Source organism: Streptopelia decaocto (genome assembly GCF_964273445.1).
Source record: "Streptopelia decaocto genome assembly, chromosome: 2".
NCBI lineage: Eukaryota > Metazoa > Chordata > Aves > Columbiformes > Columbidae > Streptopelia > Streptopelia decaocto.
In genome coordinates, this window is record NC_138655.1 from 33,098,164 (window position 1) to 33,170,252 (window position 72,089).

At 37.4% G+C, this 72,089-nt stretch overlaps 1 protein-coding gene across 3 annotated transcripts; it reads right to left on the reverse strand.

Annotated features, from left to right (window-relative positions):
• Window positions 1-16,749: 16,749 nt before the first annotated feature.
• On the reverse strand, window positions 16,750-55,767 carry CRISPLD1 (cysteine rich secretory protein LCCL domain containing 1). 3 transcript variants are annotated; one of them, XM_082045510.1, is made up of 15 exons: window positions 55,507-55,767; window positions 54,442-54,511; window positions 36,857-36,975; window positions 36,597-36,729; window positions 35,170-35,285; window positions 34,450-34,550; window positions 33,210-33,389; window positions 33,057-33,117; window positions 32,864-32,930; window positions 32,100-32,230; window positions 28,542-28,585; window positions 28,377-28,449; window positions 26,218-26,293; window positions 20,203-20,333; window positions 16,750-18,326 (listed from the first exon to the last, which is right to left on the reverse strand). In XM_082045510.1, the coding sequence occupies exons 5-15, from the start codon at window positions 35,229-35,231 to the stop codon at window positions 18,275-18,277; spliced, it is 978 nt and encodes a 325-aa protein (XP_081901636.1). In that variant the 5' UTR covers window positions 35,232-35,285; window positions 36,597-36,729; window positions 36,857-36,975; window positions 54,442-54,511; window positions 55,507-55,767; the 3' UTR covers window positions 16,750-18,274. The 3 variants fall into 3 exon arrangements, with proteins under 3 accessions (XP_081901636.1, XP_081901635.1, XP_081901634.1); XM_082045509.1 differs by having other exon boundaries at window positions 54,317-54,511; XM_082045508.1 differs by having other exon boundaries at window positions 54,189-54,511.
• Between the last annotated feature and the right edge of the window lie 16,322 nt (window positions 55,768-72,089).

Sequence of the window (72,089 nt, forward strand, 5' to 3'; positions counted from 1 at the left end):
TTTATTTTTAAATGCTAAATTGTGAGATTTCTGTAGGTTATCTTACTGCTCAAAATGTGTAGAGTGCACTACAGTCCTTCTCCACCTAGGGTTCCATATGGCTTCTCTTACTAACATGAAAGGTAGGGGGTTTTCCTAAATTTATTTTCATCACCAGTACTAAAAAGACAAGGCAACCAAATAAATCATAATAGACATATATTGATTAAAGAATACAAACGTGTGACAAAAAAGGAATCTCTAGTTGAATCTCCAGGACCTCTTTTACCCTGCTCACTCCTGTGAAAATCAGCTCTCCGTCAAAACACATTGGTGTAAGAAAACAAAAATTAGACCCTCAAAGGACAGACTGATCTTCAGCATCTGCTAGATTTTTATCAATTATACATATCCAAAAGGGAAAATCTTTATTGCAACATCTTCTTGTAACAAATTTTTTCTTTTCAGTAAATGAACTCTGAATTTTTCAAATTCTCATGACTCCAGGAAGAAAAATTTTAAGGCAACGGCCAGATATCAGAAATCAAAGGATAGAATTTGTAAGAATCAACAAATGAAAACTACCAGTTTCAAGTATTGCTTCTAAGAAGAGGACTGGCATCATGAAACAAAGTAAACTTTCAACCCGAAATAATTTTGCAATTATGTAAGTTATTATGATTCAGTAAGCCTCAGCCTAACCAAAATGACATGAGGCCTGAAGCGCTCTATATTCACACCCTGACACATTTCAGTAGCCTACATCTGCACTGTACCCAGCAGACTGTTTGTAACTGCATTATCTTTTTGGAAGTCTAAAAGTCTAAATTCGGGCTTCCTATAAATCCCATTTGTCTTTCCAGGGCATGCTGTAGAGCAGGGCATGTCACAGAAGGTAGAAATACAAGAATAACTCCCTTTACTCAGACTATTTTGTCTGGCTGATATCAGTCCTGTGATAATAGCACACAAATGGATGGGATACAGGAGGGAGGATTATCAGTTAGACTATGTGGAGGTGACCTGAAGTGAATTATGTCCTCCAGATTCCTGCTGAGTTTTGCTCCAGGAGACACAAGTCAGAGCTGTTTTGAAAGGGTTCCTGCACAGGTAAACAGTATGGACAACTGGCAAATTTCATCATCAGCCTTCTCTGACCCAGCCAAAAGAAATTCAGTGTAAATGTAGCATAAGATTTTCTGCTATAAATACCTATCATGCTGGAGGAGCCTTAAAACTCACTGAAAACTGCTTTAATTAATTAATTCCCCCAAGTTCCTCCTGCTATCCCCACCTCCCCAAGAAAAAAGGCATAAAAAGAGGGATAGAGAGATATTTTGGATATTTTGTAGTCTTTCTACTGATGTCTATGATTTATATTTTTCTTCTAGTAGTCAGAAAAAAAAAATGTAACCATTTAAGCACTTTTCAAATACAGTGAGGGAAAGGCAGTCAGAAAAAGAAAATATTATATTCTTCTCCATACGTCCACTGAGAGACTTCAGCAGCAGCAAAGCAATTCACAGGAAATTGAAACTATATAGCTTTATAAATTTTGGAAGGAAGAGTCCTGGGAATTATTTAAAAGGATGCACTGGAAAGCATCTGAGGGAAAGCCAAGACAAAACAAACAAACACAACAAAACCAGCAAAAGAAACAATAGAAGAAATCCAAATCAGTTTAACTACATTTTTTTAAGAGTGTGGAAGCCATAGCTAGGGAGCATGAGACAATTTCCTGAAGAGGTTACCACCAGCAGAGTCAGAAAAGCTCAGTGGGTTAATATGTATGTATATTTTTGGTATTGAAGAAGGTCTTTAATCTCATTATGGCAGCATTGGGAAAGTTTGAACAATAAATGAAACAAGAAATAAAATATTAGACAATGGAGAGGAAGGAAATTATATTAATAACAAAGGACATTATGAAAAAATACATTATTATTTTTCATTATAAAAAATATATTAGTCAAATTTTTGGCCACACCTCAAATACAGATAAACTGAGTCAGAAGTTGGATAAAAGTATTATAAATGTCATTTTTGCTTTGCCTTCAGATTCAATAGTCTTGTTTTCACCCTGTTTTGCGTCAACTGAATGTCATCCTTGGATTAATGTAGCCTACTTTGGTAGAGGTAGGGATAAAAAGAAAAATCTTGTAATTAAGGGCAGTTCACCGAAAACCAACCATCACCTCAAAATATTTTGTAATATTTCTTTCTCTTGAAAGTGATGGTGTCCTGTGTACACTGATTACCATTGTCTGTTTGCATTAAATGACGGCGCTGGCACAGGTTGTCCAGGGAGGCTGTGGAGTCTCCATCCTTAGAGATATTTAAAAGCCTTCTGGACATGGCCCTGGGCAACTAGCTCTAGATGATCCTGCTTGACCAGGGGGGCTGGGCCATATGACCTCTAGGGGTTCTTTCCCACCACAACCATTTTGTGATTTTGTGAAATGTGATGATTAATAGTGCTTACATGAATCATAATATTCCATGTACAAAGTTATTACTGAGATTTGAAAACCACCTCTGCAGATGACAGTATTTTTTTTTTCACAGTGGTCAAACTTCAAATAAATAAATGCCAGGACAAGTGTTAGCATATTTTATTTACTGTCTTATTAGAAAATGGTTCTGCTCATCCACTCGCAAGGATCAGCAGCACCTCTAAAGTCAGAAAATCAATAGTGTTTAAGAGAAGTGCTAAGTTACCTCAAGTATTAGGTTGCATGAATCTCTGTGACAGAAGGAAAATAATAAGAAAAAATCAAAAGCCAAAAAGTAAGTGGAGGTAGGTTCCCAGCTGCAGGCTGCACTCAGGAAAAGCAATGCCCAGAGGTTAAATTTTGCATAAAACCCGTCCATGAGAGCCACAGGAAAAGGCTGACAGTCTGTGAAATGGACAGCCTACTGGAACTGATCAAAAGTACAGAGAACCATAAATAGATTTTTTTTTTTTTTCCATTTTTGCGTATCTGTCTCTCAGTCTATTAACTACTTTGTTTAGCTTTGGATTGTAGCATTCATATTTCCTTTTACCATCATTCCTGCCTCGTGTTAAGGGTGATTGGCATAACCATAGCGATGCTGTTCCTTGCTGAGAAGGGTCCTATGAACTTGACCTACTGGCCACCTGGCTCTGTCCCATACACCAGTTCTTAGGGAGACGTGGAGTGCTCTTTTCTTCTAAGTCAAGTGTGCCAGGTGTTATAATGTAGTGTGAAATAACTCCTGATGACAAGTGTTAACCTAAGTTGTACTGGTGCCCTGCATTTTCCTATTCTCTGTAACTCTGAGAAATAAAAATTCACCTTGAGAGCCAGGACAAGCATTTGTGAAGGTTATGCATATAATGTATGTCAGTATTCAGGACTACTTACTATTCTCCTTTTCTCTTGTCTCTTTGAAAGGTAGTTGCTGAGTAAACATGCAGTGAAGGGTTAGAAAAAAATGGAAAAACTTGTTCACAAAACACTGGGAGAATTCTTGAGAGTAACAGCACAGTTACAGAAAATCATTATTTGTTTCTGTATACTTCATAAAAATATAAAGTGCAAAAAAGTGTCACACATCTTTTAATAAAGAAATAATACTGCCAGTATATAAAAGACATAGTGCTATTTTTCTCTTTTTCTCTTATCATTCCCCTATCCCCACCCCTAATATTCTCTGCATAGATATACATACACTGATCTGCTATTACCGATTAAAATTTTACAATCAAGAAAGGCTGATGGAAATTAACAGAAAAAATGTTACTATCACATTGTTGGCTTCATTATTACAATTTAAATGTTTTCATGGTTTGGGGTATCTTTTTTTTTTTTTTTCACAGAAGGATGTATTATAACAAGTAGGTTTTAAAAAAACCTCTGATCTCATCTAGTGTCTTCTACAAGAGACAGATTCTCCGAAGGACTATATGTGTTAGGTGTTGTTTTAGGCTGATATTATGTCTTCCTCTGTAGTTTCTAACTCTGTAGTCCAGAAGTCAGACTTTTTAGAAAATTTTTTCCATAAGTACAGGTTGCGATATACCAACAAACACGTCTGAATATCTATTTAATAAAAAACAAAAACAAACAAACAAACAAACAAATAAAAAACTTCACCACCGTTGTTGCTTCATTGAGACTCACTTTGGAACTTTCGTGTCATTAGATTTTTGTCCTGATTAACTGAAAATGAGAGGTGTGTATATTTTTCCCCCGCAGTGTTCCTGAAGCAGTATTAACAATGAGAGATTTCGGTTTTGCAACGTCACACATAATGATAGGATGCAATCTATATTCCACCTAATAATAGCAGAGAGTAGATCCACACTACTAATTTAAAGAAGTCCTTGCTCAGGGCCCTTAAGTATTCACATACAAAGGAAAAATCAGAGCACTCCCATGGAATTTGGGATGCTTTTGGGGCCAGGCAAAATATCATATAGGAATGACTCAACATGACTTCCCTATGTCTTTAATAACAAGTACTTATTAGTTTGTGTGAGACTGCTCTAAACAGCTGGATTTTTGCATTATCCATTATTTTTACTGTGCTTAGGTTAAATTCTGGCTCTGCATTCAGTCTGCATAAATAGGCTGTGTGCTGGGGGCTCTGCAGGGGTTGCCAAAGCAGCTCCTCTCTCACAGTCAAAGAAAATTAATGACAGTAAAATTGCTCTGCGGTGCAGGCTCAAGTTTCTGTCCCATCCATGCAGCAAATACAATTCTCTCTTGCTTTGTTTCCTGAAATCTTCACACTGGAAGAGATATGCTCTATTGTATAACCAGGTATTTATGAAACATTAATTTCAATAGTAGTAAATTTTTAAAATACCATCAATTTAAAGAGAGTCTTGTTTGCTTCCTGCGTTACCATTTTTTGTTGTTGACCAGGAAATGAGCCTGGGAACGGGAACACATGCATGCTCTGTTGTAAAAGTTCATGGAAGTGACAGACTATGAATCCAAATTAGATGTCCTTTTAAGAAGCTTTGCCAATGTTTATTTTCTGTTTTTGAAGAATGTAGACTATACCATCAGCTTGCGTAATTTAGCAAATTTCTCTCAAAATCAAGAGAGCTGGCCTGATTGACACCAGCTGAAAATCTGGCTCGAGTTTTTTAAAATCACTGTGATTAAATGTTGGTGTTATTTTTATTAATAATTAATAGTAATATTGTTTGCCAAAGTGGAAAGTGAAGCAAAAGCTTCAAAAGGGATAGAAACATTTCAGCCATGCATCTCAAAGGCAGCTGGGACAATAGGCCATTACAGGGAGTTGCTTCTTCCACATGACAGTAAATTTAGCAGATTTTGTTTGACTAAAGCTGTGTCCCTTAAACCAATAAACCCTGTCCATTGTGCCAGGGCATAAATTCTCTGACAGAAAGAGGTCAAGGGAGCTGTCAGTTGTGTCAAATATAGAGATTATCTGAAAGCCAAAGAAATTGTAACTTCATCCCCAAAATATGTCAAGTTTGACACCAGCCCACATAAGAGAAGGCAGGGAATGCCAAGCTCAAGGCATATCCTGGGCTCAAGAGGCCTCTTGCAATGAGACTTCCCATCCCTACTCTTTTCCTTTAGGTAAAGTAAATTCTACCTTGATTGGAAGAAGATCTTCATGTGTCTTGGTGTACTAATTCCATTCAGAGAAGTAGGAGGTAACAAGACTAGTCAGCCTGCTGTGTAAAAAAGGCTGGCATCCAGAGGGATATTCCCAGTTGGATCACAGCTCGGCACCTCAGATTTATGGGAATAAGACTGCTGAGAAAAAGTGTGTAGTGGAGGGAATGGAGCAAGATCTGGGAAGACTAAGTCTACTTATGAGATTATAAGCAGTCCTGCTCAGGCCATTTGAAGCAAAAGTTTATCATATTTGTTGGTGACACAGACAGTGGGATCAAGTACACCCTCAACAAGTTTGTCAAGGACACCAAGCTGTGTGGTGCAGTCAACACGCTGAAAGGAAGGGATGCTGTCCAGTGGTACCCAGACAGATTTGAGGAGTGGGCCCATGTAAACCCCATGAAGTTCAACAATGCCAAGTACAAGGTCCTGCACATGGGCCGCCAGGGCAAACCCAAGCACGAGGACAGGATGGATAGAGAATGGATTGAGAAGGACTTGGGAGTGTTCGTTGATGAGAAACTCAATATGAGCCAACAATGTGTTCTTGCAGCCCAGAAAGTCAACAGTATCCTCGGCTGCATCAAAAGAAGCATGACCAGCAGGCTAAGGGAGGTGACTCTCCCCCTGTGCTCCACTCTTGTGAGACCCCACCTGGAGTACTGTGTTCTGCTCTGGGGTCTCCAACATAAGAAAGACATGGGCTAGGATGGGTTGCACAGAGAAGCTGTGGATGCTCCATCCCTGGAAGTGTTCAAGGCCAGGTTGGAAAGGGCTTTGAGCAACTTGATCTAGTGGAAGATATTACTGCCCAGGGCAGAAACAGGGCAGGGTGGGTGGAACTAGATGATTTTAAGTTCCCTTCCAACCCAAACCATTGTATAATTCTATGAAAATAAGGGCCAGTCATTCTTATGTGATAAAGAAGCAAATCACCTGCATCCAAAAGAAGTATTTTGAATAATCTGTATACCTCTTTGTTAGTCTTTTTTCCCACTGAAATAATCTCCCATTGTTTTGAATGTTCAGTAGTTCATGTCACTTCCTCAAACATTTCTAACCCTGAAAGCTTTGCTTCCTCTGTTCCACCAGAGCTGTTCCGGTGAAATCAAACAAAAGCATAGTTTCTTTCATCACACTGAAATCTCTCTGTCTTGTTTATGTAGCTAATGTAGAAAAGATTTGCTTTTTGCAGAGTATTATCTCGTGGTATTGCAAGGCTTCCCACTTTTACATTAAATCATCTGAATTGAGCCTTCAGCTGATGTAAATAGCCATAGACAGACTGACACAATACTTTAGGTCTCAAGAGGTCTGCTGGTAATTACAAGCTTGAATAACATCTCTCTGAAATAGCAAAACTGGTTGTCACTTTCAGGACACTGTCTCATTTTGTAAAGGACATGTTCTCAGGTGGGTTTTTGAGGCTCCTGGCAGTGGAAATATGGGACATTGCTTAGAGCTATAATAAAGGAAGGTCACAGGCATAAACCTAGCTTGAAGAGTCATATGATGAGACTGAAAGATTTTCACAGAGAATAATATGAAAATATGACTGTAGCGTAACATCAAGAATAGTGTTTACCAGTGTCTGTACACTGTCCCCACCTAAAGAATGAGAAACATCAACTAATCCCTGCTAATTCGTGCATATAACTTCCTGATCCTGGAGCCACTGTTTGGGAAGATTATTTGTAGACTAGTAGGAAGAATTAGACACAAGGCATAAAGATGATACTTTCTGTCAATAGATCAACACTGTCTCCCATAAGATTCTCATAGAGAAGCTAATTGATTATGGCTTTGATAAGCAGACAGTGATGTAGATTAAAAACTGGCTGAATGGCTGCACCCAGAGGATGACGATCAGTGGCACAAAGTCTAGTTGGAGGCCAGTAACCAGCAGTTTACCTCAGGAGTCTATGCTGGGTCCAAGCCTGCTTAACATCTTCAGTAATGATCTGGATGAAGGGGAGAGTGTACTCTCAGCAAGTTTGCTAATCACACATAACTGGGAGGAGTGGGTGTGATGCCAGAGGGCTGTGCTGCCATCCAGAGGGACCTTGACAGGCTGAAGAAATAGGCTAACAGGAACCCCATGAAGTTCAACAACAAGAAGTGCAAAGTCCTGCAACTGAAGAGGAGCAACCCTTGGGACCAATATATGCAGGGAGCCGCCCAGCTGGAAAGCAACTTTGAAGAAATGGACCTAGGAATCCTGATGGACATCAAGTTGAACATGAGCCAGCAATGTGCACTTGTGGCAAAAAAGGCTAATGGTATCCTGGGCTGCACTAAATAAAGTATTGCTAGCATGTTGAGGGACATCATCTTTCCCCTCTACTCAGCACTGGTGAGGCCATACCTGGAATGCTATGTCCAGTTCTGGGCTCCTTGGTAAAGGAGAGACATGGACATAGTGAAGAGAGTCCAACAAAGGGCCACAAAAATTTTTAAAGCACTGGAGCATCTCTCCTATGACGGAAGGCTGAGAGAGCTAGGACTGTTCAGTGTGGAGAAGCGAATGCTCAGGGGGATCTTATCAATATCTATAATTACCTGAAGGGAGAGTGCAAAGAGGATGGGGCCAGGTTTTTTCAGTGCAGCTCAGTGACAGGGCCAGAGGCAATGGGCAAAAGTGAAACACAGGAGGCTCCATCTGAACATCAGGAAAAACTTTTTTTACTGGCACAGTTTGCCCAGAGAGGCAGTGGAGTCTGCATCTTTGGAGATATTCAAAAACTGTCTACACATGGTCATGAACAGCTTGCTGTAGGCAGCCCTGCTTGAGCAGGGGGATTGGACCAGAAGACCTCCAGAGGTCCCTTCCAACCTCTTTGTGATCCTGTGATCACCCTAGACTTGAATGTCTCAGACATAGATTAGCTACCTTTTTATAAAGGTCTCTTCTTATTAAAGCACCTAGTACCAAGATAAGACATTATTCAGAACAGGCAATGCTGATCCTTCTTTCACTAAAACATTTGAAACACTGACATAGCTAAAATTTTATGATGATGTCATAAGTTGGTGAACAACTTGCTTCTTTCAGAAGTATTCTTAGAATTAGGAAATGCACCACTATCTTCACCCTGTTTTTTGAGGAGCGTCACAGATATTGGTGGGGTTATTCTATTAATGATTTATACCACTTTAACTGAGAAGAGAACCCAACCTTTCATTTATCATATATGCAGTATTATATCTAACAATAAACAGCTTGACTGCTTCATAATAAAGTTTGCTAAATTTCCTAGTGTCCAAAAACTGTCTGTTGTCAGTATTGTTACTGTGCTGAAGATGCCTTTGTTACCAGACTTCCTTGTACATGCTCATGATATGGTAGGACTCCCTCCCTCCCTCCCTTTCCGCTTTGTGATTTCATATGAACACTTCCAGTGACAGAGCCCTGCAAGGAGTCTGCCATCCCTCTAGCCCTGCTGTGCAGTGCAGTATCACCACAGACATCCTCTCAAGATTCTATCTTTCTTTGTAACTCCCACCTTTGACTAGGGAGGAAAAGAGGCATTTATGCTCTTGCTGAGACTCAAAGCAGCTGGGTTAGGTGGGAGGAGAGACACTGCCTCTATTTCACAGTCACTTCTGTCACTAGGCATGAGTTACGAGAGTAAGAGCTGGGTAGCAACTTCAGCTGTGCAGATACTTTTAGTGACTCCAAGGTCAAACCTAGAAGTTGTACTGAATAACAAGTCTAAGGCATTCAGCTAACACATAACATTTAGTCAGTAGGTTGGAAGAAACTATTTCCTTCACATTGGCTTTTTGGGGACACAAACTGCATTTGTCAAGAGAATATTATTTTCTTTGCACTGTGAGGATAACCCACATAAAATTTCACTTTTTATAATTTTTCACCAATGCATATTCTCTGCATTTTCACTCCTAACATATCGCTGTTTAGGAATTTGTATGTCTGGAGAGCATTGCTGATCAACAAACTAGTAGAGATACATGGTAAACTACAGACTGGAATGAAAAAGCAAAGGGATGAGTTTTGACATGAACAGACTACAGGAATTTAAGTTTGTTTTAAAGTTCTTGATAATTCATTCAAAATAAAATGATTGGTTGTCACCTTTATACCTAAAAACTTAAATAATGGATTATTTAACTCAAGAAATTAAGAGAAGCTTGATGGTTGTTCAGTTTAGAAGACCTCATAAGATGTATCTGCTAACCAATCTAAGCAATTTGGGAAACTTTTTATGGCACAATTATAAAACTGCTGGGATTGAGTTAATTTTCCTCATAGTAGATAGAACCTTTTATTTTCACTAGCTAGCACAGTCTTTTGTTTTGGATTTAGTATTAGAATAATGTGGTAACACACTGAACTTCCTATACTTTTCCCTAGGACAGACTTTTCTCTTTTCAGTAGTGAGGAAAAGTTTTGGAGTTTGTATGAAAAGAAGGTGAGAACTCACTGATATTTTGGTTGCTGCCATGGAGACCAAGGACTTTTTCAGCTTTCCAGCTGCATGTGCACATAGAAAATGAGACAGAACATAACACGAAAGCACCTAGATTGACAGCCAGGCTGGCCAACATCTTGCTTTGTATATAGCTGGACCCAGTTTTTCCAGCTTGCTAGAGTTTTCTCTGTCTCTCCTGGATCAGTTGTGAGACCTGGGTGCTCTCTTTTCTGGGATTGGTTGTTCAGCATGATCAGGCTCAAGCACAAACTGCTGTCTGGGTCTCCACTCTTCCAGAATCAGCTATATGGGACTGAGAGAAACTGCATTGTGCATCACTTATTTTTTAGATATATTGTTATTATTATTACTACTATTATTTTATCTTCTTTTTCTGTCTTATTAAACTGTTTTTATCTCAACCAATGAGTTTCTCCCTTCCCTTTCAGTTCTCTCCCTGATCCTACTAGGAGGGAGAGAGTGAGCAAGCAGCTGCTTGGTCCTGGTTGCCATCTGGGGTTATACCAGGGCAACAGCTCACTTTCCATCTTGTCTTCTGCTTACTGGATACTTTGTCCTATTTGTTCAATAATTTGACCTTCATGATCCATCACCTCGAGACTCTTATAGCAGTTCAAACATATACTCATTCCCCAATAGTTTTTATTTCATTAGAAGACACTGAGAGGTGCAGCTCCTTATTATAAGCAGTGTCAATGCTTAAAGATGTATTTCTGAAACACAATAAGGAATATTTCTTATTTTACCTTACAGCTATTACTAACTTTAAAGCCATATTTGCAGAAAACGTATTCTGTTGTTTTCCTCTGCCAGTCCTACAAAACAGATACAGGTAACTGAAATGGACACTCATTTAAGTGATTTGTTTGCATAAAGAACAAAGCTTACTGGACAACTGTTCACAGAGAGTTTGGGTGCTTGTGAATGAACCTTAAAGTTTGCATCAGATTTAGCATTTGTGCATCAGTATATCTCAGCAAGCTCTTATCCATCTACCAGCCAAACTACACACAAGTTCTCCTTGTCAGCCCCACTGACCTTGGTGTTTGCCTATTTTTACACATTTAAGAAAAACAATGAGCTTTGAAATGTTATTTGAAGGTAATTTGGTTTGGGATACTAACCAGACAGTTTTAAAGTACAGAGATCAATCTTTATTAAGATTTATTCTTTGTATTGTAGCAGCATCTATGAGTTCTACTCATGGACCATGTGATTCAGGCCTCTAAGTTTGTATCCTAACATATCAAAGTGTCCTGCTTTCCTGTAAGAGGCATTTCTCATGTTTGCTGAGACCTCAACTATTCTAGCCTTTAGCTGCCCACCTTTCTTCTTAAATCTCAATTCTTTGACAAACTATGGATGTTAAGTTATTCAGTACATTACAAGAGATATTAAGTCCTTTGCCTACACTTTTGACTAGTGTCAAGTAAGAAGTTGGGTTGGAGAGTCAGCTTTCTGGGGAGTCACAGACTGCAGTTTTTATAAGAGTGGTTCTGAGTTGTTTATATGCTGTACTGATGTGAGACAAATAAGAGATGAATGTCTTTGAAGAGACCTGGTAGAGATGGTGTTTTTTCTTAAATATATTTTGGCTGTTTTGATTGAACTGTACTTCTCTAGGAATTGTGCTGAAAATTACAAATTGAACTGAAGTAATAGCAGAAAAGAAGTGCTAAATCAAAAACAATATTTGTATTGTGTAATAGATGCAACAGCACATCTCATTCAAGGTGTGACTTCCTCACTTCTACGACAAATCTTTACATATTAAAATAATACAATTTCCAAAATAATTGCCTTGTAACTTTTAGAAAACTGCTTTAAAATTGTGTGGGCTTTGAAGCAGCTGGAACAGAAGCTTCCAAATATAAATTGTTTTTATATTAGTGCCAAGCAAAAAGTCACTGCATCTGCACAATCTTCACATCACTGAACACATTTGATACAACATACTTAAACCTTCGATCAGTGGCAGAAGGGTAAGTCTTTATCAGAAAGCCACCAAACCCATCTGTCTTGTTATTCCTTTCATTTAAAAATGCAAACTGATCTAATTTACCTCATAATTCTTACTGGATAAGAGAGAGGGGCTCAGAGCATTTCACAAAACTATTCGTTGGCTCAGTTATAGCTGTGCTGGAGTATGACTATCACCTCCAGTACAGCAAGCACTAAATCAATTCATACAATGCACTTCTTTGTGTACTGAACTGGGCTAAATCCAAAATCTGAGACTAAGTCCTTTTGCATAAAATGATTGCTCTGTTTCTGTGCTCAGTGCAGCCTGCAGACCCAAAGGTCTTAGAGTCATTCTGACACAATAAATGAAATGCTTATTCAGAAGACATGATCTTTCAGTAGGAAAAAAAACCACCAAAAACCACCACCCACCATCAACAAGAAACAGATGGATTTCAAGAGATAAATAAGGAATGAAGATTGAACTGACTACAGGGAGATTTATTTAGCAACTGTTTCCAATTTATCTTTAGGACGTACAGCAGCAGCAATTCATGAGAAGTCAAAGCCAGCTTCTTATTTACGTTGCATATAAACAACCCTAAGTGAATAATTAAGCAACTGAAATACTTGTTTATCAAACTGAAGATTAAGTTTGGAAGTCTTACTACTTCCTAGCACTTCTTGTTTCTTGAACATCCTAAAAATAATTAGCATTACTACAAATTTGTAAGAGTTTCTCAGCCTTTGGAAGTAATTCCAAAGATATATGCAAGTAAATCTAATGCAAGTTCTTATATATATTCTATCATATTCTTAATCAGGATATTGTCTTCATAAACAGCATTCATTCAGAAATAACAGCAAACACACCAAATAAAGTTTGTTAAACTGCACAAGCAATCTTTATATTAAATACAATTTCAAGGAGATTATTGCTAATATTGTTAGTGTTAGCTGCAGCGATTTCTGTTTGGCTGAAATAAATGGGAATTCTTTGAAAAACAAAATTTCTTACTAGTTAGCATGTGATGACATTTTTATTTTATTATAATGCTTTTGCTTTAAGTTAAATGAGTGAATTTAAAAGCCCTAGAGTTATTGCCATTGGCGACTGAAGTCTTTTGTGTGCCTATTGAAAGATATAGTATTGCAGATTTATTCATGTTGTTTGGCCAGTGTACCTCAATTCTTAACCAAAAACTTCACTGCGTGCCTTTAGACACTCACCCCATTGTTAGTAAACACAAAACTAATATTGGATACAGCACAGGGGGCAGATACTGAATTGAATAAGTAGGCTAATTATTGCAGAAAACAATGTCAATAGTAAAACATGGAGCATCCTGACTGGATGTTTTTGTTGCATGTTCTTTACTTTCCTCTTTCAGTCTCTCATGTTTTCCTGTGCCTTGTTATATTGAGCTGGTCTGACTGGGGGGTTTTTGCTGGCATCTGAAAATTTAAGACTCACTATTGATAGTACTTTTTGAAAAGTGGTATGATGGTTTTTATGATGTAGGCATCTGCTAGCAAACAGGCTAAGATGAACAAGACATTTAACACAGATCATTGAACGGCTAATGGCAAATTTCAGGTGTCACATTATCATCCTGTGTTAACAAGGAGCAGGAATCACATTTTATTGTATTTTCACAGCCCCCTAGTACATTATAAAGGCTTCTGATTTAATAACAATAATATCAATAATATTAATAGTGACCATATATAAAATACTATTTCCATCATTTATTTCTGACAGCAAAGACAGGCTAGAGCTAAGGCCGACAGCACGGTTTCTTTTCCCATTTGCACAATGTATGTCTTTATAAAACCATATGCAATGATGCAGTTTTCTGAATACTGAAGTACACTATCATTTGTATATCTAAAGCTCTGTAAGATGCATATTATACACTGAATGAAACAAAACTCTTCAGGCTTTTCATTCCTTGTATAATTCCCTAGAGTTCCACGGATGCCACAAAAAGCCTTAAGACATAGAACTGTGACAGTACAGTATTTCAAATAGTATTTATATAAATTTCCAAACAGAATATTGCACTCTATGAAAAATCTTTTCAATTACCAAATATTTACATTTCTAAATCTGACCCTTTGTATGACTACAGAAATTGCAGGAAATAAACCCTCCCTTGTGTATTCACAGGATGCTGGGTTATCTGAGTTTTAAGCCAAATTCAAAACATACTTCAAAAGCAATTGCTACACAGAAGATACTGTTTATGTGATTAACTCGGTTACCTCTCCGCCATATGAAGTGCCATGCATTTTCCTTAGCATATCACAGAATCACAGAATGTTAGGGATTGGAAGGGACCTTGCAAGATCATCTAGCCCAATCTCCCCACTGGAGCAGGAACACCTAGATGAGGTTACACGGGAAGCCGTCCAGGCGGGTTTTGAATGTCTCCAGAGAAGGAGACTCTACAACCTCCCTGGACAGCCTGTTCCAATGTTCTGTTACCCTCACTGTGAAGAAGTATGTATCAATACACACAAAAATGCTGACGTTACTTCTTTTAAATCCACTGAGAATCCATAGGCAAATGACAGTCAAACATTCAGATAAAACTTGAAACTGAGTACTCCAGAAACTTACAGATGTAATCCCAACCTGTGTTTCATGCTTGGTTCCAAAAATACTTCATGTATAATTTCTAGATCACACTGTCCCCTATCAGACACAAGGAAGCCTGTAAACTCTCTAAAATTCCTCAACATCCACAAAGTTTAGGAAATGTTTCCTAGGTTCCTTAGTACATGTCCAGCTAGTACTATAAGCTGTCTGCTGACATGATTCCCAAGCTGCCTAAGACTATAGTATCTTCATACAGAGAGATTGTTAAACAATTATCCGTTTGGGTCTGACCACTTTCTTTCATAATAACTCTTGCTTTTTTTTTTTCAGTTTCAAGTTGAGAACGTAATTTTGTACCTGCTTGGTTAGCCAAGCAATACTTCAGCATTTAAAAGCTGACTTTCTTCTATATTTTTCATTAGGCTTTTCTGATACTGCTAGTTACTCATTTTGGCTTTCTATGAATTAGTTTTGACCATCTGGCGTACAGTTGCTTCTGGTGCAGACAAAAATTCCGATGTGTAGCTCCCATTCTACGACTGCTTGGAAATGTCTTCTCATTGACTCATTACTTACAGTAAATACAGAAGAGAATTCCTCAAAAAGCTGATGTTAGCTGGAATATTTATATTATAACAGGGTAGAATCATTGTATGTGGAAACGCAACAGGACTCCAAAATTGTGCAACAGAAGAAGTGAGGAGAAAAAGTGACTCACCTCCCTTTCTTGTCACTGTGTTGGTTAGTAGAGCTGCTCATAGCAACCATTCACACAGGTTGGAGGTAGCCCCCACCTCTCCTCCCACCAAGTGCTAACTTTGTTACAGCACCAAGGGTCCACCCCTGCCCCCTGGCAAAGGAACGCCCAGCAAATGTAGGTTGAACTGTACAGATGAGAGAGAAGACAGCAAGCAAAGGTATGCAGAACAAATATGACATCGGGAACAAATGGAGGAAAAGGGCAGAAATTTCATGTGGCAACCGTGTTCCCCCATGGGACTCCAATCACCCAGCTACCCAAAGTGAGGAAGTTCGGGCTGTGACTGAAGGTGTGACTGTCTTTTTACCTCACCCCGGGCTCTGTACTGCCCAAAGAATGGGGTGCACCCAACTGCCTGGTCAGAAGAGGAGGGAGCTTGCTCACTACCCAGGCTCTGTAGCACCCAACAGGCTTCTCAGGAGCTCGAGGGAACTGCTGGGGACCATGGCCCAGGCAAGGGACATGGACAGCTGCTGGATGGCAAGGCCAGGCTGCAAGAAAGTGTCTCACCCGTGTGCAAAGAGGTACTACGGTTGTATTCCCACCATTTTGTTTCAAATGTCTCCCTCAGCAGCTCTCTCTGTCCTTAATTTCGCAAGTGGCCTTACTCCACTTTACATTCTGATAACCCCCAGACCTCTCCTGTGTTACAGCTTTGGTGCTTTTAAGGAAAGGCAGTGCAAGTCTATCTCAAGCCTTTGAGTGACCCATCAAGGTCAAAGTCTACTCGCACTTTGGTTTCAATTCTGAAAAAATGGTTAAGGCCAGTTTTACGAAATCTATATAAAGCTTCTTTCAATGGCCCCCTGCCACCACCTGCAAAAAAAGGGGTTATAGATCAAAGACTCTTTGTCTCCCTCATCAATTAAATAGATTTCCCAACTGGAACTCCCAAGTTGACCATTAGTCTTATGAAGCATAAAAAAAGAATGTGTAATATAAAAGCCTGGTTGTTCCCAACAAATGTAGCTAAGAACATTTGCACTATAAACATTTACCACAAGAGCAAAGAGCTGGACTGAATAAAAGGTGGTGGCTTTTTTTTTTTTTTTTAATCACTTCCTGACACAGAGTTCTCCGTTAAAATAGGAAAGCAATCTGTTCCCAAACACCCCAGTCAAAACTTGAGAACATAACCAGAAGATTTATCCATAAAACTCCCAATGCAATAAATGCAAGTCATGTGCTGAAATTGCCTTTACAGCTTTTAGAGCCTCAGAATTTGTCTACACTTTGGTCCTATGCTTGGAATGTGTGTGTCAGAAAAAAAGAAAAAAGAAATAAATTTTGCCGGTGGCTGTTACTTTTTTCTTCTAAAGGCAGGACAAACAATCAAAAAATAAAGACTTTCAAAGGTACTTTTACTATGTAAATTAATTTTATTCAAAACAGATTGAAAAAACTAACAAAGCTTGCCTAACTACATGAGGTAGTATATGTAGCAAAACAGAAGGCAGAATATACTATTCTGAAATATGAAGAATATGAGTAAGTTTACAAGTTGGAAGGAAATAAATTTAACACAGAAACAAAAAATACCAAAAATAAAGTTTAACAGCTTTTCAGTCTTAAAGCACCAATACACTTTTCATAGAAAGAAACAGTATCACCACTACATGTTCTTCATATACCATAATATGGTAAAATTAATGCACAAGGCTGTTCACCATAAATGAATTTTTAAACATGGTGAAGCACCAAATGACATAATCGTCACTGGGCTCTGTACCACTATACTTCCTGGCCTGCAGGAGTATTTGCCAGGTCATGAGGAGCAAGGTTAGCCTTTGTTACCATTTTCTTTAAGTTTTTCTTGAACATTTACCCTCATATTAATGTATAGTATATGGATACCATGCACAGCTTAAGGCCTCAAGCCTGCAAATTTTTATGAATCTGTACAATTCTATGTTTTTGCTGAAATCCAATTTAGGTAAATTGAAGGAGTCACATGGCAAGAATAAAGCATGTATGTGTGCAGAACTGCATTGCAGAACTGATGGCTTATTCCTTAATTTCAGGTTACTCCACTTCTCAATACGAAACCTTCAAGGTTATATATGTCGATCTGTCACTCACACATCCCAAGACAGCTGAATATTTGTGAAAGGACTGGGCCATAATGAATTGGTTATTCGAAATAAAGAGCTTAACAGCACCCAATAAACGTTTTATTTATTAACATTTTTAAGAAATAATAAATGTGAATAGCCTAGTCTCTTAAAAATATTTCTTTAGAGGAAAACATGCTAATATGACCCAGGCCTTCCCTATATTTAATATTTTCCATTTTACTTCAAAATAGGTATTTGTATTTATGATTAGTATGAAATTGAAAACAGTCTAGTTCTTCATTTATGCTTGCATGGCTAATGCTACTGTAAATCATCAGAAAGTTGTATATATTTTATTTTACTTTAAGGCATGATTTATTATATTGAATTATTGGGATGGCTTCTTTTATGTACATTGGAAATAAAAACTCAGGCCTCCCTATGGTATAGTTTTAAGGTTACTGTTAGTGGCATATATAAAGCACCATACAATAATATATTCAGATGAAGGAAACAAAGAACATTTATGAGCTTTGAATCAACTGTATAGGAGTAACTGCTAAGAAAATATAGCAATATTTAACACAGGATTCAAAATATTGTTATATATCATCATAGATTTTCAAATTAATTTTCCTCCCATGTTTACTTTTACAGATTTTTTTTTCATTAAGATATATATGTAATTTAAACTTTTTGGTGGAAAGCAGTATACATATTCTGTACAATAATGTTACAGCTTTATACAAATTTTAGGAATTATAAGAAACAGCCTTTATTATTCTCTTCCATATGCCCTGTTTTCACTTGCCTCTTTTATATTTTACTTGCTGGACTCAAACAACAGCAAATACTCTGAATGCCTTGCTTCCTGGAGGATTCTGTAAACTGAAACATAAAAACATTCCTGATGTTATTTTTCAAGACTGGAACACTCCCATGACAAATTTTTGATTGTGAAATACAATTCTAGGATCCTGCGACTCTTCCTGTGACTACCCTTAACTTTAACTATCTAAGAACTCCTTTTAAAGCTGTTAGAAATAAAAATTACATAAATTTCAGATTAAGTTTTCTTCCAAGCAGCTTATTAGGAACAAATCATAACATTAAAAAAGAAAATAAAATAAAATCAAGTAATCCTTTGGGATGAGGGATTCTGGTTCAAAGAATAAAGCTCCATTGAAGCAAAATACTAAAAAAAACTTTTTAGGAGAAAGAGAAAGCATGCATCTTATGCTCTCTATTCTAATAACTATATTTGGACAAAACTTGCAGTACTAGGAGATCACTTGTTTGTTAGTTGCTTATATGCTGAAGAACAGATTTCTAAAGAGAATATTTCAGAAAAATATAGCAAATGCCTTCTGAATGGATAAATATCCAGCCTCAAAAAGAAATGAAACAAAAATGCCTAACTGCAATGAAATTTTGTTAGAATAAATATTTTTGTCTTATAAACTGAACTAGCATGTCATATTGAAAACAATGTCTCATTGTTTTCACTTTTGCAGACCCCATCTGAGGCATATCTGGGAAGAGAAGGTAAATGGAGGTGGAAGTAAGGAAGAGCACAATGAAACAGGTTGCCTGCAATGGCATTACAATCCATCTTCTTCTGCTTCACAGGAAAATTGCATGAGACTGTTTTCCAAACTGCTGACCTTTCAAACTTTGCCAAGATGGTAAAGTACAAACCATTATTACATTTGCTACACTTTTCCCGGCTACATCTCTACTCCGTAAGGAGATTTAGATGGAGAACAAAAGTGTCAGTGAGGAAGCCCCACTTCTGAAGGAACTGGATAGTTATGTGTAAAGATCAAAGTATATGCAAATTAAGTCATCCACTAAGCAGAGGAAATCTGTATTTTACAATTTTCCAGGTTTGTTGAAAGGTTTGAGAGAAAGAGGCAAGACATAACCAAACCTCCTATTAAAAACATTACTTCCAGTTTCTCTACAGAAACTTTTGGTGTTTTTTTCCCCCACAAATTTCTTGGAAAGCCTACAGTTTTAGAAGTAAAAATAATTCCTAGCTTTACAGGACTAAAGAGTGCAACAAGATTTTTTTTTAGGTAATTTCTCTTTCTTCCTTTAGAACCTGGAGAACTCCTTCAGGGATTAAATTTAATCTGCAACATGCAGACTTATGTTATCATCATAGAATGCATGAATACAGTGAATACAACTAAATGAACTTTCAAAGTATCTTCATGTCTTTTGGAAAAACACTGGGATAAACAGTCAAGTCATTAAAAAAAATGATTAATTTTAATGCTTGTGAATATTATTTATGATCCAGGCTCACTGGCTCCACACCATGTAATCAGTAGTAAACATTTGATCATGAACTCATGAACTTGCATCAGCTACTTGTAGCCATCTGTTGCAGATACTCTAACTTGGACAGAAAAAAATCGCTGATGTTAATTTAAAAAAAATCCCAAAGAAAGCAAAGGCAATTTTCTTATCAAATAATGTGTTAGTTGCAAAAGAACCAGCAAAGTAAACAAGAGGGTTATTTTATTTCATAAGCAGCTTTTCAGAGTAATGATTTACAAGCTTAGAGGAGGCAGGCAGCTCTGGTACCACAGCTTCTCCAGAGTCACCACAGCTGTTACACAAGCTCTGTAAATCTCCCATGTTGGCTTATTTGTTTGGTTTCTAGCACTGCCTCAGGTACAAACAGAAATAATGCAAGACTTTGTAAATCTTATTGAGGTGAAGGGTAAAATGTAATCTTTGAAACTGGGTTCTGTACCTTTCTGAATATATCCCATTTTGAAAGGAAGCAACATACACCTTTCTCTTGTCTACTGGCATAACATCAACATAACCACCCTGATTGCGGACCACACCAGCATGTACTGCTGCCCGGCAGATACTGGATATCTAAGAAAGAATGAGGAGAAGATTAGTTTTCATTCACCCTTTTATTTCAAAATTCTTTAGAAGAAAACTAATAATGACATTTAAACCAAATTCTAGAAAATAATGATATTTATTACATTACTAATTCTATTACTCTTACAGTATTCAAATCAGTTTCATAGGAATTAGGCCAATTTATAGGAGTACAGACACTGCCTCTTCAAAGATCTCCTGCAGCATGACCCCAAAATAATTTATTTCAGGCTATTTCAGTTCAAGGATCAGGAATAAGTTAGAATTTCTGAGCCTTTCAAAATCAATGGCTCTATCAGCCTTGATTTCAACAGCAGAGAAGTAGTAAAACTCTAACATTAGTCCCATTAATTATTATACATCAGGAAATTCAGTTTAATCTCCAGCTTGAGCCAAACAGGAAAACCACAGAACAAAGGTCCACTGGAGTCAGATGTTTCCAGGAGGATGTCCTACCCCAAAGGTGAGGGTTAGACTGCAATAATTCCCTTTCTAGGTGCAACACCTCAAACAATGGTGATATGATCCATAATCAAAGGGAACGCCACAATTTCCTATCCAGGCATGGGCAAACATTAACAGCTAACTAGTTTAAAGGTACAATCTGAGCATCAAACAGAAGTTAGAGGTCTAAAATCATCCCTTAGCTATGAAAGTTGATTAATGGCAGACTAATGGCTTTAGCTCCTTAACTCTGAGTGAGGAAAAAGAATCAGGAGGTAAAGACTTTGAAATTGCTTCAAAAGAAGAATTTTTAAATTAGGGACTAATTCCAAAACCTTTATGCAACAAAATTATCTTTGAAGTTTACAGCTATTTCATCTGAGCAAAACCTACATTGTCTGGCCACTAACTCCTCTCATGAACCTATATAGCATAAATAATATCCACAGAAGTATTGCTTAGTGACAATCTCAATAATATTCATTTAAATTATCAATTTAAACTTGCAGTTCTCTACTACACTTTCAGCATTAAAAAAAAAAAAAAAAAAAAAAATGTCAGAGCAATTAAGCTTATTAAATACTCCAGAATGTAAATATCAATCTTCAATACATAGCACAGCAAAGTGTAGCTCCAGCTACAGTGGTTCTGTGTTTGGAGCTGAATACTTTTGTAGAAAAAGTCTTCACTGCAATAGGTATTTCCTCAACCAGCCTTAAAAACTTAGCCAATATAAAGTTCAATAGCTCATCACAGAGAGCACTATTTAAACAAGAATTGCACTTCTTCCAGTTATAATTGGAATAATTTATATCTGTTACCATAGCTATTTTGTAATCTCAATGCTATATAAAACCAGGAATTTAAAATAGCAATGATCTTCCTAGTCTCATTCCAAGCACAGAACTTGTCAGTTTCACTGTTACATAGCTTATCTTTTAATGTTACAATATTTCTAGGAGCAAAGATTTCAACTCTTTTATGCAAAGAATCTTCTACAAAGATGCTTTAGAGTTTTTACTCTTCACACTGCTGGTTGCAGTTTTCGCACATGCCAGAAGGGATGCCATTTATGGTCCTCTGGACTTTTTCTCCTTCTCCCAGGGTTACAAAACTTTTGTTACATCCTGAACACCAGTGGTCAAATTATTTTTAGGATTACAGCATCCTTTATGTACTCATACTATGGGAGTAACTTAAGATCAGATTGATCATATGCAATTTCAAAGACACAGGGGAAAAAATGGCCTCTTCAATACACGATTACAGTCTAAAGAAACAAAAGATGAAATTCACAAGCAATTAACTACAGTGAAGAATGAGAAGAACAGTATTAATTACCAGTACTATGACATAGTAGCAACTTTGTTTTCAGTTCTCATTGGAGATATTAAAAAACAAAAACAAAAACACACAAAGAGAAAACCTAGAGGTACATTTGGGGAAAAGAAAAATCAAAGATTGTCACCTCTGTAGCAGTAACCAACTTTGTATACATCATTAGATAGGCAGTTGCTTTCATAATTGTATTTGAGAGCACCTAAGATACTGGCTGTTCTAATGTTACTTAGAAGTTTCTGGTCAAGTAAAAAAGAAATTAAAAGCCAAAGGATGGAGATTTTGGCAGAAGACTGGCTGACTATTTGTTGGAAGGTATTTCCAGTAAAGTATGGGGTCATTGTTGGGGTTGGTACCACAGTTGGTTACTGGATCAATGACGTACAGCTAGGCTAATGCACAACATTTTAAAGCTAAAGGCAACATACTTATCTGGGATATGTGAAAAAGGAGAGGTCAGAAGAATTGGGTTGATGAGGCCAACTCAGAGGCTATTTTCAGATGAAAAATAAACTGATATTCTGATGCTGCTTTCCAGATAAGATCGGAGAACAAATGTGCATACTTTTTGAATACATGAATAATTAAATTAGTATAAATTCATAATTATGAACTAGCTCATAAGAATACAGATTAATAAATGCATGTAGTTTTATCAATATATACATAATATATTTTTTAAAGAAAATATTATCTGCTTTGAGCTTCCAAGAACTCCTGATTGACTTGGTAATCTTCACCTAAATGGAATCAGATTCCAGTACTAATGACATAATATTTCTTATACTTAATAATATTATGTCATCCTGATTGCAATTCCTTGAATTGTTAAGGTGAACCTCCTGTTAATTTAAGCAGAACAGGATTTCACACGTAGGTCTATCACAAATTTCAGCATATTATTGGTAAGTTAATTTTGCTTTAGCAGCCTTATGCCACTTTCTGGAAGTTTTCATCATAGATTTGGGTTTGTTTCTTTAATTTTGATGAACTCACTCCAAAATATATATAAGACAGTGTTTTTCAGTTAACATAAACATTTCGTACAGCATTATATGATCCTGCTTTATGGCTGTGCTGTGAACCCACTGAAATTCACTGGTATTTAACAGGTCATAGAATCTGAATACCAAGCTGCTTAATTATTTTCCTTCTTCAGCTACTCAGCAAAATACCAAATATCTACCACAGCATAGCAGGACTCTGCAAATGCATTTTAACCACATGCATCTCTTCCTCACCATCATGGGAATATAGAACTATTTAATAGCTTATATTGTTTATATTTTACCACAGCAGAGAATAATGAATACTTCTGCACAAGCATTAAGGAAATAGTTCCATATATGGTTACTGAAACAAAAATTCATATGGCCAAAGTCTCAGATGGTATAAAATTATACAAAACTATCAAATTCTTTAGATAACAGACCTTTGTTGATCTCTAGCTTCTTAAAGGAGGCTCAATTTTTTGGTAGAAATGCTCAGTCAACACCCATAATATAGAGTCACTACTGGTAAGAGATTTTATTTGGGAAAATGTTGCCTACTGTGTAAAAAACCTTCATCTCTTCAGAAGTTCTTATAAGGCAACTAGAATGTCATTAAGAACTTCTACCACACACACATCTAAGCTTTGTCCATTAAAATAAAATGTTACCAAAAAAATCTGCAAGTGAAAGAGGTGTCAACTGAACTATTGTAGCCTCTCTCTATCTGAAAATATTTGTTACTTTGGTACTTGATAAACCAGGGACTAACAGCAACAACTAAAGACAACCTCTGTACAGGCAGGTACTGCAAGATCATCTCCAACAGAGTTCAGATAATCACATCAAGTCTGACATATTCCAGTTCTTGGGAATGTTTTTATTTTATTTCACAAATAAGGTAATTTCAAAACGTGCTTTAAAAATTCAGACATTGTTCAAATGCTTGTCAGCATGACACAATTCTGGAAAATTTTAAGCAAAATGGATAAACCAAAGTTGAAAGGTGGAATCAACTCTTCAGTACAAGATAGGAGGAAACTTTCTTTCTTTCCCGGTCTCCCAACAAGATGAATCGTGGCCATGAGGAAACTCTTAGCAGTGGTGCCAGCAAGGAACACAAAGAACAAAGGTAGCAGTGTGTTTGTGCCATACAAAGAATTAGTAATTTCATAGAATCATGCAATAGTTTGGGTTGGAAGGGACCTTCAAAGGTCATCTAGTCCAACCCACCTGCAATGAGCAGGGACATCTTCAACTCCATCAGGTTGCTCAGCGCCTTGTCCAGCTAGCCTTGAATGTCTCCAGGGATGGAGCATCTACCACCTCTCTGGGCAACTTGTCCTGTCATAACACACCCTTCCATAGGCTCCTTTTAAGTACTGAAAGGCTGCAATAAGGTCTACTCAGAGCCTTCTCCAGGCTGAACAATCCCAACTCTCTCAGCCTGTCCTCAAAGGAGAGGTGTCCCAGCCCTCTAATCGTCTTGATGACCCTCCTCTGGACCCGCTACAAGAGGTCCATGCCTCTCATGTTGGGGGCTCCAGAGCTGGATGCAGTACTCCAGGTGGGCTCTCATGAGAGCAGAGTAGAGGGCGTACTTCTGTTCGCTGAGAATGACACATACTACAGTTCATACTCATACCGTTATGGCTCTGTTTAGAAAAGAAAACTAATCATAACATAAACTTGGAGTAAGAAAGACTTTTTTTTTTTTTTTTTTAAGGACCTGCAGTCTACCTCAAGACAAGTGAAACAAGGAGATCAACTAAAAAAATACAAGGTATAGAGCACAGATGGATGGGTGTGACACGAAAACTCCGCACACATAAGTTTATAGATCCTGGCTGTATGAACCATCACAGAATCACAGAATGTTAGGGACTGGAAGGGACCTCGAAAGATCATCTAGTCCAATCCCCCTGCTGGAGCAGGACTGGCTGCACATATTTCTATATAACGGAGATGAATAATGAGACAGTACATCTAAAATAATCTTAAAGCATAACTCTCTAATACTAATTAAAGTCATTTGGGACTTCTCCAACCAAAGCAAATACATATTCTGAGAAGTTCTCCTGTATAAGTTAAACAGAAATGGGTCTTCTTTCTCATACAACAAAGTATTTTCTAACACACTGGGAAACTTTGACTGTAGGCTTTGATTACAACCACAGAACTGAAAGAAAATTGTATTCCAGAAAATGGACTTTCATTGAATCTATTTTCACTGCCCCTGTTATATACATTAAGTATCCAGTTCCACAGGCACAAATCAATTCACCTCCTAAACTGGAAGTACTGCTCACACAAGTAACACTACTTATGGACAAGAGTGTTTTCTTCACAAGTTACTCAGGTAATCTAACAGACCTAGTTAGATTTAAAATAATGATGAATACATATTTGCATATTATTTTCACACATTTCAAAGTGCTGGAAAGTACTGAAAATCATCACCTGATCCAGCTGGTTGCCATACTATTCCTTATGACATCTCAAAGACAGTTAAAACATACAGTGTACTGGCAAAATGTGAACTGCACTCTCTGCCACTACATCCTGGCTTCTCCACAGAGAGATGACAAAGAAGGGCATAAATAAGAGCTTTCTTTTAATTCTTTCTACCCACTAAAGAACTAAATGTGATGTAGAAAAGACGGGAAAAAAAAAAAAAAAAAGTTGACTAGGAAAAAGAATGACTAAAAAAGCCAGAATATTAGTCTGTTAAAATAATACAAGGTCAGATACTTTATACAAATATACAAATATACAAAAAATAGCTGTAAATATTTAGCTATCTGCACAGATAAGAAGTATCCAACATAAAGAGACTGTGGACATTACTTTTCTTTTTTTTTTTATATGGGTCCAGAGACTACCGAAGTCTACACTGAGTTTACCAATAACTTTCTGTACCCTCAGCAGCTGAGTCCTATTAATTTAAAAGGGAACATCTGAAAAAGCTTTTGAAAAGACTATGTAAAAAATCAGCACATGAAGGAAAACTAGATATCTGTATAATATCTTATCTTTACATTATAACTTTTCATAGGATTTTATATTTCCTTATATAATGTAATGTAAATAACTATACTTACATCAGAATAAATTCGTGTTCCAATTACGCGAGCGTAGTGTGGATTTGCCTGCATACAGTTGTGAGGACAATACACCCTGAAATATCAAAAATAAATCACACACAGTTAGGAAGAATGATATCAGAGTATTACTATGTTATCTACTACATCAGTATTGAGTATAGATTAATTTGATGATGCATACATCTGGGTCCATACTGATACTAAAAGGCAGTCAGTTCTTGAAGCTTTGATATTATGGGTGAAAGCATTGCTAATATAAGTTGTGGTTCAAAATAAAGTGCTCAAAAACATACTTCAACAGGTCTGGTCTTCTCCCCTTTGGATAAGCAGATGGTGTTCTTGTTTAACATATGCGAAGCCAGTATAAAAGCCAGTGAGAAGAGAGACTGTTCACTCACATTTTTATCTGTTTCTACAGCACCCCATATAAACTGCACAGTTGAATACCTTCTCAGGAGAGGCAGATCTGAATGAGGACCTGCTATGATGCTGAGGACCTGGTGATGCAAGGCAACTTAGCAAGTTATAATGAGAGTGAGCACTTGGCATCTGCAGCTAAAATGAAAAATGTTGGAAAGTAATGAGATTCCTAGCTAATTCTAGGAGATCAGACAGCCACAGAAACAAAGACTATCTTTATTCAACTGCATTTTGTTACCCTTTGAGAAAACTCTCTCTGTGATTTACACTTGCTAGAGCTCCAAAGTGCCCAAGAACACCATGTGGGAAGCTAACAGCAGGACAGAAGTTGTCAAGCATCTTGTTTGGTAACTGCAATTTGCTACAGGGAAGAAGTGTCACCCTATATGGGACAGCCCTGGGAAAGTCTTCTTCTCCAGCATGTTGTCTATGCTCCAATTGACTCAACATTCAGCATGTCACAGCACTTGGGCAAGATACAGTCTTCCCAGGTGGGTAATTTAAATAGGCAGATGCACCTAGGAGAGAGATGTTTGTCTGAAGGAAGCAAGATGTCAAAGAGTCCTTTTGGAGACCTACAGATTTATGATTAGGGCATGAGAGGGTAAAATATGGTTGTGCAATCAATGCCGTGGCTGTTTATTGCTTGTAACTTCCGAGACTACATTTTCAGAATTAAGAGCATGTAAAGAATCTTGAATAAATCACTGCTGTTGTGAAGTTCCTTAACTTGATGCATCAGAATTACTCAGTAATTTTAAATTATTTTTTAAATTTTCTTAAAGACAGATCCTATTTTTTCTCTTAATTGAGCTAGTTTTATTTTTTAATAATGAAGAAAAAATAAGATAGAAACATGAAATTGCACCTATCCATTCCTGCATTCCACTCCTTTGCTTACTTCTCCACATCTTCCAGCTAGAAAGCCAGGAGTCATAGCCAAACACCAAACACGTTCATGGACCCAAGTGCTACATGAAGGGATGTTTTCCTAGCAGTTCTGGCTTTGTACTTGCTTCCTGTATTGGCTGTAGGGTTGCTATGAAAGTAATCCTGTGGAGATCTCCAGCTTAGCTTGCGGTAAATCATGCTACAGTGTATTTACCTTTGACGCATCTATGGTTTTAAGAACTGTTACTGATTTCCTTCCTCAAAATACTGCAGCACAGGCTCCTTTCAAAGAGTTAAAATGTAAGCTTCAAAGAAATGCACATGTATTTAAAGCCATTAAGTGATGTGCAGACCACACCTCACCTTAACAATGTATATTTCTTTTTTTTTGCAAACATATTTGCTCACTCTATCCTCCAAAACTCCAAAACAAGTTGATAACTTCTGCAATAAGTAGCTTTATCATATTATTTTATTGTATTTGTTTTACAGGAAAAAAAAAATGAAATAAAGTGTATTTTGCCCAAGGTGCACAGATTTAATAGACAACAGAAAAGAAAAATGCATTTTAGTTTGCACTCTTTGGTCTAAGAAACAATGATTTCACTAAGACTTGCCAAGGGACCAAAGAAAGATCTTTATGGGCAAAAGAAAGTAAGATTCTTGTAATGAAAAAACCTGTAGATGATCTTTACCTACCTTAGACCAAAGACTAAAATGCTGGTAAAACATTTCTGCTTTCACTTCTACAGCTACTGTGCTTACTTTTATCAATGACAAATATAGATAATTAGTAACTGACAGATAACATGGCAGCACTTCGAATTAATAAAACTCAATTTTACCTTGGGCAATGTGAGGCTGGTTTTTGAAATGGGCACAATTGTTCCACTGTTGTTTCACAGGTGATAGCTTGAACTGAAGAAAGAAAAGAGAAACAAATATATGTGTGCTATTTTGAAAAAACATAACTTAAGGTAGCATGGAGTTTATAAGAAATAAATGCTAACCTGTTACTTTAGAGACAGTGAAGGAGTTAGCAGACTGGTATTTTCTGAAAAAGAAATAATAGAAATAACCAGTAAATAATATCTCTCAGTGATTTCATCTAGCTAGAAGAATTGTTATTAATGCATATACAAGAAAACTGAAGACATTGTCCCTAATCAATTTTTACTCACTGCATTCCCTGTCCCCAGTTGTGAATCTATTTATTGCAATGACACATTTACTTTGTACTCCCAGTGAATCTGTTTGAAAATCAGGAATGCATGTTAAGCTCTTTCAGTAATTCAATTTGCTGAGAGACTAAGTGTGCTAGGAAGAGATTATGCAATCCATTTGTCCCTCAAAATGGTGCAACTAAAATCTGTGGTTGAGAATTGCTCAGAAGCACCCAGCTACCAGAAGAGATGATTTTTTCCCACTAAAGGTTCATTCCTACAAACAGCTCCAACAATGAAGAGTTTCTCCTGGTAGCCTTTTTGAAAAATTTCATTAACTTTTACTTTTGGGTCAGGTGTATATATTAAATTATCACCAGTATTACTATAAACCCAGTAAAACATGTAACAGTCTGTTTCGCTCAGTAAGTATATGGTACTCAGATCTGTTTCCTGTCATTATATAAAGTCAGGTATATACATCCTGTTGTTACATTAAAACTGATAAACACTTCTATTGTACTTCTTTTATCTCCTATTTCAATCCTCATTCAACATGTTGGATATGCCTCTGATTCTAGTATTTTTCACCTGTAACAAAGAAGCTGATTATGGTTGTTTTGGCACTCATAAATTTGTTTATTATTAAAAAAATAAAATCAAAACCAAACAAACAAACACACACCACCAAAAACAAGGAAATTATTCCCTATTCACCTTTGGAGCAAATTACTGCTATGTTCTCCATAGTACTGCAAGTTGTATTCAGATAGTTTGCTTGCATTGGTTTATTTAGTTGTATGGCCCATCAACTTCACATTTGCTCATTTTTTTGATTCCAATTTGCTTTCACAGAGTTAACTCATACTTTTGTGGCCCTAGCACTGCCAAGCACTGATGTGGGAATAGTTCACTGTATTCTGTTGCTGATTTGCTTGCTGAGATATTGTTTTCTATACTAAGAATATGCAGCAGTTGAAAAAATATCTGTATTAGCAATCCTGATTATAAATCAAAGGAGCTGAAGATCCATTGAATCAAATAGACTTACAAGAAACTGGAGAGGGACTTTTTACAAGGGTGCGTAGTGACAGAACAAGGGGTAATGGCTTTAAACTGAAAGAGGGTAGAATTAGATTAGATATAAGGAAGAAAATCTTCTCCATGAGGGTGGTGAGGCACTGGAACAGGTTGCCCAGAGAGGCTGTGGATGCCCCATCCCTGGAAGTGTTCAAGCCCAGGATGGATGGGGCTTTGAGCAGCCTGGTCTAGTGGAAGGTGTCCCTGCCCATGGCAGGGCAGTTGGAATAAAACAATCATTAAGGTCCCTTCCAGCCAAAACCATTCCAGGAGTATATGTTTCTAAGATTAGGAAATTTGCTGTTGCACTGACATGACCTTTTCTACCTTTCTGTTTTGCTATATCCACTAGAGGTGAAATCCATGCCATTTTATCTATTCGTTGAACAGCTATGTGGTTTATGCAAGGCTCCATCCAGAGACACCGGTGAGAGTCAGGCAGCTGCAAGGTATCCCTGGCCTTATTGATGGGCCTTTTTAAGGTTGAAACCTTTGTAAATCATCTGTATTTATCCCAAATACTTTGACTTATAAACTGATTTGTGAAGTTGATGCCTGATCATAGTATTTTGTAAATTCTCTCTAAAAAGCGATGTCCTAAATACTACAGGACGTTAGTGAAGAACTATGTCATCAGTGAGCATAAATAGCGGCAGGAGTTTTCTGAAATATACTTGCAGATAGGAAGGTATAGATTTGGTCCTTTAACAGTCTTTTATCTCTGAGGGATCTAAATTTTTTTACAACATCTGAATCACAAAACCAAAATGGTCACTACTGTTCAGCAGTGATATGATTATCCATGCCCACAGCAAACAAAACCAAGTGTTAATACCTCACTCTGAGTTCCAGTTCTCAGAGGATAGGTGACAAACACACTCTGTAAACTGGACCTCTATACAGTTTTGTCTCAGATGGAATAGAAAAACAGAGATTTCAAGTGATGGGTAATAAATTCCTTCTAGCTGGAAGATTTTCTACATTTTAACTACTCCTACATTTAAAAGAAATCTGGCTTCTAATATGTTAGATTTACTTCTCTCTTCATATCAAAGCATTCAAAACCAGATATTTGTCTGCATCTTCATTTTTTGAGGAGTAACTTAAACCACAGTCTGATCATTGGATGACTCAAAGTGATTGATATCAATGTTCTAACTGCCAGTCAGGTAGCCCAAACTATCAGCCACAGAATTCAGTCTACCTGGTCGGTGTTTCTCTCTATCCTGGATTAAGCAAATCAGTTAAAAGGAGAAATTACAAAAATTGTCATAGGATGTGTCATTTTTTTGAACAACACAGAGTGTTCACACCTGAGCCAAGTAAATCACTCAGCACAATTATGTTTTCTTTCAATTCAACATTACTCATACATTAACTGTTACACACTGACTACTATTACACGTATACTAACTATATACAGAGCTAAGGACAGCAATGCACATCTCTGAAGGATACATTAAAATATAGTGAAGTGCAATTTGCAAATACTAATAATATCTTAGTTTCAAACATACTAATATCCATGTACTATCATGGGATAATTATGTATGGAAACAGCCAAGTATTCTCCACTTTTATGTACTGTTTTTCTGTTTGAACTTTAGCATGTTAACAAGTTCTTGGACCTGTTTTCACATACTAGTCTTAGGGCAAGTAGCTGAGCCGTGTAGTACACCTCCAAGTAACGCTTCCACTCTACGCAATATTATTCCACCACTTGCCAATACAGAAATTGTGCATAATACTGGGGCAAAATATCATCTATAAATTCTGGAATTGTGATGAAACTATCAAACATACAGGAAGAGGTGAATTTTCTACTTGGTTCATGTTGTTCATATGCACAGTACAAGAAGGTCACTTCCAAAGACAAACATGAAAGTTTATTGCCTTGTTAGCTGTCACTGATTACTGTGACTATGGGCCAGCCCTGGAAATATTACCAGCTTTGTCTAAAAAATGTAGAACAATCTAGTTCAGTGTTAGTATGTACTAGTTTTCTACAATAAAAACATACACATGGAAATGAATTAACTGGATACTCCAAATATTGAGATTATTTAACTACAAATACTAACTTACTGCCCAAGTGATTTTGTAAATTATTTCACTTTCTTTCACATCATTATTGCATCACTTCTGTGCACCATTAGACAATGGATGAAGTTTCAGAATGGATGCAATACCTGTATATCTGCATGCCTTTTTATAGCATTTTCATTTTCTTTATGGAAAAGCACACGGTGTTATTGCTGTGACATATTTTGTATGAATTAAAAAGAAATGGATGAAAAACTTTCCACACATTTTAAGAAAACTTACCCAATTGACTGAATGCCATTTCTGTAAGACTTGATAAAGTAATTTTTCCTTCCTTGCCTAGTGACATCAACCCAACCACCTTCATTGTCTAGGATGCCGTAATGTATGGCAGCTTTACAAATACTGGATTGCTGAAAAACAGCAAGAAAAGCAGTTCCATATCAGAAAAAGCCGCTATCTCGCATTGTAATTTATTTGTAAAAAAATCAGGTTTTAATTACAACATCTCATTAGAAACTTGGTAGATGGTCTATTACATTTGATGTGGTCTATGCAGATGTTATTTCAAATTAAGAAAACACCACTGTGCCTTAATCAGAGACACACTATACTCACAGGATACTTGTTCACAGTTGCTGCTATTTCCTATACCGTTTTTCAGTTCTATAGAGTAAGTTGTATATTTTCAGCTAGCATCAGGCTTACACAAGTAGGTCTGCCTTACTGAAACTTACATCAGTGTACCCACAATTTGCTGTATTTCTCCTTAAGTTGCACTTTCACATATTTACACCCAAATGTGAAAACAAAAAATTCTACTGTGCATGTATAAGAATGAAGTACATTTGGACAGTACATGCAAAATGGCAGATACAAACTTATATCATCTGATGCTATCTTAAACATTTGGTGTTGGATTTTATTTTTAGTAAATACTGATTTCATAAAAATCCATTTTTAATATGAATTTAACTAGTATTTCAGCAGAAAAGACATTTAATTAAACAATCTACTGGAACAAAATCTAAGTTTAAAATGTTTACCATTTCATAATGTACACTTCCAATAACTTTGGCTTTGCTATCCAAACATCCAGCAGGACATTCATATCTAAGAAAATAAAATACAACTTGGTCTTAAATCCTGGGATTACAAAAAGGGAAAAATATTCCAGCTCACATACAAATATAGCCTTTTATAATAATATCAGAATGACAACTGTAAAATTTACCATACCTATTGCAAGTTGTTCCTTTGCACTGATCTCTTAGCCTTACTTCACATGAAACAATCTGAGCTAAAACAAGCAAAAAGCAATTTCATTACAATGAATTTGATACTATATAATTCCAATTTGTTGACCACATGCAAATCAAGTAAATTACTTACACATTTGCTGTGTACTTATTACTTCATTTTTCTCACTGTCATCACTGCCTGTGGAGCCTGAAGGTGAATGAGTTCTTGGCCGGCTCTGCACCGTTGCATCCTGGGCTTTGGATCGCTGCCGTTCAATCTCATTGGTTTCCTCTTCTGGTTCATGGGGAGAATAAGGCCTTTCTGAATCCTCTGTTTCAGAAAAACACGCAAAAAAATAATCTCTCAGGAAAAAAAAAATCACTGTTTCTGGAATGTAAATCCCTTACCATGTTTTGGCAACGTCGCTTTGTTCTCGCAAAATGGTGGATGAATACAAACAAGAAAGCTTAACAATACATCTCAAGTATCTTTCAGATGCTGACAAAAGGTAGAATTTTTCTAGCATGGGCAACACAATTGAGATAAGAAAGTGCTTTTACCACTTGTGTTTTAGTATCTTCTTTATGCCACCAGAACACCAATAGAACAAAGGTGATATTTCTCTTGTACATTGGAAGAGTTTTACTAGGTTCATAGATAACCTGTAATTAAAGAAGCTGATTTCATAAAACATATGCCTTAAAATGAGGCCCTTCTATTCATACATAATGAAAATGATTTTGAAATACTCATGAATGGATCTACATTTCTTACTTAAGCAAGAACAATAAGGAAAGTATTTGGGCACAATGGTGAATAGATAAATAACTTCTAAACTAACAAAAATTGCTAAATTACTTTTACATTGAGAAAAACAAAAAGAAAGAGCAGCTTTATAATATGCTGCGTTTCAATGTTATAAAATACAAATAGCGTTATCAAAACTGCAAGAAGTTAATAACCATCCTAGCTGACATTTCACAGAATCACATTTTAATTACTAATGTCTCCTAGTCTTGTTCTTGTTTTTTCTTACAGCAATGCACATTGCTGTGTTACTGAGATAACATGTTTCTTTATGAACAAATCACTGCATAGACTTCCACTATATTTTCATAAAGGTGTACAAGTGGCACACAGTGAGAGTCTACACCTTTGTGTACTAAAAGCTCCCAATCAGCAGGAGTTCAGTTCTCTCCACTCCCTCTAGTGAGGTTCAGCCTCATGTATGTACATTACCTCAGTCATCATAGTAAAGAAGGCCCCTACCAGGTCTTTGGGCACACGCAGAATATATTCTATTCCACTATGTTAAAGGATAATGAGGGAAGTAAAAGAAAGGTTCGATTTTTCTGCCCATTTATAATTGTACTGTTGAAAGACTACATACCTCTGTAACAAAGATTTTCTCTGCAACCTCCTCCAAAACTAGGGGGACATGCAGAACAGGGGCGGCCAGGTTTATAAGGAGCATGACCCCACCAGTTACCTCTTTACACCACAAAAAAAAAAAAAAAAAAAAAAAAAAAAAAAAAAAAAAAGAACACATTAACATTAAACAACATTTAATATGTGGACAAATAAATTACGAAAAACATCAAAACATCAGACAATTAGACCATAACATGGTTTTGTTATACCAAATGCACAAGAAGTAATTGAAATGTCTGTGAAGAAAAAAGTGAAGTGTTGTTGTAAGCTGCTGTAAGATCTTTTTAGATTGGCACAGCACTCCAAGACTAAATTCCTCAACTACATGAGAACAGGCTCCACACTCCTAAATGGGATATCCTATAGAATTTGGTCTTAACCATGGGCTTCATGCTACACAATCCTTAAAATCACAACAGGGAGATTTTATTTTTCAGATAAATATCACACCACAAGAAAGATCTCTGATGTTGTATGCTAAAACACAGGCCAGAAAACTGAAGCACTAGAAAATCACAAGAGTATTTGTGCAGCCAAAGGCTGCCTTGGGAACAATGCTCTACTTTGTAACAGTACAAAAAAAATAGAAACCTCAGACTGATTTCCTTTCATTTTATTTTCTGGATTATTATAAAATATTTTGCCCCCTCAAGATATTTTTGGGTGTCAGTCTACTTACTTAGGAGAATAATTGCATACAAGATAGACTGCTTTTGGCCAAATCTGTCCCCAGATGTTCATGTTATGACACAAATTAATTGCACAACCGATTCTGCTACTTGTAGCCCAAACAACCTAAAGAAAAGGAAAGAGAAAGGTGTGAAAACCAAAGCTGATTAATATAAAATCAAAACTGTCTCCAAACTTCAACTTATAAAACTCAAACCACAAAAGTGATATTATATTCCACAGTTAAGTTCCTGCACCCTGGAGTTCTCAGCACAATCTAAGGACCCAGAGGGGTTTGGATTGGTTAGACTGTGAGAACAGATATTTGTCAGCAGTGAAAGGAGGAAACATAAATGATAAAACTATTCACAAAAAAGCCCACACACCAAAAAGACGCAAGTAATGGATTTTAATAAATACGTTTCCATGTCATTGCAGTCTAAGGTGTCTGTTCTGCTTTATTCATCTGTTGAAACAATTTTCATTGCAGATCTCAACATAATTTGAACTACAAAGGCTGGCACATTCAAATTAGACAAATATGACAGGTGCTATTCATTAATTCAAGGTAATCCAACTCTACAGTTCCAGTAGAATTAAGGAGTTGAAAGAGACAGGTCCTGTGAAGAATTTGTACCACAAAGAACTATCTATATGTATTGCAGATCTCACATGCAATAGATAAGTGTAAATATAGGCATTTTTACAGAAATGGCAAATAAGAATATGGAGGTAATTCTGTGTTAAAATTTGATAAAATTGTAAATTGTGCTAGTAAAAAAACAAAAGAAATGCTTAAAAATCAATCACTTTCAAGTTTTCTAGTATGATATTGAATATTTTACATGAATTTTTGTATAATCTGAGGATCACATATTTATCACTCACTGTAAAAATTGACTGGCTCTCCTCTGGAAAAATTCTGGCTAGATACACAGATTTCAGAAGTAGCAAATAAGCTAGTTCTTATGCAATTTCGAAATATTGCAAAAGGTAAAGCAACATGTTAAAAACTGTTGTTTGATCTCAGGAATTCACCTATAAAAACTTCTTTTTTTTTTTTTTTTTTTTTTTTATAATGTACTGTTTCTTTAGTATATTACAGAAAGGACGACCAGCATACCAGCACAAAGACTAGATGATGCAAAGTGCACTGAGCAGTAACACTCAATACTGAAGTTTGTGTGCTTTTTCCTTAATCTTGTTAAGGAAGTTATATTTGTGAGGATGAAATGTAAAGATTTGTATGAAAAACCTACTCTATGTCACCACTACCGACTGCTTCTTACCATGGAGTCTAATAACAAGACCTTTTTGTACTTTAGTGCTATGGTATATACTGCAAGACTAATATGTTCTACATGCCACACAGCAACCTAACCAGAGGCTTTGACTGGTGTTTTCCATAGCTGACAAAAACCAAACCCACCTACATACCTGTGTGTAATGTGTACAAACAGGACCAGAGCATTTGTAAGGACAGTATGGGTTGCATTCATGAGGATGGGGATACGTGAAATCTCTCACTTCATCATACCAGGCTTGCACATGAAATGTGGGAGGTCTGTACCTATGAAAGCCAGTAGTAGTCTATTAGATCATTAAAAAGTTGTAGCTTCTGTCATTCTTTCTTTAAGTAACAATAACATTTTATTAAAAACAATAAATCATGCATAGTTGAAAACATCTTTAACTACCTTCCCCAGTGTGCCCCCAAATTCTGTCCAATTGATGGAAGAAGACTTGCAGGGCCATGCTCCCATAGACAGGTTTCAGCCCACGACTCTGCAGATCTCTCCAGTTCTGTGTCCCATGTCTGCAATTTGAAAGAAAAGGACATCTTAGAAACACTCAGTGGGTAGCCCATAGTATCAAAAAACCCCACAAACAAACAAGAAAACAAATAAAACCAACAAAAACCCCAAAGAAACAGAAAAAGACCGTCCATTTTTAAAGCTTCTGTTACCAAGACAGAAGACTGAAGAAAAAAGTGAGACTTGACAAATGTATGCCCCATATTTGTGTTACATGAAAAAAAAAGTTTTCACCAATGAATTCCCTTTAGAAAGCATGTGCAGCCATGCTGCAGTGAATAAAAGACAAATATGAAACTGAAAGGCTTAGTTCAACTTTCCAAGCTAAATTAAGTGCATTTTCTGTCTTGGAAGATTTCTTTTTAGTAACAGGCATTTTCCTAGCCAAAAGGATATTATCCAAGCCACTTTTGACATAAGGCTTTATTTCCTCTAAATTAATAAGTTTATTTGAAATGAAAATTATTTTCTCTTCCTTTTCTATAATCAGCTTTTGTTGAAATAAGACACAGTGCAAACACAAAATAAGAAACTGGAGTAAGGCTGTCATTCATTACTTTTACAGCTAAGTGGGTAAAAATGGAGGCAGTCATGTTATTAAGAGGCATGCTTAGGACATGTTAAAGTTTATTAATTGTTTTATATCACAATTTTATATCTTTGGGTTTTATTCTTTAAGGTACATGGAAGAACAGGTTTGTAGCTGAAAGGCAAATGCAAGTTTCTTTCTTTCAAAAGCATACTGAAACCTAAACTTCTAGAAAGAAACTATACCATACTCTGTATGCATAGGTTTTACTGCATTAAGCTGGGTTTTGCTCAAAGTGGTCCCTCTTGTGCAAAGTATCCATACTGCTGCTTGACTTCTTAAATCTCCTGATAGTTGCAGAAATAGTTTCTAGATATCTGACTCTCTGATACCAACGCTCAGGGTAGGAAACTGAAATACTTCCAGGAAGGAACTAGATTTCTTGATAGAAGCTCAATTATTTCATCATAAGTTCAGACTAAGTTTCTTAGAGTGAGACTGTTATCTAAATAACAGTGATTCAGTATTTCCAAACCCAAATTTCCATGCAGTCACTTGAGAGACTGTCTACTTTTTATTGGCACAGATTAAACATAAAAAACCCCTTAACATAGCCAAACAATACAGAAATATAACAGATAAATTCCACATGCTAGATTTTTTTTTCTGTTGATTTTGACATTCAGTGTTCACCTTATTTGTGTCAGATAACTCATTAAAATCAAATGTGTCCCTGGTTATGCAAGACCATGACTATGTAAAGACTTTAACATCACCCAGTTTAATCCTTTAATATCTGTTCTTGGTTCTCTTCTTCAAAAGCCTCAAATGTACTGAATTCCATTGTGTCTGCTATTATTATCAGCAAGTAAGAATTTACATGGTACCTTCTGACTCCCAAAATGCAACATTTATTTTGACAGAATTACTCAAATGGTATAATAACGACAGAATAAAGCTTTTAACCCACGTATGGATACAAAACCCAGTGACTTTAGGAAACAGTAAGAATTTACTATTCACCCTATTGCACCTATATTTCAACATCACAAGCCACACCATTCTTTAATCTTCATAAAAAACATTCCAATCTTAAATTAGAAAGTTATGTGACGGTTTCTATAAATCATATATGTATAAATCATTTCTTCTTCCATTTCCTTGTCACACCACCATAAATAGTTCTTCTTCATGCTGTACCCATTGTAAAAAACACAAGGATTAACACACTTCTCCCCTATACATATTTTTTTCTTACAAACTGTAGTACCATTGCTTCATCATTCTACAGCAGAATCACGAGACTAACATCTTCAAACAAATGCCACAATATATTCTCTTGTAAACCATCCCTCCGCATGTTCAGCTCTGAAAACAGCAGTCACAGACAAAGGAATTGTACCGTTAGGGGGGGAGGGGGTTCTCCATGCAAGTTTCAAAATATTTTATGCAGCTGTTTTAACTGAAATAATGACTTTCTGGAAAATCAGAGCCAGGTAGTCAACAATAGTATTTATGCTGTGAAATTCCACAGTGTACATGTCATACACTCATTAATTTTGATTTAAGTTTAATCACCAAAATTTTGACAAAAAGTAGTGAATTAAAAGTTTTGTTATAAAAATAATCAGAAATCTGACAGTAAATAGTTGCTGCTGTGTAAGGATTGTATTCAGCCAATTACACTTCCTAACCAAAACACACAGTAGGCTGATCAATCAACAGATAGTCCCAACTTCAAAATGTTATGAGATGTCTGGAGTGAATCAGGTGTCATAAAACCTGCATATACATTTTGGGTTTGCAGCAAATTATGTCACACATCTTACTTTTCTCCTGGTGCATGCACCATATAATTAATTCACTCCAGAATGGTCAGCTGGTCAGGAAATTCTCTGTTTATGCCATAGAAGAATTTGTTTCTGCACCTTTAACACCTAAATCCCTTATTTTTAAAGCCAAATATAAAAACAACCTGGTATGGACATCATGCACATATAGCTACCACAGTTTATTGCCAGAAAATGCTGCCTATTATCCTGCCAGACAATGTTTTGTTTGATTCAGGGGTTTCTTTGGATGAGAAGGTGGTCATGAAGAAATATTGACCTACAGTACAACTCAACATTGCTTTTTCTTCATCAAGACTATGTTTGAGTTCAAATGCACTCAAATACATAATGATTATTATTGTTAATGGAGTCAGTAGTTTCAAAGCTATTTCAGGTATCTCAGTGCCATATTGCAGTCCACAGCATGGAGGTACACCAAGCAGATTATCAAGATATAGTTTAATTTCTTCTTCATTTTAATTATTTAATTATTTTTGGGGGGTATGATGGAGTAAATCTCAAAATCATAACATATTCAGATGTAAAAAATCTGTCAAGTTTAAACTGTATATAGTAAAAAATCTCTCTAATTGCAGTATTCACCATCCAACTGTCTCATTTTCTGATCAATGCCACCACTTCTTAAAGTGTCTGTAAAAGAAATTGGAATTAATATAAAACTTCTCCTAAGTTACACTGAATTTATGAAATATTCTGGAAGAAATGACCCATTGTCCCAGTTCTGAAGAATTTCCTAGAGATCCAAATCACTTTCTTGATTCCCAGAGACTTTAAAAAGAAAAAAAAAAAAAAAAAAAGAATACAACACAAATAATCTCCTAAAGCCATAAAAAAAAAGAAAAAAAAAAAGAAAAAAAAAGGAAAAACAAAACAAAACAAAACAAGCAAACAAACCAAAAAAAACCCCAAACAAACAAAACCCACCACACACCACAGAAGAGAGCAGAAGTCACAGTTACTTGGGTCTCCAGTCCCTACAACACAACTCCAAATCAATGTAGAAATGAAAAAGTTTTTCTCAATCTCCAGGAATGCTCTAATGATTTTTACTAAAAAGGGGAAACTGATATCCTAATCTCAGATTAAATTTATATCTAACTACTTCAGTGATGTAAAAATTTTATACAAGTGTTTAAAACATCATGAACAGGTACAGAATTTCTGAAAACAAATGAAAAAATTGTAAAAGAAATCTGACAGACTGCAATCCCCTATCACGGATAACACAGGGTAAATTAGCTTAAAGATATTTTTAAAGGCTGATTCTACAGTTACACAGTTGGAATTTAAACAAGGTTTTCTATTGCTTTAGAAACATGCCTAATCATTGCTTCAGACTGGATCAAGAACAGGAAGATGTTGCTTTATCTTAGTGATGCTACCTTGATTTTTGTCCTTCTCTTCCAGTAGTTAAAATGAGAGATCCAAATTTCCTTCCTAAATTAATTACTCTGATTGAAGTCATATGAAGAAAAACTGTGTATGTTAATTCTAAGGATTAAAAGACTGTTAATAATAAAGTATTTTCATGCTAATCCAGCCAGATTAGCTCTAAACAGAATGCACTTTATCATATTTGTTCTGTGTTTGCTCACATGGCAGGCTAAATGAAACAAACGTAAAATAATCTGTAGAAGTATATAACACTTATCTCTTTACTGGAACAGGAGTTTTATTCTTGTGCTTTTAATAACATTCCCTTGTTTCACTTACATGATGGCAAACTTTTGGCTTCAAACAATAAAAGCACCTCCATGCACAAAGAAAGGACATGAAACATATATTTTCATGTTTCATTTCATAAAATTCAAAAGGCTTTTGTTCTCCTAGTGTTCCCTTCCTCCTTAAAGCAGTGAAGAAAAAAAAATTACAGGCAGGAAAGCAAATACATAAGGAACAGTTTCCAAAAACACGTAAAAACGTCAATTCAGAGAAATGTACGTAATGAAGAACTTCAAACCAATACAGAAATAATTAGGGATTTGTTTTAATTATTTAGTCCATCCTTAAAGCAGTTGTGAACAAAAATCTAAGAAAAATTTCCAAGAGATGAAACATCAGATACAGACTAGAAAATAGTGATATTATATTATATTATATTATATTATATTATATTATATTATATTATATTATATTATATTATATTATATTATATTATATTATATTATATTATATTATATTATATTATATTATATTATATTATATTATATTATATTATATTATATTATATTATATTATATTATATTATATTATATTATATTATATTATATTATATTATATTATATTATATTATATTATATTATATTATATTATATTATATTATATTATATTATATTATATTATATTATATTATATTATATTATATTATTATTATTTCAGTACCACCACAACTGAAGTCAAAGTGGATTAGGGTTGTTTTCTTTTTTTCTAAATTTAGATCAGAAGTGTGGGTTAGAAATGAAACTCCTGATCACTCCCACTTACTGTGGATCACATAGCACTCTCAGAGAACAAACTGGATCCTTTCAAGATAAAATGCCAGGAGTTGTGCTCCAAGAGTGCGTCTAACACTTTGCAGTTGTTAGTGGGTATTCAATTCACATAGATTAGACCTAGTTCAAAATAAAGACTCCTGAAATGTAGACACCATGAATGTCAGGTCCTCAGCACCAATTCTTTTGCTCTACAAATCGGCTTCTATCGCACCAAAACACTTGCTAACGCTGGCATTGCCTTCATCAGTATGTTGTTAAAATCTAGTGCACCAAAGACATTCACATAGGAATGGCACTGTCAGTGTTTCACAAATGTTCCCCATATGATAGACTAGCTGAGGATAAAACCCAGGTGGCAGATGAAACTGAATGGTAGTAGCAGTTGCTGACTCCGGCTGCCAACTCTTGTTCTATCTCAGAAGGTTACAAGTTTTGCATCAGGGATGTTGCATACAATATGGAACTTCTGAATCCTTCTGGTTTGCAACATATCACATTAAAATAAACCACTACTAACAACAGTTTAACTTTACAGACTGGACTACACATTGTGGTATTTAACCTCTGTCAATACAGGGTTCAGGTAACATACAGACTGAAACCAATGTTCTGCCTATGGAGGAGCTGATGTTTCAGCGAGGATACCACAGCTTAAATCAAAATTCATCAATAGTCAAACTAATCACATGGGGTGGGATCGACCTCCCACAAATTTGAACAGCCTCCAGGCAGATACCTACATCTGAGCTAATTACCTAAATTACCTTTGCAGTTACATAAACAAAGAGGTATCTATAGAGGGAGATAATTTTAGCTACCTACTTTTAATTGAGATAAACTGTGTGTTGGAAGTTCTCATTTTTCACTACTAGTTGTAAAGGAGACTGGCTCAAATGCAGACATCTACACCACAGACATCAAAAGCTTAGTGAGTTGAATCCCACCATTTGTGTTTTCTGAATGTTGAATCAAAAGAGCACATTGTCACCCAAGGCAGACCTGTGTAAGTGTCTATCAATTATACGAACTAGTATTGCGACAGAACTGGCAAGACCAGTAGCACAAAAAAAATGTCTTCCAGTAAAATACAAAAAATACAATGATAACATTTTAATTGGAGAGATTTTCATATATATAGGAAGGCAGAAAAAAATCACATGGGATGGGACTATATGGAAAGAAAAAATGAGCTAAAATTTAAGCTCAGTAAAGATGGAAAAGTAAGTACAGTGGGCATCACTGAAAGCAAACATTTACCATGGCATAGTATAAATACCTCATTGCTGTATACATTCTAAATATAGGGAGAGAGTGGTAAAGTAAATACCACAGTACAGTATGGGTATTTATTTACTTTTTAATAGAATCCACTGTATTCTTTAACACTAAAAACACTGGGAAGGAAAAAAAAAAAAAAAAAAAAAAGGAAAGATGAAACATAGAATGAGAAATGCCATGAACAAATAAGTCAGAAATACAGTTAAGAACTAGAAATGCACTGCATGGTACCAGCAGAAAATCACAGAAAGCTAAAGCTGAAAATGGCTGAGAGAGACTAATCTTGACTGTAGTCTATATAGCCTCTTCCACTGAGCCAGAATTAAATATAAGTGTATTATCTACATTTTTAAAATTAAAACTAATAACAGTAGTTTCAGAATAATATTTACTGTCATTTTCTTCTGGAGTTCTATGACTGTAAGAGTAAAGAGGATTTCCTTAGTATGCTCTGCAATGCTAGCTAATATTTTATTGCCAAGAAAAAACAAATCACTCTCTTGTAACAGTTATTTCCCAGATTAAACAAATTCAGATGCTTCATTCCTTCAACCTTCCTCATAAATCACATATTCTGTGTTTATAATCAATCCCATTAATCTTATTAATTCTCTCTAGAATGGCAAGACCATTTACTAAAAAAATGAATAAAACTGGACATTGCATGTCAGACAAGGTCTCATCAGTTTCGCACTGAGAAGTCTCCTTTCAAAGATTGCTGCCTCACAGTGTTTTTTAACTCAGTGCAACTCCTGCATCATTTTATTGGAGTGTTACCTCTACATTTTGTTATTTGTATTTTACCTGTTTGATTTCTTCCTTATTCCATATCTTGCAGTTAAATTTCCTCATGTTGATTCCAGGCCACTACTTCCACTTGTCAAGTTCTTCTAATTTTTATCGTGTTCTCTAAAACAAGCTTAACTTGTGTCCCTGTTAATGTATTCTGAAGTTTTCAAGTGTATTCTTTGCTCACACTAGTCATAACCTAAGTGCTTAACCAAAAAGGGATGAACTCCAACAGCATCAACATCTTCAATCTCCTGACAGTTTAACAAGGAGTTTCTGTAAATTTTCACTTGCAAAAATGTCAGGGTGGAGAAAATCAAAAACTCTCCTGAGTCAAAAATATGACACCTATTACTTCTCTCTGATACACTATGCTAAAATAGATTGGTTTGACACGCTGTCTTCTTGATGAACAGACGTTAGCAGTTTTCATCAGCTTGGCTTTCAGTTACACATGGATGAGGCATTTTCATCTGTACCAAAGCTGCTGAAGGACATCCAGGGAAAGTAATGATAATTAGCACATCTGAAAAGTCAGTAACTTGGACATGGCTCAGATGCTTACCTTCAGTCATTTGAGTTTGAAAAAACTGTGGCCTCCATACTAGCCCAAGGTCCCTTATGGAATACAGCAGAGTGACCACAAAAACTCAGGAGTACTGAAACACCAGACAACTCTCCTTGAAAATACAAAGCCAACCATACTAACTACTACTGATGTAGCCTTTAAGCACAAAAAAAGAGGATAGCTAAAGTTGTTCAACTTTCCAATACCAAGAAAGTTAGTTATCCATTTTCTATTGGAGAACAACTGCCTGCCTAGAAATGAAATGGTAAGGACCTCACATGCTACCATGTGGTAGACAAGAGTTTATAGAGCTTTAAACTGGGCAGAGATCCCTGAATAGAGCTTGAGGTTTCAGCTGCTCTTTTGGAAAAGAGTAAAAAGCAGGAAAACTGTGGCTTTTACCGGGAAACAGGAAAGCAGTACGAGGCCAAAAATATTGTTCCCGAACACTGAGTAAATTTCACCAATATTTAGAAGTATCTCCCTATTACAGTTTCATGTGTTTGAGCTTTTTGTGTTCAAAAAGTAAAACCAGGAATAGGAACCAGCAGACATGACTAATCACATTTAATTCTGTGTGTACTCTCAGCATGTTAAAAAAACCTTGCTGGAATATTCAGCTTTCCAAGGTGTCCTGAAACAGTACATTTACTTTGCTACTTTTTAAAAGCAGTGCATAAAGACTTACTATTAGAACATGACTAAAAATCATCTATTCACTTTTATATTCTGACATGAACGGAAGATAAGCAACAGTGATGTGAGAGCTGATCTTGATTTCTTCATTTTATCCATTGTCAAAGTATGAATTACACACATTCACTACAAATAGTATTAATAAATATTTATAGCTAATTACAAATTGACCAGAGCATGAGTCCTTAACTCAAATCCTTGTGGCAATTACCACGATAAACTATCTGTAACTGATGGCTTGCATACAGCAGAGTTTCAGATGCTGCAGAATTTCCCGGAATTTAAAAAGGAATTAGCTGCAGTATCTCAAATATATGTCACAGTAAATGTTTGCTTTTAAAAGACGACCACTGTGATTTCACATAAGTGAACTGAACTTACTGCGAGAGAGCACCCATTGATCATATGTGAGTTGGCACTACTGTTAGAAATATGTTTATAAAAGATCTAAAAAAAGAGAGTTGGAAAACGTATTAAAGAAGTACCTGACCATTTGGAGGTCCAACAGGGAATTCAGGACAAATATATTGTGACATGTAAGAGGCAGCCAAAATTCTGGATTTAATGAGTGAAATAGCATGATTTTAAGAAACTGTTATCTTCCTTCATAACAAAGTAAAAATTGTCCTTCTCCATATGGGCAGAAGATGATCTTAATGAATCATGCTTTCTAACTATGGTAGTCACTCTACTTACACCAAATCTAAGCCTGAGGACCCTATTTATAGATAACAAGATATATTCATATCTAGCACTCAATGAAATTATGTTAAGAATTTTTTTTCTTCACTTAAAAAAAATCTTAACTTGAAGAAGATTCCCAGGCAGATATCATGAAGATGGCAGGCTGCATGGAGTTACTCTTATAAATCTCATTGATTCTTTCCGTGTTCAGCTTGTATTTTGTATTTAAGCTCTGATTCTCTGCTACTGATCAATTTTTAATAATATTTTTGATATTGGGGATGAAGAAGTTCTCTTGGCAGCAAAAATAAAAGATGAACAGTGTCTGTCCTGTGTTGTTAATTATTTTATTTGGGAAGGCTCCCTTAAACTTTGAGACAGTGAGCCTTTCTGCTACTTTCCTCTTTCAGTTTCTTTACTTGGAGTTGCTTAGTTGTTGTTGGCATTACATCAATAAAAGTCATAATGTGGACTTATCCACTTGCTTTCTTGGCCACTTCACATTGCACAATCCTTTGCTAAAACTGCCAGAGAGAATAAGAGGATAAGTCAACGTCACTGTGTTCTTTGATGCAGTGTCAGTAGCTTTTGAGCACACGCAAAGGAGTTGAAGCACTTCCACCAACCTTTGAAGTGAAGCAGAAAAGTGGAAAACCAGAAGGAAGGAGGCAGGTTCACTCTGAAAAGAGCTGCTCTGTTCTTGGCAACCAAAGTGCTCTCCAGCCACTTACGGGGTTCCACAAACTGAAGTCCTCTACTTGAAATGAATGGGAATTGTTTTTAACCAAGTGTCCCTGAAGAGCTTTGGCAAAATGGACAAGACACACTACACAGCGACATGAAAATGTTTTGTCAGAAAGGTCTAGAAAATTTAAAAGGGAAGTTCTATTCAGCACAGAAAAAAAAAAAAAATCACCAAAATGTGTAAGTCCACTACAAGGCCTTCCTTTATGTTTCCTAATGCTGTTTCAATTCTTTTATGTACACTACAGACAAAAAATCTCTATTGGAGCTGGCAGATACAGAGAGAGAGAAACTGCTACATCCAGACTTATGCAGATCATAGGATCTAAAAGTATTCACAAAATAGCCAAAAATTTATTTCAATCCCTATTCAGTCACTATGATGACATGAACAATGTTTTACTATTATCCATGCAAGAGCTCTATCTGCTAGTGGGTTCATATGATCCAAAGTCCAATCATCTGTGCTTAAATACAGCAGGAATTTGCCTGAGGAAAAATTAAGAAAAATCTAATTGAGAAATATTGTCAGTCATTCTTAAGTTTCTTCTTCTGAAGCCTTCATGAAGTTATTGAAATGGAGGGGCAAATCTTCAAGCCTCCCAAAATATAAGGCCCCACAGAAGTCAGAAGTCAGTCATAGTTTTGAAAGGAACTATATGGTATCGACACTTTCAACACATCTCTATCAAGGTTTTCAAGCTAGGACCTTCAGAGGTGTTATACCAACATAGAGTAAGAATCAATATATTTTTTTTTTTCCTTGTGAATATAATATGGATCCAATACTGCTGCCAGATACACATCCATAATTGTTCCTAAGAACCATGCAGCTGCACCAAATAAATTATTCTAATCTGAACTTTTTAAAAAGGACCTCTAGAAGATTGTACCTTCTTCAGAAGGTTTGCAAAATAAAACTTCATAGAAGCAAGGCATGGGTTTTTCAATGACATCCCTAGCGTGTATCAGCAGGATCTGGTCAAATGACAACTGAAAATAATTAATAACTAAAGGCTTCCTTGCCCTAGAGGACACAGATGTTCTGCAATTCAAGTAATTATAAAGTGCAGTGTGTGGCTAGATGTTAAGAAATACCAGGCCGAAATGCATTGCTGTCTACCTAGCTGGGAACCTAAACACTTTTCAGTACAGCAAAGGCACATGCGTGGAAAGAGGATCTCACATGAGCTGTGTGACTTATTCATTTGTTTGGGAAAATACAAATGAAATCAAAGAATGAATACTAAAAGAATCATTTAAAATGAATGCATTATAAATTCATTAGTCAAAATTGCTTCTGTAAATTTTATTCTTGGTGAGTCCTCTCAGTTTGCAGAGTACAGCTCTTGGGAATATAAAGGAACTAACAACTTCTATTGTCTAAATAATAATGACTATTTTAAAAGTGTTGACCATGATCAGCATGAAAAAACCCTCAGTTTTCATTAATATGTTCAGAGTTATTAAGGTGCAATGTTACCAAAGAAATTATCAGGAAAAAAATTTGCAAATTCAGTCCATGATCCACAAATAATGCTTAGAAAGAAGAAGTATGTTAAAAGATAAAGAGGTTAGGAAGTTGCAAGGTTAAGGTACCTAAAACAAGTATTTTGAGCTTTATTGACACTTTACAATCTAGTAAGAATTTATTAATGATTCGATAAAACCCCTTCTAACTGAATAAGATAAGACCTTCCACATCAATCTAGTCTGAACAGCAGACACATATACTGATTTCTTGATTTGGCCACAGCCTCTTGTATGATACTCATTTAGGGGTGGGATTGATGGCAGTAGAACGCATAAGGGTGTCTAAAGTCAATCCACCAAATAACGATTTTAACCACAGGAAGAATGTATCGCTTTCCTTATTCCAAAATGATTACACATATTGGCAAGTGTATGACAAAGCATGATGGTTCCCACTTCTGTCTTAAAGGCCAGGCGTTTGCCCAGGGAGGTTGCGCAGGCACAGATGGCTCCAGGACAACAGAGGAATAGGCAGGGACACAAGAGTCAGGAGAGCACCCTGCTCAGATCAGATAGACTACAGCCAGCAGCACTTGGCTTCAGTTTTCAGTACTAGCTCAGATATCTCTTACATACAGATGTCCCTCAAACACATACATGGTGTGAAGGCCACGCTGGTGTTAATGACCTAGGATGGGAAACGTCAAAAGCCTGATATTTTATACGACAGTCTGATAAGCATTGTTATGGTGCTTTGAAAGGGCAGCCGGGAAACATCATCACTCTCTGCTCTCTTTCTAGTGCTGTTAAGTTCTTGTGCACACTAAAAAGAAAATGTTCCTTACTGCTTTCTTCACTAGGAAACAATTGTGTACAGCACATGGCAGGATGAGCATACATACAGTATGCATCTGCCATATGTTTTCACAACAAACAGTTCATTATAACCTCAAGAAACATTTTTTCTTTTTTTTTCTTTTTCTTTCTTTTTTTTCCGTAGAAGCCATAATGTTGACAATTCAACAACTCTCTCAGCCTTGAAGGAAGAGATCTAGGAAAGAATGAGCTAACATGCAGTCATAAGGTCATATAAGGCCAGTGCAGAGGAGTTAACTGAATCTGTTGGATTGCTGTTGCCTACAGAGGAGCTCATGCAAGTTCTCATGCCAGAATCCTTCCATACAGAGAAAGGGAGAGAAGGGAAACCGGATGATCCATATCGGACTTAAGATACATTGCCACAGTAACGAAAAAACAGCACATGGATGTTAATATTTTAAAAAGTTTCCAGTAGATGCTGAGAAACTGCAGGCTAGAAACTGACTTCCATAGAGATTATTTCATAGGACAAGTTAAGAAACGTATTAAATATATAGATAATATGAATTCCTCCCAAATATATTAGACTTCTCTGAAGGTGTCAACAAGATGGTTTTCTAAATTGTTCCTCACTAAGTTATTTTAAAAAAAAAAGAAACCTAGCATGAGAGAAATAAAAATGTGGTAAAAGACAGGAAACAGATTTAAGAATAATAAATAATTTTTCAAATTTCCTAAAAGACGTGTCCATGGTCTTCTGCTGTATACTTCCTTCACAACAGCCCAAGAAAAGAGAGTGCAAGATAGTATTAACTACTTAAGGTAGTTAAAAGTAAGATAAGAAAATAAAAGATAGAAATAGAAGACTCACTAATTCTAAGTAATTGGAAAACAATATAGTAGCTGTCATTCATTGTCAACACATGCAAAATAATGAGGACATTACTGGAGATTACAGCCAAATAAACATATACAGCAGTGTACTAAATGACCTCTTAGCACATTGCAAAGGTCCTGGAGCCATTGTGAGCAGCTCTATGAAAATGTCAGTTCCAGATTAGCCACAGTCAAAAAGCAAAAGAATGTAAAACACTATTAGGAAGCCATAACTATCAACAGTTTGATTTGTTTTCTCTGACTTAAAAGGAAAACAGTAAAGAAGCAGATAGAGAAGGAAAACAAAATGGAGTATCTTTTCACATAGAGCAGTTTTCAAGTAAGAGGAATAGGGCTCTTTAGCTGAAAACAACGTGACCACTGAGTAATTTTTTTTTTAAAGTACTTTTTCATATATTCATATATTTTCATGTATAATTAAATTTATAGACCTCTGCAGCTTGATGCAATGGATTCAAAGAATACCAATGGACTCAAAACCTTTCAGATTCATAAAAGAAAATCCCATCTGGGACTGCTGAACACAAAAAGTACAGTGACAGATTTAGGAGGTTTCATTGCAGAGGTTTCTCTGTTCACATGCTCTATTCTTATCCTCCTACCCTAGGAACCCATCATCGCTCACCACCAGAGCCACAGTACTTGGGAAGATGAACTTTTCATCTAGTAAGTTCAGCCAGACAACCATGAGAACATTCTGTTCATTAGACATATCTACTGTGAATGTTACTGCAGCTCGTAACTGCGACAGCTCACTATTATTCTTTTTCAAGGCATAAGGGGAGAGTGGTCAGCTGTACAGAAAAATCAGTAATTCAGCTTGTTGTTGGTTTGTGTTTTGTTTTGTTTTGTTTTGGGGGGGGGGGGGCATTGTTTTTTGTTTGTTCTGTTTTTTTGAATAGAACCAAGATCTTACATGCTGGAGACCATCCTCAAAAATTTTCTCCTCTGCACAACTTAAACCAGAATGCTGCATTAGCCTTGTGGTTCTTTCAAAGGTAAGGCTGGACTTCGAAAGTGAGGCATATAACCAATAGCTCCTACCCAAAGTGTGGTTCTTCATCCCTCCCATTCCTTAGCTATGCATTCCCACCCCCTTTTATCAGCACTGGTACGTATCTGATTCACCATGCAGGGGAGTCAGTTTCATGACTTAGACTAGAGAAGAGAGAAAAAACAGCAACAACAACCACCACAAGAAAAAACCCCAAACCACACCTCTTTTCCCCAGCTCCAAGCACTCCTGGGATTTTAAAACTTCTCGACTATATGGCAGACTTCTAGAGAGAGAGCTGCATCGGTGAGGAACCTGGACCTTGATCACTTCTGTTCAGATTCAGTAAGATATAAAACTTCACTTCCACAAGCAGAACCTACTGTGACATGACTGTGTCCATAACAGATTTTTTTTTTTTGCCAGCATGTCTATAGTAATAAAGCACCCCAAAAGTAGATAAAAGTATTGCAGCTGTACTTATCTAGCTTGCTAAACATCAGGCAAACATTTAGAAGGATGGTTTTCCTGTTCTGGAGCACTGGAACTCACCTTTGGTAAGACCTAATATATCACATGGCAAGGACTTGTTTTTAGGGGTGTGAGTCTGTCTGATGGAACTTTTTTTTTTTCATTAAACATCTCCATTTATTTTACAAAAAAAATAGCCAAATATAGTTTTAATTCTGTCAATGCTTGGATGTTTGAACTTTCTGTCATTCAGGAAACCGATCCAGAGGTCACAGAGTCTTGGAAAACCACATCTAAGAGTGCTTATTTCTTTATCTCAAAAAGTGGTACTTGTCCATCCTATATATACATCTAGAAAAATAAAGTAACTATTAAGTGTCAAAACAGGCATTTGTTTCAATTATGGAAAAAAAAAAACTGGCACTAATAATTATACTATTTTAATATCTGCCAGAAAATTATAAAATGACAGAATGGAGTTTGTCTGCATTATTTCTTGCATATATACACTGTGACAATGACCAGATATTAGTTTTTCCAAAGACATGCCTTTGCACAAAAAAATAATGCTTCCTTAATGAATTAGCATTTGTTACCCCTTCTTTGCTTTTCAATCTGTGGTTCTAAGCCACATTTACAATTTTGTACTAAAGTTTTGCTCTTATTAAACAATAAACCAGCCCTTTATGACACCTCATATAGAAAAGAAGGTGGCAAATTACACAATCACAAACCGTATCATAAAAACATATGTGCAAATGACCAGAAATTCCACTATTTCCTCCCTCTGTTCAAGCAGCGGAGGGCTCTCACTGCCTCTTAAACCATCTTCTCTCACTTCCTAGTAGTGACCCCCACCTGCTTACTCCACATACAGTCTCCATTCCCACTGACTCCCAGGCTTATCCTCTTAACAAATTTATGTGCTCTTAACCTCCTTCCATAAACTCCTGCTCCCCATTTTTCTCCACCCAGAGAGTCCCAGCTCTTCCCCTAACCACATCTTTTCATCAAATGATCTTTGCCTCCATACCACTGATTCCTCAACAGCTCCTCGACTAGACTCTCAGCCTCTCTCCATGCCCTTCTCATGGGTCCCTGTCCCTGAAAACTGTGCCCATCCCTTTGACCAGATCCTTTACACAGACCCCTTACATTCACAAATCTCAAACTCTTGCCCATACCAATACCCAGTTCCCTTGGGTACTACGTCAAAATCAAGCCTCACTTTCTTGAAAGCTGCTGTCCCCCTCTGAATAACAGCACATAAGAATATCTCATTGACATTAAAAATGAGTAATCTCTTTTCCGTGCTACTTGTACTCTGGGTCAGGGGTCCTTGGGGAGCACAGAAAAAACAAAAACAACAAAGTCACTTGTTCCAGATATAGACCTAACACAAAGTCTAGGCCAAAGTGTATGCAGTGCAAGAGGAAAATTTGAAGAATATAGCTGTCGAAAATCTAACTCCAATGAGTACACCCAAATTCTTCTTTCCAAGATATATAACACAGGCAAACGCATTAGGAATGGAAAAAAAAGGACATAACCAAAAATCAAAGCTACCCTTTTGTAGAATCTCAGGGGAAAGTTTTGCAGTCTTCTAACATAGAAAAACAATACTGTGTTTCCTATTCTCATTTTACAAAAAAGCTGGACAGCTTTTTCTTAAGTTTTCCAGAAACAAATCAACCTGAGTTACTGGGAACAAAAAGGTAACCTATATTATATCAAGGTCTGAAAAAGTCACAACAGAAAACAAAGTTCAAGGACATATGCAGACAATTGTAGCTGAAATGGTTAAAGGGATTTCAGATATTATCATTCCTTTGTTTGGAGCTGGAACATAACACCTAATTCTCTGATGGCTCTTAGTCTAATATAGTAACACTCATATAGGTAAACCTAAGTTAAACTACCTTTATTGATGGTTTAAGCAAGGATGGTTTCTCCAGGACACATATGTACATGCTCAGTTAAATCAGATCTCCAAGCTGAGAGACATCACTCCAAGATGGGAAAGATATTTACATCTTGAAACGTGTTAATCTGATCCTCTGTCATAACCTTACAATGGAAAGCGTCAGGAAACCTGTGTAATACTTGGTATAAACAACTCAACCCATAGTAATGGTATTTCTCTGGTATCTGTCTGGACAGATAAACAAATAACTCACAGTGTAGACACATAAGAAAGACTTGAGCTTTTCTGCAGAAATCAGAATACAGAAGAAAAAAGTTGCCTATTCTTGTCAGACCTCTCAGCTACTTAAAAGCTCTAAAGACTTGATTTGATCTAATTAGCAAGGAGAGATATAGTTAGCCTTGAAGTATGGCATAAAATCCAAGTTCAAAAACGTAAGAAAATACACTACTAATAACAAACCAAACACAGAGGCTTCTTAAGAGAAAAATATAAACAGAAATTATATATTAGATTATTAATCTGTTAAACATAGCAACATACAGGACTCCAGTCTAGTAGCACATGCCAACTTAAATAGAAGACTTGCTTGTTATGGGAGCTTCATTTTGCTCAGAAATTCCATCTGACCTAGAAGCATGGGAGAGAATCGATGTTATTTTGAAATATTCAGTACTCTTCTTAAATGGTAACTTTTTAGGCCACAATCAACTATTCTGAGTACTGCAATTTTAGAAATTGGTCCCTTACACTGAGAAATTGACACTTAAATTCAGGAGAGCTGTGAGACATTAAACCATTAATATCAGTAGAATATGACGTTTGATCCAGAAATACACATTTTTATCTCACAGTTCACCCCTGTACAAAAAAAAAAAAAAAAAAAAAAAAAAAAAGACAAGTAACAAGTGCATTAAATGAGAAAAAAGCAAGCTAAAACTGAGTGACAGTAACTATTCTACGAACATTTCTTTCTGCATGTGCTTTCAGTTTTTCCTTACCATATATTCCATATTGGAAGCTGGTGGATACACCTGACCCCGTAATTTATTATGAAGATCCAAGATACTTTGCATATCACTGTCTGTGATAGCCCTTTTCCCTCTCTGCTTGGCGATCCACCACTCACCATCTTCATCCATGTACTTTTCCAAAAGTTCTTCTAAGAGCGTGGTATTGGGAAGAACCATTGCAGAAACTGCTTGAGCTATGAATAGCAAGGTAGTTACTCTGAGCCATTCCTGTACTACATACTTCATGATGAATGATGTCAAAATGCTCAACAGTTAGCTCCAAGACAAAGTCTTTCTTCCAGGTCTGTTGGCTGTAAATGCATAAGAGAGAGTAATGTAATTTGGTGGTCGGAGTACTGGCCTGTATGAACTTACTAAACAACAAAAGTAAAACTGTAGTTTATACGGAGTTTGCCAATATTGTTTTAAGGGGGAGTAATCAGGAAGCTACTTTTTTCTTTTTTTCTTCTTTAATTCTAACAAGTATACACTGTTGCTTTGGGAAGATCGCTATCTTCAACCCTATGAACTTCAGTTTGTTCAAGTAGTGTTATATAGTACACTGGCACGCACATTTCACTGCCCACATGCCAGAAAGCATGCTTTTCATATCTACTTAAAAGGAGACAGACACCAACAAAGATTAGGCTGTAGATAAGGTCTTCCAGTATTGAAATTTAAGAACAAAAAAAAAAAAAAAAGGAAGTTAAAAGACTTGCCCAACTGAAAAACACAATAAAGTTGATATGAAATATTCTCTCTTGATGCATTTCAAAATATGACTTTGATTACAGCTTTTGTTTTATGATTTTTAAAAATCTAATAAAACTAAAGGTATTCAAGTTGACCAAGAAAATGAGGGAAAATAGAGTTATATTTTTTTTTCACCAAACAAAGGAAAGCATAGGTAACTCCCAGAAAAAGTAGCACCACTTCCAAGACTACAATATTCCAACACTGCCTATTACATGACCGAGTGCTTCAGGTAGGAAAGCCACGGTCACTCCCTCATCCTGGGTGAAAACGAGTGAATCCCGCCACACCGACCGCGCTGGACCCAGCCCCCGGGAGGGAAACAAAAAGAGGCGAAGGGGGCAGAATCGGGCTTTCACCGGAGCGCCGCTGCCCGCAGCCGGCAGCCCAGCCCCGGCCACGCTCTGCACCGAGCGGCCGGCCCCGAGGAGCCACTCTCCCACCGCAGCGCCCCGCGGCCGCAGGGGCCTGGATGCCGCCTCCCTCCAGCCAACCCCCGCCGCAGGGTGGATGCTGCGGGCAGCCGCCGGGCGCCCCTCACCAATGCCCTTACCCCTCCGGCGGCGGCTGCCTCCTCCCTCCGCAGCCAGCTCCGTTCCACCGCCCACCTCCTCGCCAGACCCGCGTCGGAGCCGGGGGGCGCAGGCACGGCCTTGCCCCGCTCGCTGCGGCGGACAGGCGCGGTGGGAGCGGCGCGGCGGGTGCGGACGTGTACAGCAGCGGAGCCGCGGCCAGGGGCTGCCGCTGAGCGCGCCACCGCCTCCCCCGCCGGCCTCCGGATCGTCGTCGCCGCCGCCGCCCCGAGGAACTTCGAGCTTTTCCTCCCGGCTCCCGCCCCGCCGGGCATTTATCGCGGGCGGCGGTGACGTGCCGCGGACACCCCTCCCCGGCACCCGCGGGGCGGGACGCGCCGCGCTCCAGGCACCGCGCCCGGCCCCGGCACCCGCACCGGTACCCGCGCCCGCACCCGCGCCCGCACCGGTACCCGCGCCCGCACCGCTCGTCCTCGCCCGAGCGGGAACAGCCGCGGGCGGCGGAGCCCGCATCAGCTACCCGGGCGCTGCCTCGAGTCCCGCGGGCAGCAAGCGCTGGCCTGGCCGGGACCTCAGCCTTCTCCCACCAGCTGGGCTCGGCCCTGCAAAAGCCATCACCCTTAAAGGTCCAGGAGCGGCCGTTCCCAGCCACCTTCATCCGTTGTTGCTGGCAAGAGGGTGCTAAGCCAGCCTGCTCCCGCTGACACACAGCAAAGAGAAAACGCTGGGTGTTCACACATGAGTTCCACAGAAGTCCAGAACATGTGGATGTGTCTGGAGGTATCAGGACAGGAATTTCATTGTGGATTCACACCAGCCACATGAGACTTCTTGTTGCGAAGTAGAATTCAAAAGCTAGTAGCTACTCTTTTCTTTTTCCAACAAGGTTAGGAGTCCAATACATACTTCATTGTATTTCTATCAAAATCTTCTAACCTGAATTTTTTTACACAATCTGATTAGGACAATGTTGCATTTATTTAGTATAATTTGGTACATTGAGCTAACAGTAGGATTGATCGGCTTTCAGTGTTCACAGGACTTCTATACTAGCTTGCAAAGGTTTTCTGTGTTTTCATTTTTTCAGAAACTGAGAGGCTGAGGTTGACATTCATCAGAAGCCAGCTGGCTTCAGACTGACACTATAAGTGCTTCCAGTTTTCATGGGCCCAAGAGAAACAATGTCATGCAAGTAACACACCGCCTCTTATTGTATCCTCTTTCTTAGCTTTAGTTATAGTTTCCCCAAAGACTTTGAAACTAACCTGTCTCACAAGATGCAATAGGTACTGTGTTTGTTAGGCACTGCAATGTAAGAAATTGTTATGCTCAGTATTGGTTGATCTTTATGATTTTTTTGTTGCAATGCTGGGAAGTAGACTTCTGCACCCAAGTATTGGGAACAAAATTTTTTTTCTAGCAAAATTGTGTGAGGTAAAATGCCACTTTGCAGCTGGATACACAGACTAGATGCGATTTTTTTCAGGGTTTATGTACCCAGATGCTTTAACATCTGACATTTTTGGTACGGAAGAATGAGCCTTACTTATAGTCTGGCCAACAAAAAGAGTTTGAAGAGAAGGGAAAGAAACCAAAAATTAGATAACTCAATACAGTCTATACATCAAATTTGCATTTTTTAAATACTCACCGTTTGTCTCACTAGATGGACTTGCACCTTCTTTAGACCCCTGGGGGCCAAGGTGTAGACTTTATACCATCAAGACACAGCTTCACCATCGGCACCTAGTAAAGAATATGTGTCATAAAAAGCCATTTATTCTTTGTACAGTCACAAGCACTATTTCATTACAAAGCATCAGAAAAGGTTTACATTAATGGTTGCATACAAGAATCTGAAAAATTCTAAAGGAATGAATATATTTATGGGGTTCTCATTAATCATTGGAAAGCCCAGTAGCTACTCCTTTCTATCAGCACTGGACATCTGCTGGACTTCAAAGAGAATATAGATCAAACATCACCTTCCATCTTTCATTTTGAGTATTTGTGATACTTTTTAGAAAGCACTTGATCATAGTTGGTCTTTGTCAGATTTAAGATGATATTTTATTGTCATGTAGGTTTTAGATTCAATAAAATAAATACTAATACAAAAAGAGATAGGTGCCATTGACTTTTTCCATTGACTTTTTTTTTTTTTTTTAGTTAGTTATTTAATTTTTCAGCAAGTGAATAAACCATTTACACTCTGTGACTGTGCCCCTTGGTAATGTTGTTACCATATTTTGACATATCCACTAATTTTATGTATGTAATTTAATGTAATTGCCTGGATCTGTTGTCTTAATCAGCTTGGGGGAGACCCTTTTCTCCTTTTTTGTTATTCTGGATTGGTTTAAACCTCCAACACTGAGGATATAACTGTCATTCATAATTTAAAAGTGTTATAATAAACAGATAAGCACCATTACATCTCCTGAAACTAAAACTAACTATCCTTCCTTCCCAAAGGCATGTGCAGACAGGGCATGTGCAGACAGGCAGATTCAGTAACTGTTTTCTGAACAGCTGTAGCAGCAACAACACTTGCAACTGAAAAACAAACAAACAAACAAATAAGAAACAAAAAAAACTTAAAAGAAATCCAGGTACATGCTGGACAAGCACTGAGAATACGGCACAAAGAAAGATTTTTAGCCTAAACTATGAATAAAAAATTATTTAAACTTTAACAGAAAGATTATCTTCTGTTGTTTGAGTCTTCCTGGGTTCAAGGAGACAGAATTCTGGCAGTCATGGTAAATAAACAAGGGCCTGAATGAAAGATATTTTACTTCATCATCAATTTATTTTCCTATTAGAAATAATACACAGGGCCCCAAGTATGTATAATTGGGTTAAGAAAGAATGACACCACCAAGTAAGAATGAGAGAAAGACTCTGATACATACAAACACACATTTAGCAAATCTGCTAAATTATAAGATCTAGGCTTTTAATTGAAAACAGAAGGAATAAAAAAAGTCCAGTCCATCTTTCTGTTGATTTTAAACATCTTTAGTTAATATACCTTCTGGTTTGCTACTTTACATTACAGGATCACAGCACTGCATTAACCAAAAAGTACTATTAAAAAGTCTGATCCATTAAATGATTAGACCCATAAAAACAGTGTTTTGTTGTAGCCTGGTCTTGTAGACAACTAGTAGTCATAGGAACATTTTTTCCCAGAAAAATGTACTGTGCACCGAAAATTCAAGCCCTAGAGGCTCACCTTACTGCATATAACACAAACCTGCTGCCACAAACGTAAGCTCCAGTGACTCTCTCAAACAAAGCTTCCCTCTGCCTACTTGTCCTAACAATGTGGCAAATTTCTCCAGGCTCCCACAAAAATGGCTAAGCAGGAGGCTTTTGAGAAGACAGGTCTGTAAGCCGGGAGACCAGTTTTCAAATTTAATCTTTTCCTGATGTGGACCAGGCTCTTGAATGCCAGTTTGCTGGGACCTAATATGCCCACCATGTTGCTGAGCAGTCTGATTTGATTTTGCTTTTAGTGGCTCTTGTTTAATCTATTCAATTTTTCAATCAAATATTCATAGTGCTAGAAGAAACAATTATATTCATCTGTAAGTTGGTGGTTAAAATGGAGGAACTGTGCTGAAAGCCTTGCTTTAAGCTTTTTCCCAAACGGTGTTTTGTTTGTCTGCCTGATCAGGTTTAAAAAACTGTCACAAAAGGCTTCTGGCAAGGCCAACAAATGAAGTAGAAAGGATGGATGCTGGTATTTGTGCTATTCTGGGTGTGGTGGGAAACCTTTATCCAAAACAAAATTATTCCAGTGTTGCAAGATCTTTTGATAGATGGATTCCTTCAGCTGAAAATGTCTTGGCCGCATCCATTGTGAAGGACCTTGTGAACTGTTTTATTCTCATAGAGCACAGCTATATCAGTAATTTGGAGATACAACTCAGTCAAAACAAAGCAATGGGACATAGCTTTCCTATGGCCAGATTTATCAGGGTAAAAAGATGCATAAACATCCTGTATCATCTATCAGAAGTCATTCTAGTGCCTGGACACTTCGTATGTACCAGGTAACATTTCCAAACATTTCCTTTTATTGACAGGCATCAATTATGCATTCTCTAGCAGAGTTTGTGCAACATGCTGTTCATTCAAGGGTTGGCCAGCTTTAGGTACCGTAGCATCATAGAGAAAGTTTTCTATTCATTGTTTTTGATATTTCACCAGCAGAGTTCACAAAAATCATGGCGTCTCATTGTCTTTCCCAGAAGCTTAAAAAATATTTAAAAGAATGGGACTTAACTAAGATACTCGCAACACTCCGCAGTTTCTGGCCTTTGGAAAAAGGAGCCTAGTATTTTGAATTATCCACCACTATGATAAAGAGCAAAACTGGCAGAAATGTTTTTCTCACTCACGAGTGACTGAAAAAATAATCACAAAGGTCTTTAACAGTAAATAGTCAAATATAAATTGGGTTATAAAGATACATGAAATATTTGAAATAAAGTCATACAATGATTTTTAGAACAATTATTTGAACATGAATTTTTATACTTAAGTTATGAATAGATAGCATAAAGATTTTGCTTTTATGTAATTAGTTTAAAAAGTTTCATTTTAGAATTTGAATATGATGATTGCATAAGGACAGATCTGCAATTTTATCATCATTGTATTACTTTGAAAAAGTCATTCATGTGTATTTATAGTGATTGGAAGCGATTATTTCTGCTAAGAGGAGCTTCTACTTTGTTTCTAATTGAGACTGAGAATAGTTTATTTTTTTATTTTAATTTTGTCCAGGATCAACAACGAACAAAAATTATCAGCAGTTAACATTCTGCAACTAATATGAAATCCAAGAAAGATTTTAACCAAGAGATGTCAAAGCTGCAGGCCACTGGGGAGAAGGGGTGAATAGAAGGTGGGTTATCACCAAAAATAAAAATTTCATGATTTAAATTACTTTGAAGATATATTTTAAAATAAAAGTACAGGAAATAGTTCTGATTTCTGGAGTTTTGTCCATTATAAAACTGGTTACTTTGCTATTCTTCCCTCTTAAGCATATAAAGATAAAAAAGTATTTTGTTTACCAAACAAGAAAACTCCTGAAATGAAGAACAATTAGACTATCAAATAAATGGTCTCTGACATTTAAATATTAGCACATATACTCATTGTTTCAATATGACTGTTCATAAAATGACAAAAGACAAGTACATACTCCCTTTTCTTTTACATAGTACCACAAGAGATATTCAGTCAGTATCTGAAAGAGTAGTTTTCTATTTCCATGGCTCTCTAGAAGAGTTTGAGACTGATTGTCCTTGATTAATTTTCCCAACCTTTACATTACAGTGAGTTAGGATGGCATTCTCTCTGTCACTTCTACTTCACAAAATAATCAAGTGTACTTTGAGCCAGGAAGATATGTAGCAATGCTTTTGTAACCCAGTGATGAGGATGCTTCTGCCAAAACGAAATCACACGGAAAACCAATATTTACATTTAAGGTATTTGGAATAAATAAATAATTGGGGAAGGTATATGGTACCATAGATATTCTTGTTGATTTAGTCTCCTGATTCTGCTCTTTCTAAAGCTCACAACCATATGGTTCTCTCAGGTTTTTTTGATTTGGGGGGATAGAGGACTTATGAGTGTGCTGGGTTTTTTCTGCCTGAACAGATGGACTCAGACTGCTCCAACAAATTCAGGCCTTAAGCACAGAAACACTGTTACAAGTCCTTTTGCTGCTGATTTATTTGTAATAGGACTGGGAATTTTGTTGGTGGTTTTCATTGTCTCCAACTATTTGCCCCATAAAGTAGTTTAACTTAATTAAAAGTTACTTCTGTGGTCAGTGTTGCTGCAGAGACAGAATGGGAGCATTTTGCCCCAAAAAAACTTCTACTCCAAGATAAGTGGATTTAGTAGTACTGAACTGCACGTATTTTTCTTATGCTTTTTATATGAAATGTGGCTGACAGTTTATTTCTAAATGTATATGTATGAATCACTTTAGATGTATGTATGAGGGAGAAAACCAAAGTTTGAATCTCTTCCTGCTAGTTAAAACACTTAACATCGCAGTGGCTTCACAGTTTAACAGTTTAATCCTAATGGTGCAGTCCTGTCCAGTTTGACCCCATGAGAGGCATTGATTCCTTGTTTACTCTCTGGAAAATAAATGGCTTGACTTCAACATATCAGCCTTTCCAAAGTTAGGTGGTAATGTCAGCATATTTTCACTATCATAGTTTAAAGTAACATCTTTATCACCAAATGAATTACAGAAAGGAGTCAAAATGAAAAGGGAGAAAAAAGTCTGAAAAGGAGAATTTGTGGAGAAGTCTGTCTCTGCACCAAGAACTTGCAATGAAAATGCTCAAGGTTTGTTTGTTTGTTTGTTTGTTTTGTTGTTTTGTTGCTGTTTGTTTTTTGTTGTTTGTTGTTTTTTACACCTATGGAGAAAATTCCCTATTCCCAAGCATCCTGACTGCTTGTCTGAGTTGGCCGCACAGAAACAGTATAACAGAAATGCTACGAAGTTCAGGCAATTAGAAGGATTTGAGTTTGGTTTTTGGTTGGTTGGTTTTGTTGTTGCTTTGTTTTGTTTTGCTTTTGTTTTTCTTCTGAGCATCTAAATCTAAACATAGGAAATCTTTGAACAGTAAGAATAAATGAAGGATATAAGGGGTGCCCTGCTGTGTCAGACCAACGGTCCATCTAGCCCAGTGCCCTGTCTCCAATACCAACCAGAGAGGAAGCTGCTCAGGGAGCATAGGTGAGCCTGGCTAACTTCTGCCATATTTTCCCCTTGCAGCCCAAGCTGCAGCCCAACAGAGGCCAGTCCAGGCAGAAGGACAAGGCAGGCCCAGGCAGAAGGACAAGTTCTGTCTCGGGGGCTGTGTTCATGGCAGGGCCTGCTGGCCACAGCAGCACAGAAATGGAAATCCCTACTGCCTCACTGAAGACTGGGGAGAAGAACCCAGAATTTACCATCTGGACTGCTGCAAACACTGTCGCTATTGCCAGGAATGATATCTCCTGCTACACTTAGACTCCTCAGTTTACCTCCCCTTGAAAGGGGACAGAGAAAATTGCTTCTTGTTGATGTTTGTCCTATTTCCCTCTTGCTTCACCTTCTTCCTTTGCTGCTTCTGAGCATCTAGGTAAACTTTTTTGTTCGTTGGGCGGCAGGGGAGGGCATAAGGCAAATTTTTACTCTTACTGATCATGTTGTCTTGCCCCAACCTGACACCCGCACAGACATTGCTGCAATGATTATTTGCTAAGATATGTAAGAAGATGACCATCTTTGTATTGGGGAATAACACCCTGACAGCAGTGGAGAAGGAAATCTCAGTGCATAGAATCACCACCCCCTTTGAGTCTCTATGGTTTTAAGTAGTCTTCCTTCCTTCCTTCCTTCCTTCCTTCCTTCCTTCCTTCCTTCCTTCCTTCCTTCCTTCCTTCCTTCCTTCCTTCCTTCCTTCCTTCCTTCCTTCCTTCCTTCCTTCCTTCCTTCCTTCCTTCCTTCCTTCCTTCCTTCCTTCCTTCCTTCCTTCCTTCCCCCTGCTGCCCTTCTCCTTCCCTTTTCAGTTTCCACTCCCAGCCTTCTCCCACTGGGCTGCAAATACCTTGCTTTCTACCACATGCTCTCCTTTTACTGACAAAAGATCACCCAAATGCCAGTGGCAGCACACAGTGTGATGGAGAGGAATAGAAAAGTTCTTTGTCACCTTTCTTCATCAAGGAGAGATCCCTCTACTCAGTGAACTGTTCTGCATGAGCAACTTGGTGCTGTTCCTGCTGGGTGTGGGAGTACCTCAGGAGGGGCAGCCCTTTGGTGCAGCGAGAAGGAGTTCCGGTGGCTCTGACAGTGGATAACACTGACTACATTGTTGCTGTTGACTCACTTCTGGTGAACATCACTCTTCCTTTGTAGCACTACCCAAAGAGCTCACCCAGGTGCAGAATCTACCACCTACATGCTTCCCATTGCACCCAGTAAAGCAAACTGGAGATGACAAAGCCACACAGGACCCTTGAACAGTAAACTGGAGGAAATAATGTGTCTGGCATGGAAGACAGTCATTTCAGAGGGTATACTGTTTCCTTCCTTCCTTTGCCTTCTGATCCTTTCTTTTTTTTACATTGCCAAGTGGTCCTCAGTCCAGATCCCCAGCCAGTTATCTCAGGGGAGGGACAAAACCAGCAAGTTTAAATCATGGACCGAGAACATTCTTCACTAAAGTGAGAAAAGTCTCGAAACACCTGATAACATACCTGTGAGCCTGTGGGTATGGCCCAGAGATGGTCTGGGAGGTAGAACTGGCTACAGAGGCACAACTCCTCTCTTCTTCCTTCAGTTGTGGAGCTCTTGGCTGGGGCGGCCTCAGAGGTGGTTCCCTCACCATGGTGTCATCAGCACCTCCACTCACCACTGAGGCTCTGACCCACCAGCTACTACACATTCTCTCATCTGTCGGGAAAGACATGGCCTCTTTGGGGAGGCTGGAGCTCTTGTAAAAGATAGAGAGCAATGACAACTCTTTTCAGTGGGCCTCTATCTTTCCACTGTCCCATCTTCTGCTACACCATAGAGGTCATGACAGTACCTGAGTGTGATTTCCGCATGGGGCCCCACCATCCCTACCCCTAATTCTCCAACCCCTGTGCTATTTTAGTAACATAGGTACCAAGGTTTCCATGCCCATAACCTGCAGACAAACTTCGCTGCAGTGGAGGAGCAGTTCTGCCTCTTCTGAAGACTTCTCTGGCAGACCGGCAATCTTTTTCCCTCCAGACCTACCTGCTGCAAGTTACCCAGGCCATGCTGGTCATCTGCTATATCACCAGGCCCACTGGGATAGATCAATAATAAAGTTGGTGGTGAGAGTTTTGTAGATTTTATAAGTTTCCATCATGACCTGTGCAGCTTAAAGTATACACACTTGTGACACACACAGTCTGCAAGTATCAGCCTCATGTGTTTTACCAGTGATGAAATCTGCAGGGCCTCAGCTCTACTTCCTATTGAAAGTGTTGGGACACCTAAGAAGAGCAATGCCTGGAACAGTACATCACTCTACAAAGAGGAAGAAATAGTTTCTGGGTGTGAAAAATGACACAGGCATCTGTGATGAGCTATCTTGGCCACTGAACAAACTAGGAGTCCCACTGACAGTGAAGAAGAAACTGTGGGTGTCTAGAAGCCACCAACTTTTGATTCCAGGTATTGTATTACCAGCAAATTCCAGACTTGTCTTTATTGTATGACTGTATGGGAAAAACGCATTTTGCTTACTGGAAGGAAGTCAGAGATTCATCAGATTTAATGTCCTATTAATGTTTGTTGGCTTTATCCTTCACAGCTGCAGTAAGGCAGGTGGTGACAAACTGTAACTTCAAGTGAAATCATCAGATTTCAGCAGCACTATCGCACTGCAAAACTAGAAGGTCCTGTCTCTGAGGACTGCTTTGAGTTACATAGCACTGGTATGACCAGTGCTACAATGTGCCTCAAACTAATGGCAATGCAGTGCTCCAAATCCTGCAGGTTCAGAGCTTTTGTAAGTGACCTGGGAAATATGCAGGGCTGGTTAGGGGGATAAGAAGTATAGGAAGTAGCACTGCCCTGACCCCAGAGCTAGAAATGGTGCAAGGCAGAAATATTTGACTTGCTTGCTGACAGAAAAGTTTGGGTCTGGTTTGTCCCTGTTAAGTAGGTATTTCTTTTTTAAATCAAACACGTATGAAAAAAGGACCTATGAAACTGCTTCTACACAGATCACTCTTCTTTACACACAGTACCCTGCAGCATAATGAGAGGACTTCAGATGTCTTGACTGGCCTGAAGCAATCTATCTCTAAGAAACCCATTTTCACCCTGGGACAGCCTCTGCCATGATTGTGCCCCTGTCTTGGACTCAGCTTCTGCTTCCCACATCATCCTGGGTCTTAAAAGCTGTGTGCCATGCTGAGGATGAGAGGTGAAGAACAGGTCTACTGACTTACACCAAGTTTGCACTGACTTACACTCAAGTTTCTTATGACTTGAAGAAAACAACAAACAAGGCTGACAGTAGCATTGGTAAAGCATCTTCATCTGAGAAACATGTTCAGATGCCAATATAGAACCATCTGCATCAATATCTGTAACATCTCACACCATCCACTCCACTAAGTGGCTTCTTGGCAGTAACCTTTCTCCTACAGATCTGGTACATCCAACCTAGGTACAAATGTGCATCCAACCTAGGTACAAATGTTCAATATTAGATACTGCAGTGAAATATAGAACGATTTATTATATAAGTCTCAGGCCTTGCTTCAGCTGAATCACATGTCTTCTTAATGTGACAGATTGTCTTCTTAATCAGATAGAGGCATCATAATTCCACTAGTAATAGGTAGCATTCCCCTAGAGAAAGGGTTTATGCTTTTAAGGGATTCTGGGTGAAGAAGCCCCCAGGAAAACCAGAAGCCAAAGGAACAAAGGAGGTACTGGGGATAATGCCTGTAGTACAGCTAGTACATCTAGAGCACAGGGTTGTTTTAGATAACACAGAATAACTTCTTGCACCATTAACCTACTTTTTTTTTTTTCTCTTGAGCAAATCTGAACTAGTACATGTGTAGATCAGACAGGAAGATTATATTATTTAGATATTACAATTCAGAGTTGGTGCTGGGAGTCCTTTATTATCTCATGATACTGCAGCCTAAAGGTCAGGTGAAATTACTTTTATCCACATCCCGATAGTGCAGCTGGAACACTCTGAAACAGGGCTGTTCAAGGATCGCTAAGAACATTTAATTCTCATTTTATGTTAGCATGACTAAGCATGCTAATTCTTCTATTATAGGTTGTTGATAATTCTTCTTTCCTCTATATAAATTACTCATACCCTGCTGTGCAAAACAGGGTCTTTACAAATTATACCAGCATGGACAGTTATGATCCACTTATTAAGAATTAATTTATGTCATTCTACATATCACCTCAGTTTTCAATAACACCTCATTCTAGATGGCAAAAATCAACACAATGTTTAAAACAAAGATGTTAAGATTATTAGTTTTTATTTTATTATATTTCCTGTAAATTTCCATATAAATGTAATAAAATATATGATTCCACAAGCACATGAACAGAAGAAATGGTTTAAAAATTGATTCATAAAGGAAGATTTAATTAGAATTACAAAAGACAATGAAAGCAATGAACTTTGTCAGTTGGAATATGGCTCTTTTATAAATAGATCTTTGAAGAAGGTGCTCATTAGCATATTTCTATATTTTGCCCAGAGCACTTTGTCCAGACTTATTCAAGTTTCATTAATATTTTAAAATTTGTGGCAAAAATGTAACTTTAATTATAGGGTTGGATTATTTGAAAATTAAAATACTGCCTTTAGCTGTACTAAAAGAACACTCAGAAGAGACCTTGTGAGAATCTTATTTCCCCTTAAATCCCACAAGATGGAATCAATTTCTATTTTAATTAATAGCTTATTTGCCAGTCATTTACTATTCAGTGTGTAGCCTTGACTGTTAACACCTCTAAATACTCATTCCTCACACTGGGTAAATTATTTTCCAGTATCAGGAAAGGACTGTGACGCAGTATCTTTTTCTGATGCAATGATAGTTTTGGGAATTGATCTATGTGGCACAGTTGGTTGTATGAGGGAGAGCTGGATGTGATCGTATAAGAGTAGGACCATCGCAGGGATAACTTGACATGATGGGCTGCCACCTTCACTAGCAGCAGCAGCTTCCAGCTTTGTGCCTGCTGTGCAGGCGATGTAGGAAAAAACATTCTTGCCTCATTTCTTTGTTAAAATTTAAGGTATTGAATGTTGTTTGAATGAGATCAGTAAGCACCAGATCCTCCTCTCCACTTCCTCTGTCCAAGTCTCACACTTCCCCCCATTCTTCCATACTTCTGCTGTGTCTTTCCACCAACAAGCAAGCAATCCCCGTACTCCCTCTCTCTCAAGAGACTCGGCCCTTTATTTTTTGCCTCTGCAACGTTGTTATTGCATTTATTTACCTGCCTCATATTGGCACCTCTTACTTCTACTTAGGAGCAAGCTCTTTGCAATTCCCTAACTTACTACCTCACCTCTCTCAGAATAACTGGGCACATATTTCTGAGTAGATAAACCATTTATTTACCACCCTTTTGCTTGTGTAATGTGGGTTATGCATTAACAAATACTACATTTGGCAGCAGTAGGGCCATGGATGTACAGGTGGCTAAAAAATATAAAGGGCTGTTTATTAGAGAACTCCTTTTTCCTCAGAGTCTCCCATTTCATCAGTTTTCCATATCCAGTTGTTCTGTATCCAGTAATCCCAATTCTCTCTTTCCTCTGACCCACAGTTAAAACTGGGCACTGTTGCCAAGGACTGGGGACTATGCTGCATTCACAGCTGCTGCAGTGGATCACAAAGCCACACAGCTACAGCTACAGGAGAGTGTGTGAGGATTTGAGTTGCTGCTTTGAGGGAATAGCACCTTTAAAGGAGTTCAGGTTATACACATCAAAACACTGACCTGTTCTCTGAATGCTTATGTTATAAAACATAACTAATTGCTTACAGAATGTGGGGCCCCAGAAAAGGAAAAGTTCAAGCAAGCAGTACAGCAAACGCTTTGCAAAGAAGCTTTCAGCTTTGCAAAGTCTATTGATGCTTTCCAAAACAGTGTCGCCAACGTCAGCCAGGTAGGTGCCATTGAAAACACCACCAGGGTAAATACTGGAAGGTCTGCTCCCCTTTTGTGCCAGTTGTGTGTGCCTGTTCTTCAGCCTTCTTGCTCTAAACAGACTGATACCTGTATGTGCACAAATATTAAAACATACATTCTTACACTGGTGCCAGTGTCTGTTTTTCTTAAAGAAGCAATGTTTATATATGCAAACAAGACAGTTACAGAGAGCATGCACTGCAGTATTTTCACACCACAGTTCCTTATTGCCTTGAAAGAAGGGGAAAAGGACAGGTCTTTCCTGGCATGGTTGAGAGCTTTGGGATCTTGGCATATTTGCAGTAGTATGATACCTGACCAATCTGAGGATAAACATTGTGAGCCATATGGTATTTTGTGACTGGTCCTCCTGAGGATGCTATAAAATTCAGTGCAGCCAAGTGGAAGCAACAACATTTATTCCAAGTTTGCTTCATTTGGAAAATAAATTTGATGTGGCTTCATTTTAGTTAGTTTGCACTGTGCAAGAAATACACTGACTACAGAGGAGGTGTGAAATTTTCAAAATGCAATAGCGCTGCCGACATCACAGTCTGGATCTTGAGGAGGACAGAGAGTTAGACGGCTTCTTCAGCTTTTATGGCACACATCAAAGAGGGTGATGAGGAGTCTGTGGTGCGCACTGTGTGATTGTGCAGTTGAGACGTATATCTGGTAGGAGGGTCAGTGAGCTGGACACTTGTGCTACATGGGAAAGATATCACTATCTGCTTCCATTATCAGTAATAAACTGGACCTGTAACTTCCCCACATAGAAGTGCAAGGGTAGAAAGGGCAGATTTGATTCCTTAGTTTCCTTTGTGCAAATTGTGTTAATTCAGATTTTGGAGGAAAAAAGGACCTATCCCTCAAATATTACTGATAGTCTGTATGTCCTTTGCAGTTAGAAACCCAAAATACTGCTGTGTTTGTGTTCTCTGCTGTTTCTTGTCAGTGATGTGATGGAACCCTACATAGTTTCTGGTCTCTGGTCTAGCACTAGGAAAGATTTAATATTTGAATATTTGGGAGTTTGTAACATGTTTTGTAATAGATACAGCAGTTAAAACAAAGAAACAAACACAACAACAAACCCTCTTTGAAAGATAGTAAAATGGCAAAACACTGCCACTTATGTGCAAAGCTATCAGGGTGCGCAATATCATAGAGAGGTTTTATTAGAAGGTGCTTACACAGAGGGTAAATTCTCCTCAGAAAATATTCTGAGGTTGAAAGTTTTGGGGAAGATTGTGAAACTTGATCCCTGTGGTTTTGGTGAAAAGTTGTGGATGACATTTTTTATGTATTGTGGCATTTTTCTCCTGAATATTTTATACTACACGAATTTACAACTGACTTACTAAGTAGGAATTATAGCATATCACATACTCAAAATAATATTATCATAATAAAAACCCACACAACATTAATGTGGTGACCCACCTGACACTGGGCAAATTTTAACTCTATGCACTTTCTCCCCACAACCAGGTTTCCCCTTCACAATCACTTCCTGACATCAGGACCACCCATTCACTGATGTATGATAAGGTTTTGAAAAATGACCTGTCAGCAAGACTCACATCTATACTTAACTAATCCTGATTAAAATAACTGAAATTTCTAAGGTTCCCAAAATGTACAGTAGAAAAAATGCTCTGAGGGAGCTGTATAATGCATTATTTCCAGATGTGTAATAAATAGCATGTTTCTTTAAAAAATACTAGGAAAATAGTTTTTTTCCAACATTTAAAACACTTTAAGAGAAAAAGACACATAAAGGAAACAACATGAAGTGTAAGAAAGATGGTTTGGCATTGATAATGTCTATAGCGATTGCTGTGAGGAAACTAAAGGTCAAAGTCCTTGTAATTTTAAGGAATATTTAATCATAATTTATATATTTCCCTGTGTAGAAGAGTGATTTAAAACATCTCAGTGAAAATATTTGTTATATCTCACAATTCCTGTGTCCAACTTCCATACCCTGCCAGGCTGCTGCTCTCAGTACTGTGTTTTAATCTGTTCTTAGAGGTATCTCCATGCCTACTCCCAGCCTTCCCTTCCATATGAGATGCTATTCCCAAATCTTTTTGGGAAGCCTTTATTTTTTCTTGGAATGCAGATACTCTTCAAACCAGGCTTTGGACCTCTGATGATTCAGTGTTTCCCTGATCTTATGGTACATTTGGTAGCACAAGCCAAGGCAAGCTGCATGTCACCTAAGTGGAAAGTATCCAGGTGCTCTGGGGAACCCTCAAGAAGGCCAACTAGCAGTTCAGATCTCATGAACAACCATCTGTTCTTGATAGAGCCTAAAAAAAATGCCCAACCAAGACTGATACATTTTGAAGCATTTCCAGATGACTTGTAAAAATAACCCATGAATAGTTACATGCCATCTACGGCATGCAAGGAAACCATCAAGTTTAACTGAAATCTGTTGAAATTTTTTTGTGCACTATTCGATACTATAGCTTATACTTTGTGAGCTTGCAACTATCTTTTATCAAATCCAAGACTTTTCTCCAGTTAGCCCTTTAAAAATATTTTCCACAATTTGCTCACAGCAATATTGTTTCAGCCATTTCTTGCCTGTCAGAATGTATTTTCTCAGTCTTTTTCATTTCACAGTTTTTTGGGGGTTTTTTGCCTTTTTCATTCTGAACTCTTCTTCTCTGCTGCCTTTCTTATGCTGTCTGTCCTTTTCCATTCATTCTTGGAACAAGTCAGGCATATGTTTCACTGTCTCTCTTCAGCTCCTCACCAATTGTTTTCACTTCCTCACCTTTATTTTATCATCTTCTCTCCACTGTCTCTCCCTTTTATTCCACCAACCTAACACAGTAGTTCAGGCTGATACCATTGTGTTAGACTCAGCAAAATATGTCCTCTCCATCTATAAATGCCAAATATAACAAATACAGCAAAGACAGCCAGGTCATGTTACACAGGTCAGATTTTTACTAAAAGTTTTATTGTTAAATAGCAAGTGTCGGTATTTTCTTTTGGTTTTGACGTCTGCTTTTGTCTTTACCTTTCAAGATACAATGCAGTACAATCTCAATTATATATCGCTGCTACAAAATAGTTAATAATACAGAAGCAGAAGCCGTATAGCATGTAGGGAGGGTATGTAACTTCTGACTTCTGTGTCTCTCAAGGACAATCACTTTCAGATGTCATGCCAGTTCTCTTTACCTCCTTGATTAAAACACATCTCTTCAGTTTCTCACTTAGGTACAGAATACAATATGGATCCTGGCTTTGATGTTCTTGATTTTTGGTTTTGGTTATTAGACATACCATAGAATATCAGTGAGTGCAGAACAACAGCAAGCAGCATTAAAGATTTCTGTAAGGAACTGAAAAATGTAGTCTGCCTTGTTTTTTTCAGGTGTTTTCTGTCCATTCTCTGAAAGCATCTTCAGTGATCTTACACAGAGAGTAACAAACTGGTATGCTTGTTGTAATATTTCTACTGCTTTGAGTTCCAGGTGTGTCATTTAATTTTAACCATTTCAAATAGAATTTGTCTTTGAAGAAAATCCATAGCTTTGTTACTAAGCTCTGAAAACAAGATGGATAGAAAGGAAATTCTTTGTTAAGCTTTTAAATCTACTAAATGAAATGTTGATGTGGCACAGGTAGATTGATGAGCTGATGACCAAAAGTTGAGGAAAACAACTCATAATGAATTATTTGTAAGCCAAGATCTCCTAATAAGGAAACTGATTTCAATGAACCTCACTTTTTTCCCCACTAAAATAAATATTTCATTAATGAGATAATCCTCCTTACTTAAAAGACTGTCTTATATCTATGCAGGTAGGATTTTGGAGA

Bases quoted from the DNA above. Each gene is read 5' to 3' on its own strand.
- CRISPLD1 (XM_082045508.1), bottom strand. From the start codon at position 54,446: ATGAAGTATGTAGTACAGGAATGGCTCAGAGTAACTACCTTGCTATTC. The intron at 28,586-32,099 runs GTAAGTTTTCTT...TTTCTTTTTCAG, and splicing joins AATGGCATTCAGTCAATTGG to AAAATACCAGTCTGCTAACT. The intron at 28,450-28,541 runs GTTAGCATTTAT...TTCTTTCTTCAG, and splicing joins CACTGTCTCTAAAGTAACAG to TTCAAGCTATCACCTGTGAA.